We start from the raw sequence: 72,089 nt of genomic DNA on the forward strand, positions 1-72,089 counted from the left end.
TGTGTGTGTGTGTTAGAGACTATCATTCACCCAACCTTTCTTCTGGGTACATGACGGATGCACACCTTAGATACTTCCTAAGATCTACGAGCATCAGTGTCCAGAGTGGCCTTGGAGCTGAAGGTGGAGTTTGTATATGTTCTTAGTGTCTCTGTGATTCCACAGAGCTGAGAGCAGTGGTCTTGGAGCCGTCACCTTGGCCTGCTTGCTCCCTGAAAGGGGAAGAACATTCTTAGTTTTTAAGCTGGCGATTTTTCCTGAGGATATAGGTATTTGTTACAAGAGCTGAGTCTCTTTGTAGTGCGGTGTAGCAATGTATTTTTTAAATGCTGGAGGATTGTAAACTATAATACAGGCTTGCTATTGTTGGACTGGTATGAAGTTAACTGGATATGGGACAGAGTGTCTGCAAAGCCAGTTAAATGTTATTCTGGATGTTTCTGTGTATGTTTTTTTTTATTCAACAAAATATTTTCATTGATTATTTTGGAATTTCACATCATGCACTCCAATCATATTTTACTTTCCAATCCTCTCACCCTTATGACCTCCCTCTCCCCCCGAAAAAAATACCCACTGGAGCATGGTCAAACTCCCAGTGGTCAGACTCTAAAGAAAACTGAGGTTTTTCCACCCATACCCCTGCCAGAAGCCATCAGTTGTGGAGAGCTACTCTTCAGCGCCCTCACCACAACTCTGAAGAGTTCTCTTCAGTGGCTTCCTTCTTAGGCTGTTACTTTTTGGGAGGGGGGCTGAGAGAGGAGTAGTGGCTATCACAGAAGCCTTCTATGTTCCTCCTCCTCAACTGTGTGTCTGCAGTCATTGATCCCACCTCAAAAAGTCGCTTCCTTGCCCTTCACAGTCAGTGGTAACATCGCATGGTCTCCAGGATCAGCGCATACCAAGGACCTCCGTCTGGCCTCTGATGGCAACATGGACCACAGACATCAACACGACCCTCTGCTGAAGCCCAGGCCACGGACACTGTCATAGCCTTCAGCAGTGGCACAGGACAAGGATATCAACATGGTCTCAGGCAGCAACAAGGTCTATAGAACCATGTTGTGGGACCCTGGTGGCAGCACAAACCAATGATTGACATCAACATGGCCCCAGGTAGCTGCATAGGCCTTCTACAACAGCATGGCCTCAGGCAGTGACACAGACCCCGGTCATCCACAGAGTCCTAGGTAGTTATTAACACATGCCATAAACATCAATCAGTTCCCAACTACATCAGGACCACAGACTCAGACACAGCCCTCTGTGGCAGCATGAACTTTGGATGTCAGCACAGCCCCCGGCTGCCGCAGGGCTATGGACCTAAACATGGCCCTCGGACTTCATCACAACCTGGGATAGCAACACAGGCCACTGATGGCCTCCTGGAGAAATATGGACCACGGGGTTCTTCCGAGGAGGTCCCGTGCAGGAAATGAACCACTCTTCGTTTCAGACATCCTGGCACTGTTCACAGCCAGGATGATCATGCTGCTGGGCAGCTCGTTCAGGAGCTGAATCAGCTCAAGCTCCAGGCTGCTGCGCGCCCACCTTGCCAACCCTGCAGGAAACGACATATTCCTTCATGGCCGGCAGCCTTCTCTCACGTACGTCACAACTGTCAAGGTTCTAATTCTGTCTCTCCCCACCTCATACACAGTAGTCCATTCCTCTGGCTGTCCCATCTCTCCATCACATATTTGTAGTGGCCTTGGAAGCTGGTGTTTGTCACACAATATAATTTGGGGGGGGGGCAAACAACTTTCTATGCCTATGTTCATTGCAAAGCGTTGTTGGTCTGGTTCTTGGTTTCTGGTTTCTGACACATCGTCAGTGCTGGACTGTCCTCAGACTCCTCTTAGATAGGATATTCTGCTGCTGTCCAGAGCCATGCTGACCCTGGGGACCTGGTTCTGCAGGACTGGCTCCTCCACCAGCAGCTCTTACACAGACTGGGTGCTGTGATGGACCAACTCAAAGTGCTGGACCTAGGCCTGGATGGGGGAGCTGAATTGGTCAGCCCAGGCCTTTGATAGCGTCTGCCTGCCCTCTCAGAGCCTGCCGGGTCTGCAGGGCTTAGCCTGCCTGCTGTCTCATTGTCCGTGTGGGTGGTGGGGCTTGCCCAACTTTGTGAATGTGTTTTTATTTTTATTTACTTTTTGCCTTTTTTTTTTTTTGAGACTGTTTTCCTCTAAAGCCCATTAGGTATTCATGATGCAGCCCAGGATCATCCTGAACTCTCTGAACTCCCTCCTGTCTCATCCTCCAAGGTACCTGGATTACAGGTGTGCACCCCCAAGCCACACTTGTGAGTATATGTTTAGATGAGATTGACCTCCTAGTAGACATACTTTGAGTACAGCATAATGATGTGGTGGGCTTATCCAAACTGTTGAAACGTCTCAATAGAACCAAGACTGACCCCTTCCAGCCACCAATGAGTTCCGATAGAGGACTGTCTGAGGCTTTGTCTCAGCACCAGCTCTTCCTGGGACACCCACAGGAAGGCCTTTGGACTTCAGCCACAGTTATTTCCTGAGTCTCCAGCCTTCTGTGTGCCCCACCACAGTCAGCAGAGAAAATTCTGTGTTATTGTGGTGTTCTTAGAGTGCTATAGGTCAAATTTGAGGATCAGCGATGTGGGGTAAGCCCTCAGTTTCTGAGCTTATACTTTAACTTAACTTCTTAAGATTATTCTCTCTCAATCTCTCACTCTCCACATACACACAGGAGCATCCACGCAACACACACACACACACACACACACACACACACACACACACAGCATATTCTTTTTCTCTGAAGATTCTTGATTAGTAGAAGCAATTGCTATCATTTACACAATCTAAATGAATAGTATCTACTCCAGACATGAAGACATCTTTGTTAGACAGTATAAAAATCTACTATAGATGATTCATTAATTAGCAGGAGGGATCCTAGAAGTAATGTTTTTACTGGTGACATGGATTATACTCATTGCTGACTGAGAGGATTTTTCAGTGTCCACTACCCTTGCAAGAATGAGATATAAGAACAAGACAAGCCTGGTAGCCCAAGGTCCTGTTGGGTTGCGCCATGTTTTCCTCCAGACACAGGTCACTCTACAGCTATTGACTTCTGTTCTGGACTTGCCTCATACCTGACTCTGAAGGAACCATTCATAGCTAGTGCTCAGCCTGAGACAAAGAAGAGAGACCTCCCTGATTTCTAAAGGCAGGCTGTGTGACTTTTAGTCATGTTTTACTAATTAATATCGTATGGGTGGCCCTGGATAGGAGCTGTGCTTCTATTCTATCCCAGCATATGCAAACTGTCTTTCACCTTCCGTATCTCAAGGGCACCACCATTTTACCAGTATAGCTCAGCCCTGTTGAGCAGCTTACGTAAGTTCCATGAGAAGCAAGTTCAAGGCTGTAGGGCAGCGGACGGAAACTCCTGGATGGTGGCTTCAAGCAGCTCAAACTGGAATCCTAGATGATTCCAGCTCAAACTGGAATCGTCTGCTCACTGTATGGCCCAGTATCTTCCTTTGGACACTTGGGGGCATCACACAGGCCCAGGACTGTTTACCTGGTAGCTAAGGATCCAGAGGAGATATGGCTAAGTCTTTCTACCTTTCTAGTCTTTCCTACCTGGTTCTAAGTCTTTCTACCTTTCTACCTTTCTAGTCTTGCCTACCTGGTTCTGCACCACAGAGCCTGGTAAGCAAGGAGCAGCATTTGAACACTGTTGCAAAAGGGGAGTAATTCTGATTCACATATACTTCATTTGTCTTAGCTGGGTGAGCGTGGAGAAACAATACTATTTGAGTTCGCTTCCTGGGGAAGATGAGAAGGGCAGGTGTTTGTGGTAAGACAACTGAAGACCAGTTTTTTAAATAGCCCTAGACAACATCTGAGCGGTTTGGAAAGTTGATGTCCTAAGCTCAAGGAAGTTTTGGGAGTACTGATGTAGTCAACCACTTGGGCTGTTGTAATATCAATGGCTTCATTAACTGGACTTCATCTTTCTCACTGTTCTGGAGTCTGGAAGTCTAAGACTTGATGCCGACACTGATGGTTTCTGGTTCTCCTTGGCTACATACACCCTGTGTTCTCCGATGGCCTTTTCCATGTGTGCGTGTACCTGGCCTCTCCTCCTTTTCTTATAGCCATCAAGACATTAGAAGGTTGGATTATTAAGACCCCAACCTTCTGAGCTCAATTAGTCTTCAATGTCTCTTTAAAGGCCCTGTCTCCCTGGGGAACTCACTGTGGTTGACCCAACAATTGACTGAAAGCAAGGCCAACTGTGTTTTCATGATACAGGACTTTGTGTTCCTAGAGACACCCAGGAGGGAAACCTCACTGTTTCTCATGTTTATCCTTCTCTGAAATTCCATTTTAATTTGTAAGTGATTACTCATTACAGATCTAGGAAAAACTGCACAGAATGTTGGTGCTAATCTCATGTGCGTGCCTCAGTGTCTTCACAGAAGAAGCTGGGCAGGCAGCACTGCCTCTGTCTATCTGGAATCTCCTCTTTTATTCTCATCTTTCCTGTTTGGCTCTGATGCTGGTTTCTGTTGCCGTCACCGACAGGGCCAGTGAGAGGACACTGTCTGCCACGGTGGGCATGCTGCGCCCAGCCCGTCTCCTGTCACGTCAGCTATTGTGGCTGCCACTCAGTCTCAAAGATGCCTCTGCGTGGCCCCTGCAGAGCTCACTGCGAACGGCTTCTAAATATTAATAAGTGGATGTTATTATGGTTAGAAGGCCACTCTCCCGCTCCTTTAAAAAAAATGGTAGTGCTAGCATATTATGCTCTTGGACCGGCATCCTGTTATGTGATGTGCTCATTGGTATTCATGCAGCGCTTCAGAGCAACTACGTGAGCCCGCCGATTCTTTTAATTAAGTAGCTGGGGAAGCATCTACCATTATCTCATTTGAACTTTCGGGAGTGTAATTGCTGGTTTCCTCCACTTTTTCTTTTCTTTTCTTTTTTTAATGTATAAATAAAGCCTTTGGTTTTTAATTTTCCCCGGAACTCTTCTATACTCATAAACACTACCCTTCCTGACAGATTTTCGAATCAGTTCATTTCAGTTCATTTAAATTAAAAGTTTATGACTTTATATTTTCAATGCAGTATTAAGAGACAGATTGCTGTAATTTCCCGTTATTCAAAAACTGTTACTTATAAACATTGTGTCCATTGTTACAAAACAGTAAAGCGTACACTTTCCTCCACTGTGTTAAGCTTCATTATTTAACACATGTGAGGTTGTAGTCTTGTTTGGTGGTTGATCCTAGGAACCCAGTTCTTTCCAGGCAAATGTGATTTGGAAATACAGTCTCTATAGAGGTGGGAACTACTTCACAGCTGCCAGGATACAGGGAATGCATTGATCATCTAGGACTATCTTTTCCCCTAATACATAAAGCAAGACTTATTAATATGGGTTTTGGGTATGTATGGTTCCAGACGGTGGCAAGGAGACTTTTGGTTTTGCTTTCCCCCTAAGAATCTGCTATTGATGGGTTGCTCATGACTGATAATAAATGACTCATTCAAAAACCTGAAATGACTAATATATTCAAAGGAATGCTCTAGACACTGAGAATCACAGTGTGGCCAAAGCCAGGCAAACAGCCTCATCTCACGAGCTTAAAGGAGGGGAGCTGGATGGCATTGACCGGGTGTTGAGGAGTGGGGAGGAGGTAGCAAGGCAGGAAGGAGCAGGGTTGTCGTAACTCTCTGTCTCTTTGTGCAAATTAGGAAATACACGCCCTCCCCAAGATATTTTGTTGCAATGAAATGTCTGGATACGCAAATTTTTGGCGGTTATGTTGTGAATGGTGCTCCCCGGAGCTGTTTCCTCTTGAAAAACACACGTAGCAACCGTTGGAGAAGAGTATCGCTTCGCTTGGGAAGCCAGGCTTTTCTAGCAGGGGTGACTTGTGAACAGGGATTTGAGTGACATGAGGAAAGGATCTTACCAATGTTTAGGGAAGAAATATCTCAGATAGAAGAGAGAAAGTACAAAGCCCCAGGGGCGAGTGAGTGATAGGGTACTTAAGGAAGAGCCATCATGGGAATGTATTGAAGGAAGAGCCATCATGGGAATGCCCGTTATGGCTGGCCAAGAGTGACTAGCCTGAAGACTGAAAAACGAGACTGGAGAACTGGAGATGGGAATCAGAGTTTACAAAGGGAGGGGGTGGGGACGACTCCAGGAGGACCTTGTGGGCCATGACGAGAACTGGGAGAGCAAAGGCAACCGAAGGGTTTTGAGCGAGAGCGAATGATATACTTTCTGCTGGAGGTAGAAGTTCCGCAGAGAGGCCAACCAGTGACTACTGACAATCCGTGCAGGCCAGGTGACCGCAGTCCAGGCAAAACAAGCAACGTCTACCACATCTACCCCCAGGCGACGTCCAGGGAAGGGTCAAGTTAAAAACTGGAGTGTGTGAGAGCAGCACCCGGGAACGGTCCAGCTCTTGGGAGCATTTAGAGGGGAAGGGTGACCACTGATGAACCAGGAAGACTTCAAGAGGAAGAGGTTTAGGTGGCAGTCCTAGAGTTTGCTTGTCAGCGCCGGAGAAGTGCCTGCGGGACACCACTTAGGTGGAGACTGCAAGTGGATGATTAGACGCCGGAGTCTGGAGAGCAAGGAAGGGGACACTGGAGATGACTGTGCTGAGGACAATGTGCTCTTGAGGGAGCCTCCACGGGCCTGGAGTTGAAGGCTAACTGTGGAGTCAGAGCTGCTTTCGAGCCGGAGTGGTGCTGCCTCTGAACCCAGCAGCCCCACCACCACGAGGATCACAGTCTGTTGGGGTGTTACTTGTCCTCCTCAACCCACTGAAACACTCCTTGTTCACCTGGGAGAAACCATGAAGGGCCCCGCTTATCTTTCCAACCTGGGATGCAATGTGCTGGCCATTCACAGACTGGCTTGTTCTTCTGCTCGGGAGCTAAGGCTTCATCCAGCCAATGGGGCTGCCGTCCAGAGTGAAACTACAAGGTGCAAATATAGCTGTTGGCACTCACAGTGCCCCGGACTGTGCAGTAGCCCCCAGGAAAGGAGTGGCTGAGAGGCAGGGAGCCACTGAGAGTTTTTTAAAGTCCCGAAGACACTTCTCTATGAAACTGCTAGGAAGGTATGAGAAAAGAACATGAGAACACACCTCCTGAGTGTTTGACATATTTCAATCCACAACTGGAGGGGAAAACTAACAACAACAAAAAAGGACAGGATATTTGCTTGTTTGAGAAATCTAGTCTGTGGTGAGGCTGTAATTATGGGAAGAAGCATTGCGGCCCAATAAGGCATCCAATTTGCTTTGTACATACAAACATCCATTCTGGACGTGAACTTCCAAGGAAGTCTTTCCCAAAGACTCTGGTAGTTCACGCCATTTTTTGGGCTAAGAATCTCCTTCCCCATTATGAGAAGATTTATATATTTTCTAATTGAAAGTTTAGGGTCTGGAGAGATGGCCTGCTGAGTAAAGTGCTTGCCACACAGGTGTGAGAGTCTGCGTTTGGATCCTGAATTTGCAAAAAAGCTGAGAGTGACAATGTGTGTCCTAGAACTGGCAAGGCCAAGACTGGAGGGTCCTGGAAGCTCGCTGACCAACTAGGGCAGCCTCAATGGCAAGTGAGGGGCCCAGTGAGAGAACCTGCCTCAGAAAATAAGGTGGAGCCAAGCATAGTGGCACATGCCTTTTAATCCCAGGACTCGAGGCAAACAGATCTCTGTGAATTCAAGACATAGCAAGTTCCGAGTTCCAGACCATCCAGGGCTAGATAGTGAGACCCTGTCTGAGCAAACAGTAGACGGCAGTAAAAGAAGACATCTGATCTCAATCTCTGGCCTCTCTATGTGCACACGTGGGCAAATGCATCTGTACAGATATGTACACACACGCACACACACATATCAGTACACAAACACACATGCACATTAGTACACACATGCACATTAGTACACACAGAGACACACACATGCACATCAGTGCACACACGCACATCAGTATACACACACATGCACATCAATACAAACATGCACACGAGTACTCACAAACACACACACACTTAAATTTTTAGCAGAATGTGTAGTGCAAGGCTGCAATGCCAATACTTGGGGAAACTGAGGCAGGGAGATCAGAAGTTTGAGGGCAGTCTGGGCATTTAGTGAGACCCTGAATTAGAAAACCAAATTAAAGAAATGAACATTTATTTTCACATTAAAGAGACACGTGTTCATATCAATTTAGAAAATACAGAAAATGTTTGGAAAGACATGGATACATTCATCATCCTGAGATGACCACTGCTTGAAATGCTGTATTGCTCCCTTTCTGAAAAAGAGAAATCACTCGCATGCACATCTACATCTCATTACTGTTCTGAACTTCAGTTGATTTACCTCTCTGAGGTATTTAAATTGTTTCCAGGGGCTAGAGAGATGGCGCAGCAGTTAAGAGCGGTTGCTGCCAGTATCCACACGGCTTGTGACTATCTGTTACTCCAGTTCCAGGGGGTGCGATGCCCTCTTCTGACCTCCACAAGCATCAGGCACACATGTGATACACAGACATATGTGTAGGAAAACACACATGTTAAAAAAATTAAGTTGTTTCCAATTGGTATTTAAATACACCAACTGTTAATATTGATATAATGAACTTTTTTGTATATAAATCCGTGTTGGCTGTTTTTTGTTTGCTTGTTTTGTTTTTGTTTTTTTTTTTAAAAAAAAATTTAATGATGGAAACAAAAATATATGAAAAACAAAGCTTCTGGAAAACCCATTTGTTCTTCTCTGTCTCATATTGTTCCTCAAACTTGACCTTGGTTTCCCGCCTCGCCTTGCGTTGCAGGACTGAGTCCCTAAAGACATCCTTGTTGACAACAGTTTTGTCCAGGGGGATGTCCACAGAGGAACTGTGGGCATCAGGTGATTGTACTTACAAGCTTTTGCAAAGGACTTGATCTTTGATCTCTTGGCGATTTTCTTCTTGCCCATGGCAGCTGTCACTTTTTGGGGATACAGGTCAATTCCAGCCACCAGGGCATGTCTGTAAGGGCGGTCTGAAGTGCCATCATCAATGTTATTCACGATGATGGCTTTGCGTCCGGGGTAGCGTCCAGCCAGGACCAACACCACTTTCCCTATTTCACAAACTTGCCCGTTTCGACAGCAAGCAGCTGGTTCCCAGCAGAAAGGAAAGAAGGACACCCTGCTAACCTTTCACCTTCTCCAGCTGGTTTGATGTTAACTTGACACAAGATAGAGTCACTGGAGAGAAGGGAGCCTCGATTGAGAAAATGACTCAGTAGCTAGGACTATTAGACAAGCCTATAGGTCACTTCCTTAATTAGAGGTTGAAGGGGAGCAGCCCATTGTGGGCTGGGTGAGTCAATCGCTGGACAGATGATCCTGGTTCTTCTATGAGGAAGCCATGAGGAGCAGACCAGTAAACAGTATCATTCTATGACCTCTGCATCAGCTCTGGCCTCCAGGTTCCTGCCCTGTTTGAGTTCCTGCCCTGGCTTCCTTTGGTGATGAACAGTGTAAACCAAATAAACCCTTTCCTCTCCAACTTGCTTTTGGTCATGGTGTTTCACTGCAGCAACAGAACCCTAATTAAGACAAAGTCTTCTCAAATTTCTGATTAGTTCATTGTTCTAAAAGACAGTCTCCTGGGAAGTGGTGGTAGCACACACCTTTAATCCCAGCACTAGGGAGGCAGAGGCAGGCAAAATCTCTGTGATTTTGAGGTCAGCCTGATCTACTCGAGTTAATATCAGGACAGGTTCCAAAGCTACAGAGAAACCCTGTCACAAAAAACAACAACATCATCAACAACAACAACAACAAATTTCAATTTACCTTTCTAAGTAGGAATTAGGAGAGCAGAAGTCTCTCCATCCACTATCTTACCAGGAAGCAATAGTAGTAGTTTCTTCTTTTAATTTGAACACCTATATCAGTGATTGCTAATTCCCTGAAATTTGTCTGGTTGTATATACTTGCCTTTTGAGTCACTATTTTTCCTATTAATTTACACCAACTCTTTATATATTAAATGTTACCCACAAGCACAGGTTTATGGCTGCCGTACTCATAGCAGACAACACATGGACACTTGAATGTTTTTCAGTGATTGAATGAACATTGAAAATGTGGTATACGTGCATAGTGGAATATTATGCAGTCATTATAAAGAATGAGCAGTCTACCATTTGAAGCAAAATGAATGGGAATGGAAGACATATGCTAAGTGAAGTAAGTCAGACATACACATAAAAATACTGCATGTTCTCTTTGGTATGTGAACATTAAGAAAAAACTGAACTAAATGTATATTAATGGTTACTAAAGACTAAGAAAATTGGATAATCGAGGGACTCTAAGTCATAGGTCTTCAGAGATAACAAGTTCACAAAAATCAAGTCCAAATGGATTAAAGACATCAACATTAATCCGTCCACTTTGAACCTGATAGAAGAGAAAGTGGGAAGTAGTCTACAAGATTTAGGCACAGGAGGCCTCTTCCTAAGTAGGACCCCAGCAGCACAGACAATAAGAGAAACAATGAATAAATGGGATCTACTGAAACTGGGAAGCTTCTGTAAAGCAAAGGACACTGTCAGTAGGACAAAAAGGCTGCCTTCTGACTGGGAGAAGATCTTCACCAACCCCTCATCAGACAAAGGTCTGATCTCCAAAATATACAAAGAACTCAAGAAACTAGGCACTAAAACTCTAATTAACCCAATTAAAAAATGGGGTACTGAACTTAATAGAGAATTCACAACAGATGAACTTCGAATGGCCAGAAGACACTTAAGGTCATGCTCAACCTCCCTAGCGATCAGGGAAATGCAAATCAAAACCACTTTGAGATACCATCTTACACCTGTCAGAATAGCTAAAGTCAAAAACACCAACGATAGCCTATGCTGGAGAGGATGTGGGGTGAGGGGAACACTCATCCTTTTAAACTTTAAAAAATTATTTATTTTATATTTGTTTATTTAAATTTATTTATTTCTGTTTTATGAGCATTAGTGTTTTACCTGCATGTATGTCTGTGTGAGGGTGTCAGGTCCCCTGAAACTGGAGTTACAGAGAGTTGACCTGCCACGTGGGTGCTGGGAATTGAGCCTGGGTCCTTTGGAAGAACAGTAGCTTCTCTTAACTGCTGAGCCATCTCTCCAGCCCCACAAGTTCCAGCACTAATGCTAACTTATTTCATAGCAGGTGACGACCTAGAAGAGAGGTTCCAAATGCAGAATAATGCTCAGGTGAGCGATGCTACTATCCACCATTATTTAATCAGTGTGTATTATCGTTCATATTTCATAAATGGACTGAGACGTTACACTGTTGTATGACAAAACTTCTGAGGAGACATAGCACACACATCTACTCACCTCAGATAGGCATCACACAAGAGACCCAAGTATGGTTACCACCAAAGTTCAACTTCACCAAGTTTTATTTTATTGGAATTACTTACTGTTGTGAAAATTCATTTATCCAATAACTTTTGGGGTACCAGCCCTTAGGGTGTGGTCTGAGGGGCTACATGTAGACTGATAAGTGGGGATAAGAAGCATGCTTGCTCTCTTGAGAGGTTGAAGCAGGAGCAAGCTTGTGCTGTTGTTCACATCTGCCCAGGGCAGAGCTGCACATGGTGGCTTCCACTTGGTCCAGTATACCTAGTCTAGTATTCTGTGAGTATGAGTTTTCCTTTGAATCCCAATTCCTTTGTTTCCCTGTTGTATGAGAGGGCCTGCTTTTGGTCCTGGCCACCCTGCTAGTTTACACCCTAAATAATCACACAGAAATTGTATTAATTAAATCACTACCTGGCCCATTATTTCTAGCCTCTTATTGGCCAACTCTCACATATTAGTTTAACCCATCTCCATTAATGTTTATCGCCACTTGACTGTGGCTTACCGGCATGAGTCTAACCAGCGTCCGTCTGGGGCAGGAGAGCCATGGTGTCTGCCACAATGCTCTTCTTCCCAGCATTCAGTTCGGTCTACTATCAAAAGGCCAAGGCAGTTTCTTTATTCAACCAATGAAAGCAACACATAGACAGAAGAACCTCCTACACCACTTTCCCATCATAGAGAAAATTTGTAACTCTTGCAATACCTCTCTCATTGGTTTACTTACTGGAGTAGAAGTGACTCAAAGACAGCCACATCACCAAAGCATGGGTGATAGCTCATAAAAACCAGGAAACCTGGAGCACATGGTACAGCCTGCAGGCAGTTCAAAATGTTGGAAAGTGTCCTTTCCAGGTTTAGACTCTGGTCTTAACCTCTTCCACGTAGTTTGGCTGGTTTCTATTTGTCACAGGCAGCTGATCTGGTGTCAGAATCTTCTTTAAGGCTTGGCTTCTTTGAGAGAGAGTCTCAACTTTCATTGCTTACTCAGGCAGGGAGGGACCTAGTGGATCTGATCAGTTTCAGGGACTTCCTGAAGCTATTTATTTGAGTTGTTTACTTTTCTGTTTGAGGAGCTCCATTCCAGGATGGAAGGAATAGATGAATGAATCTTGAAGGGAACTGTTATGCAGCATACACTGTGCTCATAAGTGTTTAAGCATTTCTCCAAATGACAAGCCTTTCCACCAATGCCATAATCCAAATCAAACCAGATCAGACCGAATTAGGAAAAAAACAGGTTTAATGGACACTAGTGCCCCCGGGAAAACACAGAGGGGAGAAAGGAGAACCAGAACAATCATGGAAAACCAAAAAACCACATGTTCATTCTCGGGGGGGGGGGGGGCGGAGGAGCAGTTTAAATGGCCTGTGGGAATGGTCTTAACCCTCCCTGGGGAGGGGTCACCATTTGGCGGGCTTTCTTGGAGGTGGAGTCTGGACTGTGGCCACTCCCAGGGGAGGAGTCTTGGAACTTTCTACTAAACATTTTAGACTCTTTGTATATATGGATTCCACGGGGCTGGGGTGAAACTTCCAACCAAACAATAATTATCATGGGCATAATTATCATGAGTCAATCGAAAGCTTTACAAATTCAGGGGATGGAAATGTTAACTGCCTGGTTTGATGATTACACCCTGTATGTACTGAGTTTGCATACTATTTACTGTAAATTTCTTCTATTAAAAATGATAATTTAAACATTTTTCATATCTGAAAATTGGGCTTGTCATTTGATTTTCATTTTCTTTAGTACATTTTCTGACAGAGAAATATTTAATGTTTTACATGAGCTCAGTGTTGTGGTATATGCCTCTAATCCCAGCACTTGGAAGACTGAGACAGAAGGATTGAGAGTTTGAAGCTAAGTTGTTCACCATAGCAAGACACTCTCAAAAAGTTTTTTTTTCTTTTTTAAAAAAAGGTTTACGTGGTCAAGCAACTCAAAGCTATACTTATTAAACTGTCAAGTGCGGGAGCTTGTTATGCAACTCTTTTGTAAATAAAATAAACTGAAAGCCATTCCTCAGTAAAGACCTTGTGGGTTTCACTCATACATTAGAAACTATTCTGTTCCTGGTCCAGTTCACAAAAGAATGCCCTTCTTCTCCCTTGCTCTGTTTCCTATGGCTCTGTGAATGCAACGTGAAACTACAATCAGCGTGTCAGTTTTCCTACTCGCTGCAATCTGCACTCTGTCAGTCCACGGTGCCCAGCAAATCTCCCTCTATGTTGGTTTAACAAAGGAAAGAGCGATCTCTGGGGCTGGAGGACCATAACAGGGATGCATAAGGCTGCTGCCTAGATGTCAGTGACATCTTCATCCTCAGGCTGTGGGAAATGGCTTAGAAATGAGAACTTCTCAACACAAATTTCAGGGTGGACACTTAACTGGCCGGTACTGGAGCCAGCACAGTGAGGATGCACCTGCCCCTCCACTCATGTGTCTCATTTCCATGGCTTAAATGACATGTCTTCCCTGGTCATTGGTATGCCCAAACCCAAAGCAAGGGCTGGACTTTCCCAGTGCCTCCATTATGTAGGAGCAGAAGCTAATGAGATGACATGACACTATGTGTATATTGTGTGTGTGTGTGTGTGTGTGTGTGTGCACAAGCACACTGGTGTGAGGCACAGGGTGAATGTGGAGATCAGAGGACAATCTGGGGTGCTATTCCTTGCCTACCTCATTCCTCTCTTTTTGTTGCTTACTGTGTACTCCAGAATAGCTGGCTTATAAGTTCCCAGGGAGTCTCTGTCTCCCTTCGTATCTTGCCATAGGAATACTGGGGCTACAGACATTGGCTACCACACCCAGCTTTATGTGGCTTCTGAGGACTCTGAACTCAGTTCTCACACTTGTACAGTAAATGCTTTATGCTCGGAGCCATTTTTCCAGGTCTTGATGCACAATTTTGTACCAGTAAAGGCTTGCTGGGGAGGGGGACACTGGGGTGGATTATGACTTCTGAAAGGAAGGTGTATTTCTTGAGGAATCAGGACATGCCAATTGCATCTTATTACCTACAATGGCCAGAAAATTGCTGAACGAATCAGAGATGCTCAGTGAATGGCAGGGATTGTAAATGACCTTTTCTTTTGCAAATTGTTATTCTGAACAATTTTGTGTAAAATAAGGCTTTACAAGACTTTTTCTCCATTTTCATTTTAAAGCTAATGCTTCAAAAATATTCAGGCTGAGAGTAAATCCAACTAGAACACTGAATTTCCATCGACTCTATGGGTTGTTATTAGTACCATTTTGAATTCGCATTTCAGCCCATAGTTCCCTTGCAATTTCCTCCCACAATCACAGAACTGGAAGATTCCTCTTATCTAAAAGCAGCTGCCTTTCCCTGAGATCTACAAAGCAATTTGTTGCCGTAAATCTTGCCTCTTCCTAGCTTTCTTGATTTCAGGCTGGAGGCAGAAAATCATCAAACGACTGGGGAAAACTATGTAACACAGCAAAGCAATTTGGCAAGGCACCATGAAGCTAGAAGGGACCCAGTGAGAGGGAGAGAGAGGCTGTTCACTGAAAGACACCAATTTGCCTTCCTTAGGAGGAGCTGTTAGCCACACAGTAGCTGTGCAAGAAAGAGCTTTAAATGTGTTAACAGCTACTGACTTCTCTGGTTCTTATTTAGAAAAAAAGAAGAAGAAGAAGAAGAAGAAGAAGAAGAAGAAGGAGAAGGAGAAGGAGAAGGAGAAGGAGAAGGAGAAGGAGAAGGAGAAGGAGAAGGAGAAGGAGAAGGAGAAGGAGAAGGAGAAGGAGGAGAAGGAGAAGGAGAGGGGAGGGGGGGGAGGGGGAGGGGGAGGGGAAGGGGGAAGGGAGAGGGAGGGGGAGGGGAGAGGGAGGGGGAGGGGAGAGGGAGGGGGAGGAGGAGGAAGAGGAGGAGAAGAAGAAGAAGAAGAAGAAATAAAAGATGAAGGAAAAGAAAAAAGTAAAAGAAAAGAAAGAACAAAAAAAGTAAAAAGTAAGGTGCCAAGACCTAAGAGCCCAATGATACCATTTGAAACGCCCGTTTGTGGGCCAGTGAGGGCAGAGGTGCAGTGTGTGCCAGTGAGGGCAGAGGTGCACTGTGTGCAGTGAGGGCAGAGGTGCAGTGTGTGCCAGTGAGGGCAGAGGTGCCCCGTGGGCAGTGAGGGCAGAGGTGCCCCGTGGGCAGTGAGGGCAGAGGTGCACTGTGGGCAGTGAGGGCAGAGGTGCACTGTGTGCCAGTGAGGGCAGAGGTGCCCTGTGGGCAGTGAGGGCAAAGGTGCACTGTGGGCAGTGAGGGCAGCGGTGCACTGTGTGCCAGTGAGGGCAGAGGTGCACTGTGTGTCAGTGAGGGTAAAGCTGCACTGTGTGCCAGTGAGGGCAGAGATGCACTTTGTGCAGTGAGGGCAGAGGTGCACTGTGTGCCAGTGAGGGCAGAGGTGCACTGTGTGCCAGTGAGAGTACAGGTGCACTGTGTGCCAGTGAGGGCAGAGGTGCACTGTGTGCCAGTGAGGGCAGAGGTGCACTGTGTGTCAGTGAGAGTACAGGTGCACTGTGTGCCAGTGAGGGCAGAGGTGCAGTGTGTGCAGTGAGGGTAGAGGTGGGCAGTGAGGGCAAAGGTGCAGTGTGTGCCAATGAGGCAGGCAAAGGTGCTAGCAAAAGTCTTGCTGCAAACCTGATGACCTGAGTCCCATCCATGGTGGGAATAGAGACTGAGTCTTGAAAGTTGTCCTCTGACCTCCACGTCTGCACCATGCATTGTGTGCCCCTCCCACACACATGCACACACCACACAAAATAAACAGCATTAAAGTAATAAAATCCACCAGATTGTGGTGGCACATATCTTTAATCCCAGCACTCAGGAGGCAGAGGCAAATGAATCTCTGTGAGTTCAAGGCCAACCTGGTCCACAGAGTGAATCTCTCAAAGGCCCTACGTATAAGTGGCTTTGTCCAGAACAGCCAAGGCTGTTGCACAGAGAGGCCCTGTCTCAAAAATTAAAACAACAACATCAACCAAAACCAAATAAGCAAGCAAACACAAATCAACGAATCAAAACAAAACAAAACACCAATAAAACAAAAACAAAACGCCCCAAACCTCTGAAACACTTTCTACGTTCTGTACTTGCTTCTTTTAATTACATTTTCAGCCTGAAGTATAACTTTTGTAAATCATTTCCCCATTTTAATTGTGATAAAATACGTAGAACACACATTTGACCCATTTGTAAGTATAGTACTTTTAGATTTAGTGAGGTTAAGTGAATTTCTATCTAGTCTTTGTTAGATTTTTGGGCACTGAGGTTTTCTTGTCAGGATTTATGCCGGATTCTCAAGGCAGCTGGAGGGCAAAGACGCGGCTGTTGCTCGGTATTGTCTGAGGCTCCTATCGCAGTTAAAGCTTGTAGAGGAATTGGATTTGGAGTTTTTAAAAGGACGTTGGTGGCAATGGTGCAACTAACCATGAGACACGGCTTTGTTATCAAACAGGATATGAAGGGCTCTTTCCTGGTGAGATAATTCAGACTGAAGGTCTTTGGAAGCCTGGGAATTAAATACTGCTCTGATATGAGAACTGCTTCTCTGGAGGGGTGTTCAGGCCTTGGCTAGGCTCCACTTCTGGCTTCTCTGAGCTGTCTCCTCAGGACTGCAGCGGAGCTCTCTTTACCCTTACCCACCTGTCCCTGTCAGTCTTTGAGACTTCAGAAAAGCCACTCTCTTATTCTGCACCATCCTTCCTCCTGCAGACGATGGTAGCATTTTTCACATTTCCAAAGAATAAAAAAGCATAACGAGCTCTGTGCTGACGGTGTTTAGGTCCGGAGTGTCCCTCAAAGGCCCTATGTATAAGAGGCCTTGTCCAGGGCAGGATAGCACTACTAGGAGGTGCTGGGACGCTTAGGAGATGAGGCCTAGTGGGAAGTCTTCAGGTCATTGGGAGTTTGTCCTCAGAGGTCAGGGTAGAATTCTTGCCTCGTTCTCTTTTCTTCTAGACCATGATGGAACTATTTTGTTCCCTTCTCCCATGATGCCTCATCACCTCAAAGTCATGCCAATCATGGATTGAAACCTCAAAAACTGAGCCAAACAAAGCCCTTTCTCTTTGGAAGATGCATACTACAGGCGTCGGTTACGGTGAAGGATGGCTGAAGAATGCATCCGTAGACAGCACAAGAAAACTGCATAGCTTCCATGGTTTATGATGTGAACAAGCCCTGGCTTTGTTCTTACCCTGGGTCTCGTGTACCATGAGTCTCAAACGTCTTGGGAATGGGTGCGTGCACAGAATATATGTTGCTACCGTAATTAGCCACTACCTCACAGGAGCATGGTAGCTCTCATTTCTTGTTACTCACTTGGCAGGAATCCCGCCTTGCTCCAAGCGGGTGGTATTTGCACAGCGATCTTACCAACTGCGCAATAAAAAGGGGAGCCAGCTCAAGGCTTGGCTAGACTTGTACCTTGTTTCAGCAAAATACCTTGGGCGGTAAGGGTTAAGTCCCTTCCTCCCACTTCTGCTGCTTCCTCCTCCTCTTCCCCACTTTCTCTCAAGCCGAGCACTCCACCCAGTCAAGACCATCTTTGAGAAATGTCAATGTGCTTTTTGGCTATCACAATGACAGACACAGCTATTATCTTGACTGGGATGCTCTTACTGGTTGCGGCGGGTAGCCTCTGCCCTTACATCTGTGGTGTGACTGCCAATACAAGGAATTTTGCTATGTACATTTTTAAAAAAAATTTAGTTTGTACTTTATAATACCCTGCACTTAAAGAACATGATTACTGCTGATTATCATTTAGAAAATTGTTTTTTTTTTGCTTGATTAGAGATTTTAGCTGTGTGTACTGAAGTCTAGTGGGCCTTCATTACATGCTGTACTTTGTAGTGGATACCGGCTTAAATATTAATATATGGAAATTCAGCTTCATCTGCTGTACCTTTTGATGTCAGAAGCATAATCAGTATAATTGGCTTAGAATGTTTTCCCCTTATTTGTATTTCATACTAGCTAATGTCATTAGCGCACTAACTACTGAGTGGGGGATCTGCATTGGAGAACTGCTTCCTGGGCACATTATTATCATTGATTTTGATGATTCTCATTCCCAGCCACCGCAGGCAGGCCCTCAAGCTGTGCCATGTTGTTCAAAGACCTGCTCCCCTTGTCCCCCATTCAGAGAACAAGGCTTTCTGGGTCTGAAAGCCCATCCGTGTTCTGATAAATGCTGATGCTTTCGGTGGATCTGGGGCCAGCTCGCTTTTCACAGCATAAGGCAGAAGATGCATAGCTCAGGGCCGTGTGTGCCCTGGCTCTGAATGGCTGGAACATGATAGCCACTCGTGTCCACGAGGAGGTTGGCGCCTGGTGTGGGAGACCCTCAGAGCCTTGGCTATGTAATTGGTGCATCTCAGAGCCTGGCACTGGGGTTTTATCTCTTTGTAACTCCCGTGTAGCCTTTCTGCTGGCCCACAGCTGTCAAACCTCCCCCTCGGCCCCTAAGGCTTGCAAGTCTTGTCTTTTGTACTTAGAAAACGATGGCTGGACCTACTTAGGGATTGGAATCTAACTTCCTTTTGGGTTTTGATTATATTCCAAAACCAACTGTAAAAGGAACCCCACATTAAAGTCTAAGTTTGGCTACGGTCAGCCACAGATTCTGCTAACCCTCCGGCTGGGGGACACATGCTTGGTTTTTGTTGGTGGCGGTAATGAAGTCATTTGTACTTGCATGGAGCTTGAATATTAGGGCTGCAGGGGAACCTAACAGGGCCTGTTTCTACTGCCTTTTTATGGATGAGGAAGCAGAGGCTACCAGTGGGAAATAACTGAGGTCACACAGCTACTGAGGGATAGAGTCCCTTCGCCCAAGCAGGGCTCTTTACTTCTTAAGCGGTACCTTTCACAGATGACGTGGTGTGGCAACATATTGGACACACCAGCTAATCCCTCTATATGTGATTGGTTGCTGTTATGTGCACATGTAGTTCAATATGGTTTGGGGGCCAAAAGCTTTCACAAGGGAAATGAGGGCACAAAAGAGAATATAATTAAAAGCATGTGTGTGTGTCGACACATACACAGGCTACATGTTAAGGATGTTAGCCGGGTGATTCTGCCTGAAGGTGACTCACCTAAGTCATCGGATTAAAAGCCTATGATGGTTTTCTCTAGAGAAACAGAGCCAGCAGGATATGGGAAGGTACCGAAAGGGATTTATTGTGAGGGTTGGCTCGCGGAGGCTTAGAAGATCTGCTGTCTGCAGACTGATGCCCCGAAGAAGCTGCTGATGCCAGTTCTAGAACAAACCTAAGCATGTGAGGACCAGGGAGCTGATGGGGTCCCTGCCAGTCAAAGTCCGAAGACCTGAGAACAAGAGCTCTGGTGTTGGGGACAGCGAAGGTGGAAGTCACAGTGGGAGAAAATTCGCCTCTACAGATTGGATGCTGCCGTCTGATGTTAGTGACATCAGCAGTCTTTCCTGCACGTATGGATTTAACTACTAACCTCAGCCAGAAACTCACTCGCAGACACACAACTCAGAAATAATGTGCTGTCAGCAACTGATCCATAACTTGACTATCGTCAAGGTCTTTCTGCTCTTTCCCTGATGAGGCCAGTTCTGGGCTGTCGACCTGAGGAAGTGCTGCTGTCTTACCCTTCCGGGAAAGGCTCTTGAATCAGTCCGTCACTTGGGTTGGTACTTTGCTCCACTGTCTGATTAGAATCTGTGACTTTGAAATCTATTCCTCTTCCTTGAGAGAGCAGAGGAGCGGAACTGGGTAGGAATTTTCTGTCTGAAATTTCTATTATGCATTAGAACCTACCAAGGTGTAATTCCTAATGAATGTCATTATCACAGTGATTCTTAATTATTAAAGGCACTTTGGAATTTTTAACGGAGACGCCTCTAGGGTGAATATTTTAGACTATGTGACATTAGTGTTAATAGCCAGCAGCTCTTCTAACAGTTGGTTTAAGTTAATTTGGCTTCATCAAAGGAAGCAAATAAAATTAATCCAGACAATATTTTACCACATATGTCTAGAAACAAGACTCTTAATCCTAAATAATCATTTCCTGCTGTTTCTTCTCTGAGCCAGCCCTCTCCGTGTTTGAATTTGTCGGTTCGTGATACAGGGAAGGGAGCTAATGGCTTTCTCTTCCAGTCATGTGTGAGGTCTGGTTTTCAGATCTGCCTGGCCTGTGCCCCTGGTGTGCCACCTTCCTCCGCAGATCACTTGAAAGTGTCGGGCAAGTGGGTCACCTGGCAGGGAGGCAAGCTTGGACATAGCCAGACATGTGGAGCCCGGGCTTTGTCTCGGTTGCCAGGGAACTTTCCGACTGAGTAGACTTGAACACATCCCATGCTACGTTAGTGAGACGAACAGGACCACGGAAGCATTAGATCAGTGGTGCTAGGCTTCTGGATTTCACCACCCAGTGCATTTTCTAGAATTATTTTGGAAACTATCACAGGCTTATCAACATTGATTTCCATGTAGTATCATGAAAAAGTACCAAAAGGCAGCCTTCTGTGAACACAATATACATATGGGTTAGGGTGTAAAAATCCAGGGTGTGTGTGTGTGTGTGCATGATCACGTGTGTTTAATTTAAAAATTCTATGAAAAAGCATGCTATAGTGACTACTGAGCCAAGAGACCTATCTCTTAACGCCCCTCCTAGACAGAGCACTGACTTGGATTTAAGTTGTAATCCGCCATGACCCAGCCTGTCTGGTCATTTCTTCCTGGTTCTTTTTTTTTTTTTTTTTGTCTTGTGAGTCTTTTTGTTTGTTTGTTTTTGAGATAGGGTTTATCTGTGTAGCTTTGGAACCTGTCCTGGAACTTGTTCTGTAGACCAGGCTAGCCTCGAACTCACAGAGGCCCACCTTTCTCTGCTTCCTGAGTGCTGGGATTAAAGGCCTGCATCACCACTGCCTGGCATTGACCCATTTTATCTACCTCTCCTATTTTCATCTCTGGCTGCCTTCCCTGTCTTCTTTCCTTGCCATATTCTTCTCCCTAGAAACGTCGGTTTCTCTGAAGTCCCAGAACAGCAGAAAAGTGGTCTCTAGGCCCAAAGAACTCTTTTCTCTCATTGCTGAAACGGTCCTCCCAACATCTTATTGAATGTTCTTTTATGAAAAAATTTTAAGTCGTAAGTTAAAATAACGTAATGACATCTGTTTTGAACCAACAAGGCAACCCAGAGGGTAAAGGTGCTTGCTGCCAAGCCTGATGACCCGAGTTCAGTCCCTGGAATTACAATTAGGGCACCATATCCACGCCACTTTACATGGGGATCTGAACCCCGGTCCTCTTGCTTTGGAATCAAACGCTTTACCTGCTGAGCCATCTTTTCAGGTCCTGAATGCTTTTCTACTTAGTTATTCTTGCCACATGAAATCAGAAAACAAAACACACCCCAAAAGCAATGGGGCTGGAGAGATGACTCAGCAGTAAAGAGCGCTCTCTGCTTTTGCAGAGGACCTGGGTTCAATTCCCAGCACCCACATAGCAGCTCACAACTGCCTGTAACTCCCCTTCGGGGGATCTGACATTTTCACACAGACACAACAACAATGCACAGGAAAAAGACAGATAAATAAAACATAAAAAGTCTAAAACCAAATAACAACAGCCCTGACCTTTCTCTAATAGAGATGCAGTATGTATTTTGTCTCCTCCAGTCTACTGCCTGACCCTCTATCATAGAAGAATAAAGAGCCGAAAACTTCACGGAGTGTGGTAGTTTGAATGTCATTGGCCCCCATAGTCTTAGCGGGAGTATCACTATGAGGAGGTGTGGCTTTGTTGGAGTGGGTGTGGCCTTATTGGAAGAAGTGTGTCACTGTGGGGGCAGGCTTCGGGGTTTCCTATGCTCAAGATGTCTTGGTCAACTTCCTGTTGCCTGCAAGATGTCGGACCCCCAGCTATTCCTCCAGCACCACATCTGCCTGCATGCCACTGTGCTCCCCATCATGATGACAACGGACTGAACCGTAAGCAAGTCCCCCCAATTAAATGTTTTACTTTACAAGAGTGTCCGTGGTCATGGTGTCTCTTCAAAGTGGTAGAAAATCGTAACAAGACAACCACATCCAAATACCATCACAGTGGGGGACAGGGCTTTCCCATGTGACTCTTGGTGGGGACACAGACCCTCGGCGCATAGCAGATGTGAAAAATGTACAAAAGAGCTATAGCCGAAGGATTCGTTTCACAAGTGAGAGCAGGCTCAGAAGTTCAAACTCTTGCTGGGAAAGCCACAGCTTGGACACTCAGGAGTTCCCGCTTGAACCCTGAGCTACAATGTGCCGCGGGTCCAGGACGAGCCAGTCTAGCACACGAAGACTACATGTTTGCTAGGGAATTCTCCAGCTCACTTCTAGCTAACTTTCTACTCTTTAGACATTTGTAATCCTTCATCCCATGCTTCTCTACTCAAAGCTCAATGGCTTAAATGTAAACTTCATCTAAAAACACTCGCTCAGAATAATGTTCGATTGAACACCTAGGTGCTGAGGCCCTGTTAAACGGACATAAAACCAAATAGTTATCACAGGTGGATTTTATTTTAACACTGACACCGTATTTCACTTTTGATGCTCTTTTGATAACAGAACTATCCCTACCATAGTAAGAAGTCTAGAAGACCATCTTGAAATTATATTCCCCGATAACCTAATTTATTTATTTTATAGGGGGTGTTTAGACACAATTTTGAATCCTATATCATGGTAGAGGATAATAAGCCATCTTATTTAATTTGTACTGGGGAAGATCATATAACTTAAAAAAATTTCGAAAGTTTTACCAATGTATTTCATTAGTACCACAAATGGGCTCACGTGGTCCTTGGTACATTCAGATGCTTCACTTCAGAGGTGATGGGGGGGCTTGGTCATTAGGGAAGACCTTAGCATCCTGGGTTTTCTGAAAGAGTTTTGTAGAAACCAGTGATTTGTCTGAAGGATGTCAGCTTTTAAATGAGATCTAGGAATAAACGTTGTTCTTGATTATGTAGGAAAACATTTATATAAAGAGAACAAAGGCAATATCCACACGGGTGAATTTTAATCCTACATTGCAGGTGGGGAAAGACTTCGAGTAGCATGTGGTTCCGGGGATCTCACAGGGCTCCCCCGTACAAATGCTTCATTTACTTGTCAGGAGGAAACGGTAGCGAGATGGAGGGATGGAATAAGACGTCATTTCTCTGGGGGAAGTGTGGGTGGAAAAAAGGAACCCCTTCTTGATATTTCCTCGCTCGGTCTTATCACCCGCCAATTAACAGCACTGAGTGATAGCCACATGTGCTTTGGAAACTGAATGTTCTGATAGTAAATAAAAAGTCAGCTTTCCATTGCTCTAGCCGTCTTTTGAAAGGTTAGCAGGCACACACGGCTAGAGGTTGCACACTCCACAGCAGAGATCCAGAGCATTCCATCCTTACAGAGAGTCCTACTGGTCCATGCTCTCCTCCAAAGAATCTGCTGTCATGCCTTTGTGTGCATATCCCTTGCCCTCTGGGGACGAATTATGAGAAAACATGCAACTTCAAAGCAAATTGGTCTCGCATCCTAGAGCGGATCAGGAGAAGCATGGACCTTGGGGGCATGCTCTTGCCTTGTGAAAGCAGAGTAGCGAAGCATTCTTCAGGATCCCTCCATGGACCAGAGGTGCCACTGACATTTGGCTCCGTTCAAACTATGAACATCTAACCAGCTCCAGATGTACAAGTAGTAGATTTAAGGTCCTGTCAATATAGACACCAAGGTCTGAAATGAAACACTTGGCGTTCGATTTGGCTAAAATGTTAAATTCACAATTTATTGGCTCAATAAAACATGAATGCTAAGAGCCAATTTTCAGGTTGGAGCCTCTGCACGTGTGTATGTGTGTAAAACATATGTACAGGTTTCTCAAGGCAAAGTTAACAGCATTAAAAAAAATACAGTGTTCAAAATAGAGCTTCAGAGCGCAGAATCATTTATAATGGACCCAAAAGGTTATTCATGGTATACACGTAGGTACACAAAACTTTTTCCTGTGCTGGATGATAAAACAAAGTTGCTGAAAAGGTGCAATATCTGTGAAGGGTGAAGAGAGATAGGGGAGGAAATTGGAGTTGTCAGAAACGTGGGCTTTCCCAGGGGCCGTGATTCTGCCTTCCAGTGTTTCCTTCTGGCATGGGGCATTAAAATTCACTGTTACAAATGACCAGCCTTGGTGGAAGGTGAAACCCGGCCAGCCCTGGAGCTGTGGAGGGAGCTGAGCAGACAATCACAGTCCTAGTGAATGCTTGGCTCAAGGTAAGGGTGACAGTCAAGAACAAACCACAAAAATGACGTTTCCCTCTGACAGCAGTCTCAGTGCTCCTGTCCTATTTCAGATGTGGAAATGGGGGAGGTTGAGGAGGTGAAACCTGGATCTCCTAGACAAAGGAAACAGCCTGAAGAAGTGAAGGAGAAGAAGCTTGGGCAACTATAACGCCATCCAGCCGCCAACATAGGAACGAAAATGTAAGTTTCAACAAATATGTGCTCTATTTAGCCCAAGACCAGGAAAAGAGCAGAGCAGGACATGAGAAGACAGCCTCCCCTCTCCAGCCAACCACAGAAGAGCTATGGTGCTTCCTCCACTTGGGCTCACAAAGGCGGATGGAGCCAAGATGTTCCCCTTTCCAGAGCATACCCAGGCACCAAGTAGGGATGCTGGACTGTTGTCCCGACTCAGCCCCGCATCCACTTCCAGAGACAAAGACCATGTGGGGAGCCTGAACTTCTGCCTCTCCCGACTTAGATGAGGCCACGTTGTCCAGAGAGATCTGGAGGATGTTTGTCATGACCACTGTCAACAGTGGTCGCCAAACTACTTTTGCCTCCTGGGTTCTCGGCAGGAGCAAAGCGCTGTGGCCCCCCTTCCCAGCAGTAGGTCTCAGGGAAGCCAAATAGTGTGGAGGTCTCACACCAGCCTAGCAGTTGTGACCCTTTGGAGTGCTGAGGGTTGAGGAAGAAGCAGGATGAGAGGGAAGGGCACCGAGAGGAATGTTTGTGAGAGAAGAAAGGTCACATATTGACTGTGTCCATATCTTAGTCGTGATACTCTGCTATATACGTTTACTGTTAGATTCGAGTAAAACCACGTTTAGAAAAAAAAGCATGGGATCATTGTACTATTTCTTAGAATTACATTTACAAATGTAACTATCTCAAAATAAAATATTTTGTTAAAAGTGGTAAAGCATACGCTTTCTAAGAAAAGTAACTTTGTAAATTATAATCCGATATCTGATTTTTAATACCTTCCCCACCTCTAATATAAAATTCAGTAAAATGCAATATTTTCTGTTAGAAAATCATATTGGACAGTGGAGGACAATTTAATTCCAAAGCGCTTTGCGTGTGCTTACCATGTTTGTAAATGTTTCCTTTAACATTTGGATCCTTTGGAAACAAGTGTCTTTTACTAGTTATCACTCTGATGCCTCTTCTCCCACCCCCACCCCTGGCACGGACACCACCCAAGTCTAGGACAGCTGTCAGGACAGACCGTTACGCATGCTATTGCATTTTGTGACTATAACAAAACAACACCATTATTTTGTCATTGGCAAAATAACACCTGTTCCTTTAAATCAGCGTTTCTCATGTAGGAGGACCGCGTGAGCATAAGAGAGACACTGATGTGTTCGTCTGTACTGAGAAGGTAAGAATTATTTGTTTGGAAATGAACATTTTTCTTTTCCCGATCTCCTGGATCTGCCTGGAACCAATCTACGTGCTGTGCTTGGAAAAACAATGATGGGCCATAGCAATTGTTTTTCCATGGCTCTGGCAACTGGATGTGAGACCTGGAGGCAGAGAGATGTTCGCTGCAGGAGCATCTGCTTTATGGAAAATGCATTTGAAGGCTTTACCAACAGGACTGCCCCAGAGTCAAGCGCAATCAAGGCAGCAAAGTCTCACTTTGTAGTTAGTACTTGAAATCTGCCATAAGCATCACAGCTTTGAGATCGGGATGCTAATCCCGCCCTCCTCTAAACTGAATGCCTTTGTGGACCGAGAAGAAGTAAAATCCGTGTGACTGACATCTTGTGAAGAGAAAACATTTTCAACTATCTTCAAAGACACAAGATACAACAGCCCTTTCTCAACACAACTATGGGATGCATTGATGTAAATACATATGAAAATGGCGATTAAATTTCCATTCTACTTCATGCACATGGGTTTAATATTAATAATTAAGGAGGGAGAGCTGGCAAAACACATGTAAAACGTAGCCAAACCCCAAATGCTTGAAAAATAGCTCAAGATTTTTCTGAAAACATAGACCACTACTGGGTTTGCCCATCCCTGGTGACAAGAAACTGAGAAACTGAAACTAACTCCATTGAACTTTCCTCTTTGTCCCAGCAGATGCTGTCGTCCCTGCCTGCCAAGGAGTCAGCGGGCTGGCCTTTGGTGCCAAGAACAAAGCGTGGGTCTCCACATGGCCACCATTCTGTGGAGCCAGCACACTCCGGTCCACAGGGTAGAACTGTCTGCCTGCCACCCCCAACCAGATGACAGATTTTAATTTTCTTAACCTCATTCTCAAAGGCAATCTTATCTCACACTTTGGGGTTGAAATAAATTGTCACTGATCCCAAAGGATCTTAGGTTTGTCTCTGTCTGATCTTGGAGTATGTTGGATGGTGTGACAAGGCCTAATGTCATTCTGTGATGAGATTGGTGCTCACTGCTGTGATGGAACCGACAGAGGAAGGCAGGAAAATGAACTGGAGCCGACCTTGGTTTGTTGAGAATGCAGAGGGTATGATGTTGGCAGGGAGGCCCTGCCAATTCCTGACCATATCTGTTTGGTGGTCATGTACAGCTGAAGTTTAGTGATAGGGAATAGGAACACGAAATTAATAAAATACCTTCATCCGGATTTCACATTATGGATTGAATCTGAAATGTCTTCCAGAGGTCCATGTTTGACTTAATGCTAATTTCCCAGTTGGGGGCACTGTTTTGGGAAGCTGTAAACCTTTAGGAGCTGAAAAGTAACTAGCAGGTGTAGGCTCCTGGGGAAGTGGGACCCTAAAAGTTACACCCAGCCTCTTCTTCCTGCAGCTTTCTCCTCTTCCTGGCCCACCACCCTGTGAACTGCCTCTGCCACACACCGCTACTACAAGAAAATTTGTCTCCACCACTATCAAGAACTGAAACCCTTTGAAACTGTGAGCCAAAATAACTATTTCATCCCTTAAGTTGTTTCTGTCAAGTATTTCGGTCACAGTAACACAAAAGGAACTCTGACGCCATCTAATCTTCATGGGAACAGATATTGCCGTCCTCCAGATGAAGAAACCATGACTCGACATGGGGACAGAGAAGGTCAGTGCCCAAGTTAACAGTGGGTAAGCCCAGGCTTAAATCGAGCATTCCAAACCCAGCCTTCAGTTTGCTGTTGCTGCGGTGAGATGGCATCACTCAGAGGAGAGGGCTTGGCAGCTGATAGGATGCTGTGGTATACTTCCGGTGCTTAAACACACACGGACACGGTCATGAAAGAGCGCATGCGGTCTCAGAGCTCCGCTGCTTTGATTCAAACTGTTAAGCCGGGAGCTCACTGTCACCTTCCACTCACTCGAGGTTTCTCTTATAGACAGAGTGCACCACAGCATCTCTGTGAAGATCTTAGACTCTCCTAATTTGTAAGACTCGCAAGTACATCAGAGCTATCAAGTGCCATCTCTGACAACATGTCTCAAACCATAGAACCTCACTAACACATGTCTGTTTACTCGCAAAACAGGCATAAATGCCTGAATGCTGAAAAACCCGTGTGCAGCGTTTTCTGTAATTAAAAAAGGCATCTAGTCTTCGAATTCAAACTTGGACAGGCGAACTAAGTTGCTAGTATACGTGAGTGAGTATGTGTTCTATTCTGGTTCAAATACAAGTCTATAGGCTTCTGAAGTGCTTTGTTTTATACTGACTGAAGAAACCAATTGCCAGCTAGTTGTTTGAGTAAGAAGCCAAACCAACCGGCTCTAGTGATATCAAAAATGGTTTTTGTACAATCTGTAAAAAATGGCTTTTCTCTTCGCTCTTACATATTTTGGAAACATTTTATTGAAACACTAAAGCCAAATGTTGAAAACTAACCAGACCTACGGTTGCTGTAAATTCTGAGCCAAACAAAAGTATTCAAATCAGCAAAACTCAAAAAGAGCAAGCCCTGTGTCTTAGTCAGGGTTCTTTATTGCTGTGAAGAGACACCATGACCACGGCCACTCACAAAGGAAATATCTAATGGAGGTGCTGGCTTACAGTTTCAGAGGTTCAGTCCGTTATCACCACGGCAGGTGGCATGGCAGCATGCAGGCAGACTTGGTGCTGAAGCTGACCAAGACACCCACAGTGTGCCTGACACATAGGAGGCACTGGTGACCATGGGTGTCTTAGTCTTTCCCATAGCGTGAGCTAGCACCTCTTGCAGACTGAGCCCTTTCCTCACTTGCTGTTTGTCCCGGTCCGGTGACTTCCCATCCCATCTCTCCTATTCAGATTCTTGCTACCCTACTCAAGTTGGCTCATATCCCGTTTGCATAGTACAGCTTTTCTAGATGATTCCAATAGAAAATGAACCTCCCCCTTTTCAAACTCTAGTCTACTCAAAATATATGCCATTAATATTTAACACTTTTGTAGACATTCCTATGGTGGCTGTCTCTAACAATAGCCAACATGAAGAGATATGTGCTAGGCCCCAGGTAGAAAACAAGCACTTAGCACATACAGTCTTGCTTAATTTCCAAGAGATTCCTAACTGCAGGCATTAACATGCCCACTTTTCGTTTTCCGAGCCAAAGATCCACCATGTGTGATTGTGCTCTGGCAGAAATGACATTTAAAAGACTCCCTGATGTCTTTCCCCCTCGGCATTCTGGAGTTTCCTTTTTTTCTTACTAATCTTCTACTATTAAAGCTAGTCATGAGTTTTTTTTTTTTCTTTCTTTCTTTTTGGCATAAGAGAAAACAGGGATGGCTTGGAATACAAGGCTTTGGTATGTAACCAGGTTTAGACATTTCCTTTCCCAGTCTCCTTGGCATCAGAAGAGTAAATTCAGACCAGAGTGACCTGAGGAGACATCCATATGAGCTTAGGGAGAAAGAATATCTTCCCAATGGTCCCATGAGCAGGGACTCAGATCTTCTTTGTCTTTCTTTTGAGGCCACAAACAGGGCTTTGTCGCAGAAACCATTTTACTGCCAGAGAAGGCTGACACCCCCTATTGCTGCTGAGCCTCAGAGCAATCCTTGGCTTGTACATTCTTAGATTCGTGTGTGGGGGGGGGGGGGGGTGAGAGGGTGTGTGTGTGTGTGTATGTTTAGGGGGAGGACAGATCCTCCGGAGGTCAAGCCTGTGATGAGTTGTTATTACAGCTAACTGCATTCCAGTGTCTCCAGGTGCATCCACTCTTTGAGTCCCCAGTGAGGTGAGAATCTTAAGAACTAGACTTTCTTTGAGAAACAGATGGATATGTGATTCTGGTATCTCTTTGCCCCAACTAGGGTCAGCACATAATCAGGTGGAGAAGAAAGCAGAGGGAAGTTGTTCTCCTTGGCTGTGGGTCCCCAGGGAAGTGAAGCCTTTCTTCCGCTAGCTGGAGAAAGGAAGGAGGTTCCATCCCAAGAGATGCCCCCTACATAGAGATTGGAGGGAAGAAAGCAGCCAAAGGCCAGGGAATAAACACCCCAAGCTACAGCCTCTGACAGAGGCATCTTCCCGCTGGCATGGGAAAGTGGCCATTGAGTCCTATCTGCCCAAGGTTTATATCAGCTGTGGTGGTTTATATCTATTACAGGGAATAGATTGGGTTACAGCCACTGGAGACTGGGAAAGGGATGGGTCCCTGCTGTTTTCTATGCACGCACTGAGCAGGCCACATCTCAGAGAAACTGGGGTGCCGTGAGGAAGTAGAAATGATTCTGAGAAGGCTGTCAGCAAATGTCTCTACACCAGAGCTGTCCCCACCCTGTGATGCCGTGATCCGGGAACTGAGAACGGGTGTTCAGACATAAAAACTTGACAAAAGGATTTTTTTTAAAAAAAGGTTTATTTGCTTTCATTGATGTGATTCTGAGTGTTTTCCTTCATGTGATGTAATTCTGAGTGTTTCCCTGCACATATGTTTGTGTGGCATGTGTGTGCCTGATGCCTGCCGAGGCCAGAGAGGATGTTGAATTACTTGGTACTGTAGTTACAGATGACCGGTGAGCCACCATTTGGTATTGGGAACCAAACCCAGGTCCTCAGCAAGAACAGCAAGTGCTATTAACCACTCAGCCATTTCTCACCCTTTAAAAGCAATTTTGTTTGGTTTTGTTCTGCTCCTTGAACCTAATACTGAAGAATTTGGGCTGGCATTATATAAATCTTTTCACATAATTTCCTCATAAATTAGCTTTTACTATACTTATAATAGGAAGATTTTGTTTTCTTATCTTATAAACTAATGTGGGCGGGAGTGTCCCACAATTTTAATCCCAGCAGACAGGAGGCAGAGGCAGGCAGACCTCTGAGTTGGAGGCCAGCCTGGTCTACAGAGTGAGTTCCAGGACAGCCAGAGCTATTACACAGAGAAACCCTGTCTCAAAAAAACAAAACTAAATAAATAAATAAATAAAAATAAAAATAAAAATTAACGTGCAATTGACATAGAGTAAAACTCAGTGCAAGTTTAAGACGTGCTTCTATTTTATTGCCTATATTCCTGTGGAAATGCAGGAGGATTTCACCACTCCCGCAGACCTACCCTGACACTCTGCTGTCAGCTCCTCTTGACGCCTTGTGTGACTGACAAGCCCAATCTCTTTCCAGTCCTGCATCTAGGTTTGCAAGACCATTGTAGAGAACGGTCATTCACATACATGGAGCCTGGCTGCTTCTTGGCACGATCCATGGGAGAGTCTCCATTCTTTGTGTGTTCCTGTTTATTATTGAATAGTATTCCAGGATGTACCACATTTTATTTTCATCAGTTTTCCCGGTGAGGCGCATTTGGTTGATTTCCAGTCTGAGACAGTTATGCATAAAGCTGTTTCCACCATTTGTGTTTACTGTTGTGTGTGACTGTGTGGATGTGTGTGTGTGTGTGTGTGTGTGTGTGTGTGTGTACATAAGCTTTTATCTCATCCAAGTAAATATCCTAGGATTGGGTTGGTGGATCATGAGGCAAATCTTGGTTTACATTAAGAGAAACTGAAAAGCTGTTTGTGAAATGGCTGTACCGTCTCACATTCGTTCCAACTGGCAATGTACCAGACCTCCAGTTGCTCCCTATCCTTGCCAGTCGCAGGTATGACTGGTTTAAAAATGTTCAGCCTTTGAAATAGGTACGCAGTGGCGTCCAGCTCTGCTTTTAACTCACCTCTAGCTCGCAGCCGACTGTGGTTCATACTGTATTAGTACAATGAGCAGCATTCCATGTGGCCACTTGCCACCTGTGCAGCATAAAGGAGGTAAGATGTCTGTTCAATCTTTTGTCAAATGTAAAAACAAAGACAAAAACAAGCTTGCTTCCTATCATTCAACTGTGAGCGTCTTCTGTGGGTTCTGGATAGGAGTCCTTTATCTGATGTGCTTTGCAAATATTTTCTCCTGATCTCTCTTGTCTTCTTATTCTTTAGAGGGAGAAGTACTTAGGATTGGTAAACTTGTGCCTATTATTTAGTCTTTTAGGCATCATATTTTGGGTAACATAGTTGGCCTTACAGAAGTGTTTTGGTTTAGATTTGGTATTTAAGTTTATAATGTATGGTGTGTTAATTTTTGTAAAGGATAGAAAGCATGAAAGCATTTATTTATTTATTTTTTTAGAGTGTGGTTGTCCAATAGTTTGAGTACTATTTGCTGCGAGTCTCTGTGATCTGTGATTTAAAATCAGCAACAAACCAACGGGTCCTTCGGCAAGCATAACCTGAGGAGTGTCAACATTCCCAACAACTTCATTAACTGCCGCCTGGGTTCTGATCTCTGCTCGTGGCCAAGATGCTCAGATGTGCTTCCCGTGAGACAGAGCTGCTCACCTTCCACTGGGGCTGCTCTCAGGCTGGACTAACAAAGCAGAAATGATATCATCTCTGATTAATCAAAGAACGGCTTCTTAGCTCTTTCAATTCGGTACAAAAAAAGGCATCCTTAGAAATCTGATATAAGGCTGCCTTTCTTTAGCTTTATTCCCGCCCCCCCAATCTTTGAACAATCAAACTTGTAATTTTTCCTTCCAATATGTTACAAATCTCTCTGACTGCTGGAAACATTGGGTAAAGATTCCCCCTCTCCCCTCTTTTTATTATGCATTGCTCTGTTCCGAAGAGTTGGAAACAGCTGGATTTTTTTTTTCCATTAATCTGTGGGAAACTTGGAAATTGCCAAAGGCTGGCAAGCGGCTCAAATGTATGTGTGAAATGCGACATCAGATTCCGGAAGAGAAAGCATTCCAGCTCACATGGCACTGGTTAGCAGACTCCTGCGGAGGAGTATTTGGCGGTAGGGGGTATCTTGTTGATCAGAGTGGTCATGCTTACACTTCTGGAAGAGAACCGAGGGCCCCATCTCTTGTGTTGGCACCTGAATAATTAGGCCGGCCCTCATATTGGCCTGAGAATTGCTAACCCAGGTTGACATGGTAACCTAGTATGGGTGGGAATGGTGTGCCTGTCGCTGGAAAGTGCATTTTTATCACAGGGAGGATAATCAGTTATTCTTGGCAAGGCTGTGTGTCCTGGCATTAAGGCTGACTCCAAGGAAGACAGGCGCAGCTCTCTCTCCCTCTCGCTTCTGTAGGGTGGCAGGCTCTGCGGATTAGTCATCTTGTATTCTGCTGCTGGAGGAGGGTGAGATGTGTCGGTCTGAGCCTCTGTTGCTCTGTTGAGTGGTCCGGAAATTCAAGAACATGGTTGTCTAATTAATCTAAGCCCATTCCCTAAAACGCAAAGATGTTACATAATTGGTGTTAAATGGAGGCGATCCCCTTTCTGATCTACAGAAGGGCTAAGCTTGAGAAACCTGAAACCATCCGCCACTGGAGCGACACCCTGTCTCCCAGGCTGTGTTTGAACTCTATCAGGCCCCATACGTCCCTGTTCTTACCTTAGGAATTCTTTAATACAGCAGGGAATTGCATTTGGTCCTAGATCCCACAGGTATGTGGGGGGACAAGAGAGTTCTTCTCTTCTCTGGGCTTCACCTCTCCCTCGCTCACACAACACCCCTTCTTTTCTTTTGCACTATGTGGCTGCCCCAAGCTCAAGTCTCTAGAGCAAGCATCTAACCAAGGAACCTCTGAGCCCTGCCTGCCTTTCTGAGAACAGTTTCCTGGCCTGGGCCTCTCTTCACTTGGATGCTCATTCCTCGTTTGATCCACGTGGTTCACGGCTAGTGTTGTGGGGTTTGTGGTGTGATCGAGGGTGGTAGGATGGTCATACTCTCAAGAGGGACGTGGCAGGACAAGCAAGCTGTCCAGCAAGCCCACTAGACAGGCTGCCCCGTACATACCAGAATTGTAAGTATAAAATGGAGGGAATGCGAAGTGCCATGAACACTAAACCCTATTTAGAAAGAGACACCGAGTCCCCATAGCTTCACTGTCTACCTGGGGCCAGGCTAGACTGGGAGCATCTGGAGAGGTCTGTGCAGCTGCACCAGGCGACCTCAGGAACCTGGGGAGCTGAGCCTTCTCTGTTGACTTTGCAGTGACCCACACAGCTGAACAAATCGAATCAGTCTGTACACCAGCTCAGCATGGCTACAGTGTCCCTGGAGACTCCCAGGGATGCTTATTGCTCCATTCAAATGGCGAAATCACAGCTAGAGGGGTGCTTGCAATATGGCATGAGCCTTCCACAAACTGTCCAGGGAAGTCTCCACATGGAGAAAGGAACGGTGACGGACGGACCTGAGAAAGTTGTTTCATAATTAGGATTAATAAATGGGTAGAATTAGACTCATTATGCACTTGCGTTTTAACACATTAGCCTCTCTGTTCCTGCCTTCTCTCCCACTTGTCCTTTCTTGCTGTTCTGAGCTCTGATTGTATGTTTGAAAAGACAAGTATTCCTCTGCCTGTCCTTCGGACGTGTCCCTATTAATCAGTCTGTCTCTCTGTCCACATAGGCCACCGCACTACCCAAGAACTAAGCTCAATTCAATTACCTCTGTCAAGAGACGCAGTAGGGCCAAGCCTTAGTCTGTCTCCGAGGCCAGATCTTTTACTGAGGCACAGAAGCTTCGTTGGGAAGGAAAGGCTGTTGTGGGGCAGGGAGAGAAGTCAGAGGTCAAAGACTGGGCTGTGTGCACATGAGGAACAGCAAGTGGTGGGCTTCGGAGAGTCAGCAGAACGGGAGACAGGAGGTAGGTGCGGAGGAGGAGAGGAGCAGTGAGAAGAGGGACAGAGGGGGAAGAAGGAGGAAGGAGAAGAGGAAGAGAGGGGGAAGGGGAAGGGAGAGGAGGGAGTGGGGAAGAAGGAGGAAGGAGAAGAGGGAGAGGGAGGAAGAAGGGGGAGGAAGAAGGAGGAGGGAGAAGAGGGAGAGAGGAGGAAGAAGGAGGGAGAAGAGGGAGGGGGAAGGAGGAGGGAGAGGGGGAAGAAGCAGGAGGTTGTTAGGAGGAGGTGATGGGCAGAACTGGGACTCACTGAGAGAGAAGAGGCAGAACAGAGCAGGGCCGGTCAGCCCTGGCATGGGAATCTCTGAATCTCCAATGCAGGCTTGGCCCTGCAGTCCCATTGCTGCTTTTGTCCCAGCACCAGGGGAGGGCCTTGGAGAAGCTTGAGAAGGGAGAGGAAGACAGGGAAAGGGGCAATTTTAGCTTCCCCCAATCTCCCAAGGAACTCTGCAGGCAAGTAAGTTAGACGTTTGAAGGAAGACTGCTCTGGAACAGAGTCTCCTGGATAAGACAGAACTGCTGCACCCATGGGAGCTCTCAACAGTAGGGCTGTACATACAAGACCACGTCAACATTCCCGCACGGGTGGGGAAAGGGCTTAGAAGGCCCAGCCCCTAGTTGAAGAGCTATAGTCATCCAGGCCTACTGAGGGAGGGAGAGTCAATCTTCTTCAGGAGCAAGCTGCCTGATAGATTGCTCATCCCCAATGGTCAGTCCTACATCCTAGTATATATGGACAAGTCTAACTGGACTCAGTAGATGTCAATCTATAGAGAGTTAAATATGGCTATCAGTATCACATATACCAAAAATCATAATCGATAGTATATCAATATAAAAATTTATCAGTAATAGTTGTAAGGGAGGAGAACATGAATTTGAGAAGAGTTTGTAAGAGGGATAGTAGAGTAGAGGAATTGGAGAGAAGGGCAGAAGGGTGGATTTGATGGAGATACATCATATTCATGTATGAAATTTTAAAAGGAGCATGCATTAGTCCATGTGAGGAAGCAATACCATTCTATGGACTGATGCCTTGGAATAAGCAAACAGGTAGGTGATTACATAAAGTACTGGTGTCTATTGAGACCTTACTGGGTAGCTCCTACTATGCCAGACAGTAGGGATGTGCTTAGCTCTCCGGAGAAATCTCTAGTAGGTCCTTGCTGAGATGAGATATAGAAAATGCTCAGGTTGGTTAAAAGAATTAAAGTGTGTGTGGGGGGGCACACACAAGCATATATGTGTGAAAAATCTATCAGCAACGTGGCTTGTGCAGAGGGCTGTGGAGCTTTGAGGACAACGTGCAAGCAGGGTCTGTGTCTTACCAGCACTGGCACCAGGACAGCAGCGTGCCTCACAACAGGACTCTGCTTATTCAGGCTGCGGAGGACTTTTCAAACCCATCTAGCAAATGTGGCTGCTTACTGGCAGCCCACTCCTTCCGGCTTCTGGCAACATTTTTGATAGCATCGTGTAAAGCACTAGGGAGGTGAGAAGAGAAGAAAAAAAAAAAAAAAGAAAACAAGAAGAAACACCAACGGATTCTTTACATAAGAGATGTCATTTTAAAAACTAGAAAGCAGAACTTTCCTTTGGGTGATGCCCAGGAAGCAAGCCTTTATGTCAAGACTGCACTAAAATTTTAAGTGATTTTGATTTTTATTATTGTAGGCAGCCCTTTGAATTTTAAAAAATATTATTGATTGTAGAAATGCCAGATGTGCCCTATGAAAATGCTGATCAATAGGTAAGTGTCCTTGGCTGCTTTCAGGCCGAAATTGAGGGAATTAGATAGGTCAGGGGTAGCAAAATGCCTGGACGCAGATCCTTGATCGGGTGCCTTCCTCTCAAGTAAGGATGTGTACAGCAAGGAAATAAACAATCGGATTGGTCATGAGGTCAAAGCAATGTTTTTGCTTCTCTCCACAAGTCATGGGGATCTCTATGTATTGTGGGTAAAATCCAGAGGCATTGCCAGATGGAGTCATCTTGTGTTCAAACTTAGAATCTGCTTCTCAATGTAAATTGGCTTATAGGATGTCTCCCTGGGGCAAAAGCTCCCATTGTCCAGATGGCAGGATGACCCCGGTGAAAGAAACATATGGTAGGCTCTATCTGTCATTCACAGAGCAAGGATAAGTACACTGTTTGTGAGAGCCAATTAAACAAGAGTCATTGCCACAGACAGTGGGCCTCTCTGACCACCGCTGAAGAGAAAAGCAAAACTCTGAGAAACAGGAAAGAGGAAATCTCTTACAAGGATGCTGAACTTTGGCAGAAGACGGGGGTGGAACAGGGGAGAGGTGAGATTAGGGTCTGGATCTACTCAATGCTCTGAGGTTCTCTATGGCAGAATTGTCAATATCTACACAGCATTAACTTTTGTGCATAGTTTTGGTGGGTGCTCATGTTCTCTGGAATGATTGCCTTAGCCTGGGGTCCCCAGAATAAGACCAAGTTGGAAGGACAGGTGTATCTCAGGAAATACTGGAGGAGAGTGTAGAAGTGAGTCAAGAAAGGGAGAGAGAGCAATAACGGTCCTGCCATGAAGCCAGTCACCAAGATGAGCCATGGGGACTGTCTCACTGGCGGAACTCCATCTAAGTAAAAATACCCCATTCAAAGTCATCCAAGTCTGAGCCACCAACTCTATTTAGTGGTGAGTTCGGGAGGACTCCCGGGGCTTTTAATCCCACAATCATTTTCCTGTCTGAACAATAATACCGTGAGCCCCAGCAACGGGCAAACACCGAGGGACAGAGAGGGTGTACCTGCCTTTGGCAACAAGCAGGATATACAGCGGTAGATCATACCAGAGGACACCGGCAAGGCCCTGATGGCATTAGCGACTCTAATTTCATAGTGGAGATCTGATAACAGAACACACTCATTTATGCAAAAGAAACAAAATATTTTTGTTTGTTGAGGAAATTATGCCTGCATGTGGTTGGAAAATGGCATAGAGAAGCGTAGAAAAATCTTCCAGTTCTACTTAAGAAAATAAATAACCCTTCACCAACTGAGTAAAATCCACCTTTCTGGTTTCTCCTCTGCTGTTCTCACCCGTATTGAAAAGGGGTCTAGCACATGGAAGGATAAATTCCTGGGGCTACATGGTATTTTAGATAAAGACTCTCAGAGTAAATGGGGGCATGGAACTTGCTTGGAGTCTACCGGGAGCCAGGCTCTGCGATACCATCATCGGCTGCAGGAAGACCGAACATTCCCATGAAACAGATCCCATTGTGTCATACCTGTTATAGTTTTATGAGGCTGCTTGCTGCACTGACTTATAAAGATGGATATTCAGTTATTGGATTGACTTTATGAGTCTGTCGCTATAAAGGGGAGTCTAAGGGCTGCCTCACCTTGATGTTGACATAGACCTTCTCCCTAGAATAACAAATAAGGCAATATAGTCTCACTGTTTACAGGAGAGCGGGAGTGAGATGGAGACATCTGTGTGTGGCCTGTACGGTAAGAATATACAGAACAGAAATGAATATCTGTTCTTATGGGTGGCACATGGCTCTAAAACTTCATCTCCCTTCTGTGAGGGAGAGATATACGTGTGAGGGCTCACAGTTTAGGATTTTGGTCAGAAGCCAATAGGACTTCCCAGGCCCAGGATACACTCTTTCCTTATTAAGATCCCAAGGAAATAGAAGAAAGAGAATTGCATAGCACATAAATTAAAATACTGGCCACAGAAGGTGTGGTTGTTATAATTAAAATCTAAACATCTCTTTGGGTGACTAAGATGTGTGTGTAGAACAAAGCTGGTGACAGGAATTGCTGACAAAGGGCCTAGCTCTAAGATGGCTTTTTTTGGTTGGTTCTGTCTCTTATGACATAAAGAATATGACATTATTTTATACATTTAGAATATATATATCATATTATATTATATCAGAAACAGCTCTATAGAATGGAACCTGAATGGGAAAGATCCTGAAATTGTAAATTTTTTGGTGTTGGGTGGGATGCTGGGGAGCCAACCTGGTCAGATGGCTAAGCATGACCTTTATGGACTCTTGTTCTCTCTTAGGTTGGTGCTTTACCCCTTTTTTTCATGTCTGTGTGACTCTGAGCAGGCCACATCATCTTTCTCTCTTATTTCTTCTTTCTGAAGATGAAAACATTGTAGTTCTTATTCCATAGAGTTACTTTTAAAATATTTTAAGATTTATTTTTTAATTGCATAGGTGTGTGTGTGTGTTTGCACACATGTGTACACATTGCACATGTGTATCTGTGTGGGTGCGCCCATTAGGTACATAGGTGTATATGTTTGCACGCATGTGTACACATTGCACGTGTGTATCTGTGTGGGTGTGTACATTGGGAACATAGGTGTGTGTGTGTGTGTGTGTGTGTTTGTACGCATTTGCACACATGCCCATGGGTATCTGTGTGTAGATGTGCGTATTGGGTGCAGGTGCCTTCAGAGGACAGAGCTATCAGATCCCACTAGAGCTGGAGGCTTACAGCCCCATGTGAGCACAAACTCCAGTCCTCTACAAGCACAATGCATGCCCTTAACCACTGAGCCATCTTTCCACTCTCTTATAAAATTTTTAGAGCAATTTTGGGCAGGTATTAAATGATGCAGCTCTCTAAAAGCAAACTACATTAATATAAACCTCAATGAGAGCTCTTTTGCTATGTTCTTTCCATATTGCAAAGAAATTTTCAAATAGTTAATTTAGTAAATATTTACTAAGCATTTGCCTGAACTGGGCACATACCAGGTGCTGGGTATGAATGAATTTCCACACTCTTTGCTCATTCAGGTGCTCATGACTTTATAGTCTATTTTATTTTATCGTTATCATTTACAAATTTAAAATAATTTAGCCAGATAACATTGGTGCATACCCTTAACCCTAAAACTTGGGAGACAGAGGCAGGAGATCTCTTAGTTCAAGGCCAGCCTGGCTACAGAGCAAGTTCCAGGATAGCCAGGGCTATACAAAGAAATCCAGTCTCAAAACCAAAAGAAAGGATAAATGAATTTGAAGCAATAGTAAACTTACAAGGCTGAAGTACAATGTAAATTATTTTCTCTCATTCTTTTGAAAAAATTTATTTTTATTACTTATGTGTATTTGGGGGCGGGACGAGGGGAGGTGTATATGCTTCATATACAGATAAACTTGGAGGCCAAGAGAGGATTCCTTATGTGCTTGTGTGACAGGCAAGAGAGGGCAGAGGCTCCTCTGTCTTGTATTCCTTTCTTTTCTTTTCTTTTTTTTTTTTTTTGTCATTTTGTTTTTTGGTTTCCATTTTTTTTGAGACAAGGTTTCTCGTGTAACAGCCCTAGCTGTCCTGGAACTAGCTCTTGTAGACCAGGCTGGCCTCGAACTCACAGAGACCCACCTGCCTCTGTCTCCCAAGTTCTGAGATTAGGCGTGCACCACCACAGCCCCGCTTTCATTCTGTATTCTTGCTGAGGCCATTTTAGGTTTAACTAGAATGTGATTTCCTTGGTGGAGAAGTCCCCTGAAAATTATCAAACTCTATTCTAGAAGGCCAAGGTCAAGATGTCCCAGTTAGCTTAACTTTGGTGAAACTGTCTGCTTGTGCAAACCTGTGGTGATATTTTATGTTTTAACAAATGAAGTTTGCCTGAAGATTAGAGCATAGAGCTAAACCTCCTGAGGCCAGGCAGTGGTGACACTTTAGGAACCTGCTTCAAAAAATCAGCTAGGGTTCCTGGGTTGGTGGGGTGTGGGGTGTGAGGTGGGGGTGGGGGTGGATGTCAAGGCTAAGGAAATGTCAGAGGAAAGAAGCTGAGACAGAAAACCCAGGATGGAATCAGGAAGGCTGTTTGGTCAGGCACACACCTTTAATCCCAGGACTCAGGGAAACAGAGGCAGTTCAAGGACATCCAGGTCTGTGAGTTCAAGGACACCCTGATCTACACTAGACAGATCCAATCTCAAAAAGAAACAGAGACAGGCAGTGGTGGCCTACACCTTTATTCCCAGCACCAGGGAGATGGGAAGACAGTCAGAGGACATGGTCTGAGGTCACAGTCAGAGGACACGGTCTGAGGATGCAGTCAGAGGATAGGATGGCCCCTTTGATCTGACAATTTGGTAGATGTGAAAGGACTCTCTAGTGGCTGGCTGCACTGCTTCTCTGATCTCTCAGACTTCACCCCTAATATTTGACTCCGGGTTTTAAGAACAATCAGAATTCGTGCTACACAAACCACTCCCTGAAACTGCCCAGCCAGAATGTAGTTTTTGCCTTTAAAAGCCCTTTGTTCTAAATGCTCAGGGCTACAGTTAGTTCCAGAATACCCGAGTGTAGTCCCAGCCTGCAAGAATAAAGACTTTCAATTGGCTAGAAACTATGTTTGAGGGATCATCTCTGTGGGCTCCCCATAACACCTGGAGCTGGTGTTTCAGGAGGTTGTGAGCCACCCAGCATGGTGGCTGGGAACTTCTGGGGGAGCAGAGCACTCTTAATCACCTCTTTAACTACCTCCCTTGGCTCTTGCGAGAGTCAGTTTCTCACCATCCACCTGCTCCCAACACGTGTATGTCTTTGGTACAAATAGGACATTCTCCGCAACCAAAACACTGAGAGCTATCACTGCCATCGAGTCTTCAGACCTGTTTCAAGTGTGGTCTCTTGACCTGGTGATGTGTCTGTAAACGGCAGGATCCATGTTGAAATTTCATGCTGCAGTTTCATTGGTATCCCTCTTTCACAGTTGGTTCAGAATGCAGCCTTGGACTCCTTCTGATTTGTGTGACCTGGGGACTTTTGAAGATGGCTCTTGGGTTCCAGTGTTGTGCGTTTGTGATGAGATCTGGGTTGAGCCTTCTTGAGAGAAGCCATCCAGAAGTGACTTGTGTTCTTTTCAGTGTCGTAGCAGGTGATGACATCCCTTCTCATCGCTCCATTACCTCCTGTCTGCCAGGTCTCCCCATTGGAAAGTTATCCCCTCTCTTGAATCTGCAAGCATTGGTGGGGGAGGTTCTCTGCAATCACCATCTTGCCCCTTTCAAGCTTTCAATTCGTTTCTGGTTTCAGAGTAAACTCACAGGTGCCCATTTAATCCAACGGGTGGTAATCTTCTCGTATTAGGATTTTTCGATGCTCATAATGTTTTTGAATAGACCACTGGGAACCCAGTTGAGTAGATATCTGTTCCCTTTAACACTTCTGTCTTCCTTTTTGAGCTTGCCTTTCTTTTCGTCGTGACAAGATATTATCTTCATCTGGTATTTTCTAAGTTTCAGTTTTGGATTCAGTTGTTTGTCTAGGAGGCTCTGATGTCCTGGAACAGAGACTTGCTTGCTGTGCGATATTTGCACACTGTGCGAAGATGTACGTGTGATTGGTGTAATAAGAAGCTGAACCACCAATAGCTGTGCCTGCCGGAAGTGTAGGTGGGACTTCCCAGCAGACAGAGAGAAACTGGAAGAATCTAGGTGTGCAATTTTGTCAGCCGACTTGGATGGAGCAAGTCAGACGTATCGTACTAAGAAAAGATAACCAAGTCATGTGGCAGAGCATAGATAAAAATATGGATTAATTAAGTTATAAGAGCTAGTTGGGGACGAGCCTAAGCTGAGACCAAGCTTTCATAATTAATAATAAATCTCTGTGTTATTATTTGAGAGCTGACAATCCCAAAATAGTTCAACAAGGAAGCTTGTTACAGAGGCTGGTATTTAGAAGTGAGCATCTGGGGGCTAGGGCTGCAGGTCCACTGGCAAAATGCTTGCTAGTGCAAATGAAGACCCACAGTTGGGTCCATCCCCACCAGGGAAGGCAGTGCATGCCTATAGTCCTAGCACTCAGGAAGCAGAAGCAAGAAGATCAGAAGTTAAAAGATGTTCTTAGATCCAACACAGGAAGTTTGTGGCCAGCCTGGCCTGGAATACAGGAGACTTTGTAAAAAAAAAAAAAAAAAAAAGTATTTGAACACTAGATACTAGATGTGCTCATTGACACAGTAGCATCATGTTTCTCAAATACCCCAAAGTCCAGAGCAATGCTTACTTTTTTCTCATCTGTGTATGTACTGAAAACTATTCATGTCAACATCCATTTCCAGCCCAGGGATACCTAGCCTTTCTGTTATCCTTAAAATAGCCTGCTACCTTATTGTTCTGGAACTCACTACCCACCTGCCATCTCTGTTGCTGGTTCCTCTCTGTAGACTCTCTCCTCTAGCTGCTAGGGCATTGACATTCCATTCTGGGCCCCAATTCCACTGTGGGACACCCTCATTTGGTCTGAATGAACTCTGCCATTCCGTCTTCCCAGCTTCTTTGTTCTCTTGTGGCTCTGAGGGACACTTGGATGTCCCTCACTCCCCAGTGGACACCGTCCTTCCCTGGCTGGGGCTCTGTATGTCATGGCAGGCGACAATCTACACAGACAGACACCTTTACCACCCTGCTCAGGCTGCTGTCATTTTCAGTGTGGCTCAGTAGATTGTTTTAAAGAAAATGTTCTTGGGTCTTTGGGTCTATATAAAAAACAAACAAACAAACAAAAAAAAAACGGGGTGGGGGAGTGAGGTGGCTAAACTCTGAAAGAAAAAAAAACTCAAAAAAACAAAAAATAATAACTGAATCTGGAAAACAAAGTCGGCAGATAGTGTTTTCTTTTTTGAGTATGTTAAGAATGCCAGGATGAAATTCATTGCTCTGCCTTTTCCTTCATGTTCGCACACTGAGGCAAGCTGCATGATGTGTGTGTGTGTGTGTAGGGGTGGGGGGATCTGGATGGTATCTGATGGAAAAGTCTGAGACTTTTCCCAAGGCTCACATACTGTGAAGGGTCTACAAGACTGGAGAGGAAGGGAGCAAGCATCACAGCCAGGAAGAAGGGAAGTTTTCTGCATTGGTTTCATGAGTTCTGATATAGACTTAGGTATCTTGTCGAATAAGGAGTAAACAGAGAATTGGGGACCCTGCCAAGGATCCAGGGAGAGGAAGCTGAGGAGAGATGCTTCTGGCAGGCCAGGTGACTTCAAGGTGGAAAGAAAAAAATTAATCCAATTTCACGTAAGTGCACTTCCTCTGGGCCCAGGATCACAGGAACTGCAATCTTCTCTGAAAGGACAGAGTAGATTTCATTTCCTAGTTACCACTTTTCCTGTGCTGGGGAGACAGTGTTTCTTCAAAGGCCTGGCTGGGGAGTGTCTCCTGGAAGGCTGAGCAGATCCAAAAGGCTGGCGGGGCTGGTCCTGCTTCAGAAGCACCCACCCCATGGGGAGGCCAATCTAGGGAATTACCGGACCCTGCCTGCTGGGCTGGGGGCCTGGTGAGGTGGTGGGGGCGGGGTGGGGGGGATTTCACAGTTCCCTAGCTCAATTAGAAGACAAAGCAGGATTGTTTCTAGCTTGGTTTCCCGGAATTTCAATTTAAATGAAGATTCCTGGAGGCCGCAAAGCCCCAAATGGTTCTTGCTTTACCGCCCTTTTGAAATGTGTCCGTGCATTCCTGGGCTGGAAGGTGAAGGAAATCAAGGATCACCCCCCCCCCCAGCCCCCGACACACACACCCTTCCCCTATCTCTCCGTGTCAGGTCCCAAGTATTTGCAGGAGTTCCAATTACAGAGGAAACAGATTTCCTATCTGGTCTTGTCAGTGCAGCATGCTCTTAAATGTTCCCCATGGAATCAGGGAAATCATGATTTGGAGAAGTGCTGATTTTTATTGGGCATGACTTAACTCAAACTGTATCTTTCTATTTTTTCCTTGCCCCCCCCTCCTGTAAGAATAATCACTTCAAAATGATTAATGACGCCTGAAGCCACCGTCCTCACTTCCTGCGGTGAGAGGCAGAACTTTCGTGCAAGTCTGGGTTTGTAGGAGGGTGGGTTCCCAACTCCCGGAGACACTTTCCCATCCTGTCCAGACAGTTGGGTATTGTTCAGGAGAGCTGACGAGGTGGGGTGGGGGAGCGGCGCGGGGGGGGGGTCTGCAGAGTGGGGACCATGTCCCTTCAGGGAGGGACGGCTTCTCTCCAGTTACAGAGACAGAGAGAGAGAGAGAGAGAGAGAGAGAGAGAGAGAGAGAGAGAGAGAGAGAAATTGGTTTTCTCTCAATGTGCCAGGACGAGTTTGTCGCCGGGTTAGCAGGACCCTAATGCTCATTCATTCTTTCCTCCCGCTCCCCCGCCCCACCGTGGTGTGTGTGTGTGTGTGTGTGTGTGTGTGTGTGTGAATTAAGAACAATAGCATGGTGTGTTTGAAAGCTGGTGGGATTACAGAAAGATGTGGGGGTGGGGAGACGTGAGAAACAAAAGGTCACCACCCTGCAGGGATTCAGCCATCTCTGGCTGTCTCGGCAGAGCTTGCCCTAAGGAACTCTCCAGGGGAGCATCCTGCCTCTAGCCTAGGAGCTTCCTGAGAAAGCTGCTGTCCCAGCACAGCCCAGGGCTGGCTCATGCTGACTCCCACTCCCCACCTCTAACCCCTGCCAGCCCTGGAGGTGTCTGTAGCAGCTACAAGGGCCATTTTTATTAATCTTATTTAATAAAGACTATGAGTGATTCTTGTAGATATCAAGTCAGTACTGAATTCTGGTGACTGGTTCCCCTTTATTCTGAGAGTCTAGCGTTTATCATGTAAATGTTCTCTAGCCTTCTACCCCTACTCTCCCACTTCCCCATCAGCCTTCTACCCCTACTCTCCCTCCTCCCCATTCTGCCTTTGCATTCCAGCTCTGGGAAAGGCCATTTGGTAAAATAGCTACTACAAGTTTCCTTTTTTGGAGCTCAGGGCAAACAACAAGGATCCCTTCTGCCCACAAGGTGCTGTATGGAGGAGCCCAGCTGTTCAGAGGGGCTGACCATGTGGGATGAGCTAGCTTAAGAGAGTCAAGGAGGCCATCTGAATTCTCTCCACTCAAGGGCTATGCCAGGCTGTGAATGTGCACACATGGCCTGCACACTTGGGTGTGCAAGAGTCTCTCCTAAGCAGGTTCTTCACAGTAGGTTCCAGTGACCTTAGGATTCATCACCGTAGGCGCTTGTGAACCTTGATGGGCAATAACATACCATCTGTCTAGAAATAGGAAAAGCATTAAGTATTCTGTCAGGGTTGGCTTCTGTTGAGAAGCCAAATAGAGAGTGCACACACCTGCAGTCCCAGCACTCGGGAGGCAGAGGCAGGAGGAGCGTGATCTTGGGTTGAAGGCCATTCCTAGGGTGGATAGTGAGTCCCCGCTTCAGACAAACACAACCACAGCAAAGCGTGAGACCAGCAAAAAAAAAAATGACGCCTCACCCCCAATTCAAAAGCCTATCCTGGCTCCTCCTGAGCAGAGCTGTTCTTTGGTTGTGTTGTATAAATCGAATTCTCAGTGTGCAGAACTATCCCAGCATCAACTGTATTAGAAATAGTAAGTGATTCGCGGCCGGGCTCCCAGGGGGTTAGAGCTGGGAGGACTGATCTTTATGTTAATAGGGAGAGCACCTGCTTGAGCAATCTGGGAACACAGGTTTTCTTCCCACGGTGCTTTCTCCATGTGAATTAATCTGTTAGCTGGTATGTGTGTCAGTTTATTTAGGGACATGTGTGCTGACAATTGGCTTCTGACTGTAAAATATGGTCTTGGGGGAGATCATGATTAATTGCCTGCCTTACAGTGTGTGTATGTATGTGCGTTCGATGACAGGCATTATCAGTGTGCATGTGTCTATAAAACGAAAGGCAAGCAATCATTAAGATATCGGAAGTGTGAATAAACAGACAAGCGCTTGGAATTGTCTGAACTTTTGTTCTCTTCATGGCCACTGAAAAGTCTCTGCACCTCATAAGCCTCTCGGCCGAAGCAGCACTCCAAATCAAACTGAATTAGAAAAAGCCCAGGATGTTCCCGGATGATTTTCCAACACCCTCCCCCATCCCGGAAAAACCATGTGTTTGTTTTCTGGGGCCGGGGGAGGAGGGAGGGCAGCGTGTGTGTGTGTGTGTGTGTGTGTGTGTGTGTGTGTGTGTGTGTGGTGGGGGGGACAGTTTAAATATTCTGTGGGAGTGGTCTTGAGCATCTCTGGGGAGAAGCCCTGTTTACTGGGCTTTCTGAGATGAGACAGCAGGGTTTAGGGAGAAAGAGATGGCGGAGGGAGACTGAGGTTGTGCTTCTAGGAGAACTTTCCACACTCTTTGGGTACATGGATGCCAGGACCTGGGGTGGAGCCTAGGAGATCTTAATTCTCCTTGAATGTGTCATTTTCAGATCTAAGACAGGAGACATTTCATGGCGGAAATTTTTCCCTGCAGCACTCGGTACTACAGCAGCACACACCTTATTTAAAAGAAAGGGCTGCCGAGTGTGGAGGTAGCTGCTTGCCGTCCCAGCCATCTGGGTGCTAAGACAAGCTCCAGGCTTGAGTGGCATAGGGAGAGTCTAGTTCAAAACAACAAACAAGCAAAACACCCCAAGCAAAGCAGACCAGCTATGAAAGTAAACAGAAAGAGAGAAGTAGGGCTACATCTCAAAAGGATCTGTAGGGTAGCAAGTTGTTTGTTTTCTGGTTTTTGTTTCTGTCTTTGAAAGCTGCGAGTGGAGGTCAACCCTGGATTCAAAATCATAACAAGGTAGAGTTCTGTTGGTCTCTTGTTAGAACCCAGAACAACACACGACTGGATAATATAGTTCCCCTGGATAATATAGTTCCCCGCAAGACAAAATGTAGGCACTTTTCAGGCATGATTTCTGAATGAGATACAGAAACAAACAACGCAAGACGTAGCGTTGCTTCCTTATAAAACCATTATTATTTGCTGTTAATATTTGCTTTATTAGGAAAGCAAAAAATGCTATCAGAGAAAGTAAAATGTTGAGTTAAGAACTGGATGTTGTTAAAAGCTCACAGCATTGATAGACAGCTGGGTGCCTCTGCATCATAACTTTGGTCGGGGGTGGCATCCTGAAGACTCTTAATCTCAGCATCGGCATTCTCCATTGGAATATTACTGTAGCATCAGAATCCGAAGTGAATTTAAAGGGTGAAAAAATGGGAGCACACAGAAGTGGCCAGCTGAGAGGCCAGTCTCCCAGGATGTGCATGCAACAACCCTGTCTGAATGCTGAGTGCCTGGCACACTCCAGCTCACCTGATCCCTGGCTTGTTTAAGAGACTGGTCTTGGGAGGTGGATTTAATCGTCCTGTGGTTCTTCCAGGAGGAGAGACCTGGGGCTGGTCCCTCAATCAAGAGCACTGCCTGGGAAAGGAGAACATTGCTGAGATGAAGAGGGTGAACCGAAACCTGGAAGAGAAGGACAAATCATCTCTAAGTCCAGTAAGACCAGACAAGGCGGCAGCACAAAGGGCAGCAATGGCACTCCACCGGAGGCTGCCGCAGGGAGACCGTAAAAAGAGCAGCTTCCTGCAGACTAAGTGGTCAGGAGATTAACAGCGTTGCTGTGGCTCGATTAGGGCCAGGGTTCGGTGGGAAACCAGGCCCGGAGAAAGCTGGTGTTCAAGCGAAGCAGGCGTTGGCTGCCTCCAGTTCAGATGGGCTCCTTTTCTCGTTTTCCTGGGAGAAGTACTCAGATCTTTCAATCCCTCTGTTGTGGGAGTAACTTCCGCTGCCTCAACCAATAGTCGCTGAAATACGAGCCCACAGTGCAGCGGGGAGCGACTTCCGCTCCGTCAGCCAATAGCTGCTGAAATACCAGCCCACTGGGGCGTGGTATATTTCTCTTTTAAAAAGAGAAGCAGATTCGGATCAGGCTCTCTTGGTTCCGGCTCTTGGTTCCGGTGCTTGCTCCTGGCTCCTGCTCCTGGCTCCTGCTCCCGGCTCCTGCGACTTGGCTCCCTTCCTGACGGTTTATGGTGTATGTAAGTTTTACCCCCCAAAATAAATAACCCCTTAAAACATAACTGGTGTGGGATTGATTCGTCGATATCCCTCAGCGAATGTTTACTGGTGTCTACTAAGAGCTAAGTGGTAAGGAGCTGGAGATCAAAGGAGCAGCCCCTGCTCTGAAGGAGCTCTCCGTCTGGGAGCTGGCAAAGGGAGAGGAGAGGGGAACAGCCGAGCCTAATATTGCACAAGAGCCCTGTGGGCGGGAGGGCCACAGCTCTTGCTGTACAAGCCAGAGAAATATTTAGGCCTCCTGGAGGGAGCCAATGGCCAGGGCTAATTAGGCATTCTCCAGCAAATCGTGGAGGAACTGCCTTCTAGGCATAGAGAACAGTGAACTCAGGATGGAAAGGCATCTCCTCCATTGTCTGGGTAGATCGGGAGCACACTGGACATGGTGCTGAGACAGGACTCAGCAGTGGGTCAGCAGGTCTAGGAGAAGTAGCCAGAATGTTCGGATGGAGTTTCCTAAGCACAGAGGTGATAGCCAAGGGGAGCTAAGAGCAGCTGAGGCCTGCTTGATCAAGACTGGAAAGTGGGGTTTTGAGACGGGAAGGAAGGTGGCCTTGGCTTTCCTGGCAGGGTAGCCAAGGCCATCTGTGTGTGCACTGAGCAAGAGACTCGGAGGAGGGTACAAGAGGCTCCCTGGGAATTCCAGAGAGGAAATGAAAGGATTGCCATATTGTCATTATTTGAAATTCACAAAGACTTTCGCCCGCCACGTAACCGACTCTCACTGACACCCCAGCCCTACATCTGTTGATCTGCTTTTAAATGTGGTATGATCGGCCCTCCCCGTATCTGCAGAGATGTAAGTGCCAGGCGTGACAGTCCTGGAAAGGAGCCAAGGCATATTGATTACATACTGTCTGTCCTCTTGTCGGGGCTTGTTTGTTCCAGAGTCAAACGTCACCCAACAGGAAAGCTTCTTTATGGAACTCCAATCATGAGTCTTGGCGGGAGTTTGTTTGTGTTTGTACACATTAATGTATATTTAAAAGGGAGTCCCCCATCTTCTTAAATCTTAAAGAGAAGAATCATACAGAAGATGCTGCGTGGCTGGCTCAAAGTACCCTTGTCTGAACACTGATTTATAGCACTGCTGACCCTTAGCTTTGGGTGAAGCATCTCCTAAACTCCAGCTGGGGTGATGAGCCCCTGAAACACACACAGCTATGGTGATGAGCCCCCCAACACACACAGCTAGGGTCATGAACCCCCACCCCACAGCTAGGGTGATGAACCCCCCAAAACACACAGCTGGGGTGATGAGCCCCCCCCCCCACAGCTAGGGTCATAACCATCCCCCAACACACACAGCTAAGGTGATAAGCCCCATCCACACATACTGCTGAATGTGGTATATCACTGTGTGGTGTATGTGCACGTGTGTATACAGAGATATGTACCTATGTTTGTGTGTGTCTGCACAGAGGCACGAGGAAGGTGCTGGATGCTTTGTCCTGTCAATCTCTACCTTATTCCCTTGAGGTCTCTCACTGAATCTTGAGGAGGGCTTGTACCCTGCAAGTCTCCGTAATCCCCCTGTCTCCATGCTCTGCATCACTGGGGTTACAGTTGTGTGGAGTCAAGATCAGCGCAGGGTGCTGGGATCCTGACTTAGGCTCTCATACTTATGGAGCCGACATTTACCCACTCAACTATCTCTCACATCACACCACCATTTAGGTCCAAATAAGCAGTTTCAGACAATAATTCTTAACTCTCTTTTTGTATTTAGCTTGCATAGTGAACTTGGCTAAGTGAATTTTGTAAGTTCCTGAAAAGCTGCGTCAGCTGAGGGGATCCACTTGTTCTACTATGGCCAGAGGGGCCAGAATATGAGAAAATTAACACATAGGGAGTCTGAGGGAGTCCAAGGGAGTCCGAGAAAGTCTGAGGGAGAGAGCACAGATGGCAAATAGAACAGGTGTTGAAGGAGATGACTGACATTTGACTTTATTTATGGTAGTTTTTAAAAATATATTTTATTTATTTTTATGTGCATTAGTGTTTTGTCTGCATGTGTGTCTGTGTGAGGATACCAGATTCTCTAGAACTGGAGTCACAGTCAGTTGTGAACTGCCACGTGGGTGCTGGAAATTGAACCTGGGTCCTCTGGAAGAGTAGCTAGTACTCTTAACCACTGAGCCACCTCTGTAGCCCCATCCATGGTAGTTTGCCATGGTACTTAGATTATTTTTAGCAAGCATTTAAATAGAATAAAATTTATTTCACTTTCTCCCCCATATCTCTCTCTCTCTCTCTCTCTCTCTCTTTCTCTCTCTCTCTCTCTCTCTCTCTCTCACACACACACACACACACACACACACACACACACGAAGAAGAAAAGCCTTTTCAGAAGAACAATATGACCTATTGATGTAGATTTGTGACTTGACATGGGAGTAATACCCCCTCTCACCTCTGTCTCTCACCACTATCCCAAGAATGTCCAGGTCCTGTTACCTTACAGGGCACAGTTCTCATCAGGCTAAAGATCTATCGATCTGTCTGTCTATCTGTCTGTCTGTCTATCTATCTATCTATCTATCGATCTTTGGTTTTTTGAGACAGAGTTTCTCTGTGTGTCTCTGGCTGTCCTGGAACTTGCTCTGTAGACCAAGCTGGCCTCAGACTCACAGAGATCCTCCTGCCTCCACCTCCCAAGTACTGGGATTAAAGAAAGAAAGGCATGTGTCACCACCGCCTGGCCAGGCTAAAGATTTTGAGGAAAGAGTTTTCTGATGTGATCTGGCTGGATCCATGCAATCACAAAGGAGGAAGGTAGGAATGTTAGGAAGGCAGACAGGGGTGGGAGCTGAGGGTCAGGAGATGAACATACAGATGCCGAGGTCAGAGTGATGATGCCATGGCTGGAAGGAGGTGTCAGTCAAAGGAAGCAGGCATCCAGAAATTGAATAAGACAAGAATGAGTCTCTGCAGAAGCCTCTAGAACAAAAGCAGTTCGCTAACATCCTTACTTTGGCCCCTAGCACCATACTGTCCATCGGACCTCACTATGTTAAAGTCATGTTGCTTCAAGTCATTATGTTTGGAGCCATTTCTTATATCAGTGGCAGGAGACAAATGCAAACCTAGCGAGTGGTCCTGACCCACTGCATCCCAGCTGTGCTGCATCCCAGCTGTGCTCTTAATTTCTTAGGCGATCTTCATTCACTTTAAATTCCTTCATTTGTAAGCTGTGTCTCTGCGTGGAACCCAGCGTCTCGAACACGCCAGACAAGGGCTCTACCCTTGAATCCCGCCCCTGTCCTGTAATTGCTTCTAATCACCCTCTATTTTAGATGCAAGCTCCCTGAGAGGAAGAATGGCCCTATTCTGTCTTTGTGTCTCTGAGCTGGACACAGTGCTGGATATGGACTAGGAGCACCACCATTGGTTGAGTGAGCGGTCAAATCAGCGCCTGAAGGGGAATTTTCAAGTGGATCAAAAAGAGCTGTGACTGTCCCCTTTGGTCTGGTAAGATTTGGGGGCACTCTTTGAAGACAACAATCTTGGATAAAAATGACTCACAGGAGAATGTGAGAGAGGGCCTGTTATTCCAACAGCTACTTGATTCTAGCTCTTTATTCTTTTTCTTTTCTTTTCTTTTTTAGTTTTTTTGAGACAGAGTTTCTCTGTAGCTTCAGAGCCTGTCCTGGAACTCGCTCTGTAGACCAGATAGGCCTCCGTCTCACAGAGATCCGCCTATCTCTCTCTCCAGAGTGCTGGGTTTAAAAACCGCCACCACTGCCCAGCTTCCAGATGTTTTCTTCTCTTATATGGAGACTGCTGAAGTCTCGCAAGAATGGGGGGCACACATGGGTGGGTGTGGGTAACTGACCTTGAGTGGGCTATGAAGCTTTTCGTGGAGACTAAGCCAAACAATAACCTTTCTGAGCTTTGTCCAAATCACAGGGCCTGAGTATTTTTTGCATGAAGTCTTTCCCACATGAGTGGATTCTCCTCCAGCGCTCTGAGCCTCACAGAGCTCCATCAACCTTCTGCTCTCAGGGCCCAACCTTGATGCAGCCTTCACAGGGCCTGTCGTCTCTAGGATGACTTCTGTTTGGATGCTGGCTGCTCGGTGACCTGTTGGCCTAGCTCCAGTGAGCCCTGCCATCTCTGCTGAACTTGATACCAATAAAAGGTGAGCTCTAGAGAGAATTTTGCTTCTTAGTTTTTTTTGTTGTTGTTGTTTGTTTCCCTCTTTGGTTCTTGCTGGGGTTCCCGTGGAAACTAGAGGGTGTACCGTGAACTCACAATTTTGGTTTTCCTGTGTAAGCAGTTCTTGGGGTCCTCTGCCAGAGCAGAAAGTCTCTTCGTCATCCCCACGCTGATTCTTCCCTCTTTCTTTGTTTCTCCGCCTTCCCCTTCTCTCCTTATGGAATTCTGCTTTCCCCAGCATTTCCCTTGGGGCATAACCACCCCCAGCACCCACCCTACCCCCATCCCCACCCTCTGCGTCTGCTTCCTCCTGATCCAGCTTGCCTTTGTTCCTGCTGTTGAGGAGCTAGCTGGTCGGGAGTTCACGCCACACACGCCACACATTTTCACGGTGAAGACAACTTCTTTTTCAAAGAGGTCCCTGGGCGTTCAAATATTTCTAAGATGAAGCAAGCACCAGAGGAAGACACAGGGAGGGTGTGAGTCTGTCGCTGCACAGGTCCCCCGAGGTGAGAATGCTGGATGCCCACTTCCTCTTCTGCCAGGATAGTGACAGCTCTCTCAAAAACACATACGGGACAGAAAGACTGGTTTTCTCTGTCAGATGAAGGAATTTCCATAAATATAATTAAAATAATGTGGAAGGCATATCTGGCCCACACAATTGAAACCAGGGACTTAGCAGATATTTATATACCCGCAGACACAGTGAGCAGTGCTAGTAGACGTGGTGGAAAGAACCTAAACACCAGCAGAAGAGATTAGATTTGAATGGATAAGCAAATTTGGCATATGCATACAATGCGATATTAGCCTTAGAAAAGAATGAAATTCTGATGCAGGCTACAGCATGAATCAACTTTGAATATATTTGGTGAGTGAAGTAAGCCAGATACGAAAAGATGGCTACTGTGTCATTTCTCCTGTATGAGAGACCCAGAGCTGTCAGACTCATAGAATGTAGAGTGGTGGTCACCAGAGGCCTGGGAGAGGGACACGGAGTTACTGTCTAAGGCATCAGCATTGCTGCTCAAAGAGACGATTGCATACGCACGCGCATACGCTTAATCATCCAGTGTTAATCTTTGAGTTTCAGCAGAACTGAACTGCACACTTAAAATGGCGAGATTGGTAAAGCTGTCCTTTCACCACAATAGACAAATATAACAACCAGCAGCGTGGATATCACAGTTTCTCCATAATTCACTTTTCTTTTTGATTCAGGGTACAGAGCAAAGAATCAAAAGATGTACAAAGATGATTGGAGGTTCACCTACCAACGTAGCTGTTGTTTGTGTCTTCTTTCTACACCACGTTGCTCACAAAGCTTATTAATAACACTGAAGCACACCTTCCTTCTAAGTAATTTCTCCCCTTTTGTACACCAGCCTAGGAAAGAAAACACCTTTATTGAGGCAAATACATGCTTGCCAAAGTTACCAAAACAAACCCTGTGACTGTGGCAACCCTTGGAACTGGGCTGGGAAACCCGGATTTTGCAATTCTTATACACACACTGAATGACGCGTCTTGTCCTGGGCTCCCTGACTTCATACAGGAAGTATGTGACCTCCAGGTCCCCGGGCTCTCTGAAAGGGAACTTTGACAGGGACCAAACGAGCACTGGGATTCCTCTCAGCTCAGGTAATTTTTGTGGCTGATAGTTGGGTTAAAGTTTTGAAAAACAAATACCACCTGCTTGCTTAACCTGAGAACAGGAGCTCGGGTGGAATGAACTCAAATTTGATGGCCAGACGCCCTGAGTGCTTGGCAGACTTATAGGGTGATTTTTAGTGAGTCATTTTGACATTCTGTGTCTGCATGCCACAGGGGAATTTAGGGTTGAAAGTGGCCCCCTCACACCTGCCAATTTTCTTAGGGTGACCCAGGTTAAATTTCTCTCTGCAGTTTGGGGAACAGGCGTGGGATGAAACACACGTACCAGCTCCATTGTGACATAAAATCCAAACAACATGAAATCACAAAACCTGTAAGACACTGCTTTCTTTGACCTATTTCAAATATCACATTGGGATTTAGTCCCTTCCTCTTTACTGCTCTCTTTCCCCTCTTTTCTTCCCTTCCTGCTATTCTCCTTCTTTCTTTGATTTTCCATTATTTTTTTGCAGTTCATGCATCTTGAGTGTTACACTCTTGCCCATTGATGTCTTCCAGAGCTACACATGCATAACTCCAGTGTGTATGCGCATGCACACACACACATGCCATACACATACATACACACACGCACATGCACACAAATGTGCTCATGAATACATGAACACTCACACGCACTCATGCACAGCCATACACACACCAAATTGCTCTCTGTCTCGCTTTTCTTGCAAGCCTTCAGGCATGGATCATAGGTAGCTACAAGATTATATTATGGAAAATGAAAGGAGTTGGCAAATAGATGGTTGATCAAAGCTACTTGAGAACAGAAAAGATAGAGATGGCATAGTAACGAGCCCACTCTTAACACTTTCCTAGAGTTCTCTTCAGCTGCTACACACAAAAGCCAGGTCTTTGGCCTTGCCAAATACTAGGCCTCCTGAGGAGCCCAAAGTGGGGAACAAGAAAGCATGCTATGTCTATGCTTTCTTTTCTGAGGCAGGTCTAGAGTTCTGCTTGGGAAATACTGTATGTCTGAGGAGCTAGGTGACAGGCCGAGGCTGCAGGGAGAACCTTCCTGCCGCTGTGAGGAAGAAAGCCCAGCTTATTGGTTTCTTTTTGTGTCGTTGACTGGACTCAGGTTGGCGTGATCATCTAAGAGGGTGAGATTTTGTTGGGGAGCACAGGTAGATGAACAACTGGCAAAAAAAAAAATAATTGTAAAATTTGAAATGTTGCTAAACATCAATAGCAAAAGCTATTGTAATGATGATGTCATTATAGCTAAGAGACCAGCTAACTATTTATACCGAGTGTGTTTTGAATCCTGTGATACATTGCTGCTTTCTTCGTGCTACACTCGGGCGACAGCTACAATTGTTATGGGCAATATACAGGGCATCCCCCCATGGAGAGATAAGGCGATTCTCATCAAAGCCCTGAAGTGACCGTTTGAACAGATATCCACTATTCATGAGTTGGGCAGCTCCGAACTGCCGGTGGCTTGCAGCTCCAGTCAAGGGTGGGAGTGGGGTGGGGGTCGTACGGAAGTATTGAAGCACAGTGAAGATGTGACTGTCCAAAGTGGGGGCAGTGGCCATCAGTCCCTGGTTAGAGGCTAGCAGGCCCTTTCTGAGGGATAAAGCAAGTCTCAGCGCCCGGCTGTGATCCTTCCTGCTGAGTCGACTTTCTTGCTTAGATAGCATCCCAGGACACCGCAACTGCCTCAGCCTAATGACCGCCCGTTCAATTATCCTAACACTCCATTTTACATAGGGCAGCTCCAAGAAGCTCTTTACCTGAAGACTGGATGACTAAGAGACAGATGCTTCATTATATAGCCATTAAACTGCCTGCTTTGACTCTATTAATATTCTTGCTCCTCGTATCTGACCGAGATGCCGCTCGATCCACGGTCACTATCACCAACCAAGTGTCGCGTTGTTGGGAAAAGATCTCTAGCTGTAGGGAGAAGAGGGGGACAGACAGTCTTCTGTTCTGACGTGGTGACCAGTGAAGGTGGCAGGCCTCCCTTCCCATAGGCTGGTCGCGCTGACAACATCCGACAGGCATGTTTTAATTTAATTAGGTTGAGGAGGTAAGAAAGAGCAGTTTTGGGGTGTGGTTTTCTTGGGGTGGTGTGGAGATGCATAAAGGCATTTTTTTAAATGGTGTTTTAGTTGGGCAATTACAGAGGTTGAGTAATTTAGTGTTTTGGATGGGAAAAGTCAACATTACAGTCGGGGATGAGGATACGGGCTGCCAGGCAAAGAGGACGGCGCAGTTGATGGGTACCTCCCGCTGGGAGACCCAGCCGCTAACAAGCATCCTCCTGGCACTGTCTGGGTGATTCTTGTTCTTTCCCACTCTCCCTGCTGTGTGCCCTGGGTACTTGGCACATGAGGAGTGTGTTCCGAAAGTCAGATGTGGGTTGATGTAAGAAAGAAAATGAAACAAGTAGAAGGTATTTTGCATTTCAGGTTTTCGCCCTGTGCCGGCTAGTTTTATGTCAACTCGACACAATCTGTAGTCATCTGAGAGGAGGGAACCTCAATTTAAAAAATTATTCCATAAAATATGGTTGTAGGGTATTTTCTTAATTAGTGGCTGATGGGGGAGGGCCCAGTCCATCGTGGGTGGTTCTATCCCTAGGCCAGTGGTAAGGGTTCTATAAGAAAGCAAGCTGAGCAAGCCATGAAGAGCAAGCCAATAAGCAGTATCCCTCCATGGCCTCTGCATCAGTTCTTGTCTCCAGATTTCTGCTCTGCTTGAGTTCCTGTCCTGAGTTCCCTCAGTGATGGATTGAAACCTGGAAGCATAAGAAAAATAAATCTTTTCCTTCCCAAGTTGCTTTTGGTTATGGTGTTTCATCACGACAATAGGCCCTAACTACAATACTTCTCAGTAGCAAGCTATCTCTCTTCCTGTCTCTCTCTCTCTCTTCCTCCCTCCCTCCCTCCCTCTTCTTCTTCTCTCTCTCTCTCTCTCTCTCTTTCTGTGTGTGTGTGTGTGTGTGTGTGTGTGTGTGTGTGTGTGTGTGTGTGGTATCTACAAAGTCCACAAGTTGCTGACTAATTGTTAATTGTTTCAGGAAAACTTATTCTGAACTCTGGACAGTGAAAGGAGCAGATATAGGATTTGATTTTAGAGGCCCCCTCCCCCTTAAACTAGAGATCCTAGATCTAGCAGCATTTTTATTTGTAAATAAAGCTTTATTGGCAACCAGCTGGGATCATTTGCTTGTGTATCACCTAATTCTATTTGCCCTTCAATGGCAGTGTGAATACTTACAGCAGCAGTCATATGACCAAACTGTTTGTTACCTGACTTTCACAGGAAGAGATTGTGGGTTCCTGCCTTTGACTATTATGCCGTCTCTCAAGAACTAAGATCTTGGAGCAAAAAACAACCATAGGAATCATCTTGTCTCTTTTTCACAGACAAGGGAAGCAAATTCTTTTATTGCCACAGCCAGTTTAATATTGTATTTTAAAAGAAGATGGGAAAACTGAATGTAATTTGAAGAAAATCAACAGTTATGACATGCCCTTAAGGAGAGTCAAGCTTTAAGATAGATTGGAAAGCTAACATTGTGACAATGGCCTCCAGGCTATTCAAAAAGTCGGCAGACGCTTAGTATTTTCTATCTCCATATAGAAAAGTTCCTCCCCCCACCCACCGACCAATTTGAATGGTTCATATATTGGAATCAGGTTTCCGAGGATGATTAGAGCCTGTAGATCTTTAAAACAGCGTAGGAACAGCTGTTCCAAATGACACAAGCTGAGAATGGCCACTATTGCCAGACAGCTCCCCAACTCGGCTTTTTTCTGTACCAAACAGTTGGAAACCAGGTACAGGTATCGTAGAAGTACATGAAGATCCATATGCAAGTACATACATGTGTATGATTGTTACATATGTAACCTTGACTACACGCAAAATCATCTGGAGGCTGGGGAGTTGCCTGCCAAACATGGTAGAAGCATCTAGCATATGAGATGAAGGACCCCTTGACGATTGGGGTTCTGAAAGCAGTGATAGAGCTATTACTGTAGGCCTTAAGGAACATCTTCAGTCATAATTTCTAGCACTTGTAGATTCAAGGGAAAAATGTGCAAAATATCAATTTGTCACAGTACATGTCATGGCCTAATGCAGTCACTATTAATGGAAGTCAGCTTCACAATTGTTGAACGTTTCTCGGTGGGAAGTTTTTCTAACTCTCAGATGCTACAAGCATTGCTGGGCGCTGCAGAAAGATGAACACATCCTGTGCTCTGCATGTTTGTAGACGAAAGCAGCCTGTGCACTGTATGCATGCAGACTAAAGCATCCTGTGCATTGTATGTAGACTAAAGCATCCTTTGCACTGCATGTATGTAGACTAAAGCACCCTATGCATTGTATATATGCAGACTAAAGCATCCTTTGCACTGCATGTAGACTGAAACATCCTGTGTGCTCATATAGACCGGAGTGTCCTTTGTACTGCTTGTAGACTAAACGGGAAATACACAGTGACTTTATCTTAACCATGAGCTCTGAAGGGTAAGAACTATGTATAAATCTCACTATTCCCTGTTCTTAGCATAGCCTTGCACATTGTAGATACAGGAAAAACAATCCTTTTGGAGCAATGGGAGCAGAGCTGTTGTATCAAGTGTGCACTAAGCATATATTCAGAGAAAGCAGGACCACTGCGAGCTAATTAACACTCTTCTGCTGTCTGGGAGACAGTTACTTCCAGGTCTTGGTCTTACACTCTCCTGCCGTTCCCACAGCTCTCGCAAGTTCATCTCGGTTTGGATCCGCCCACAGGTAGCCACCACACTTCAACTGTGTATTTCTACAAGTCCACACTGTGTCTGGACAATCATGCTTGGAATTTATATTGAGCCTTTCATCTTTGAAGTTCAATGTTCTGGCTCTAATCTTTATGACTTCTTAGTGAAGTAGGAAGTCATTGTTTTGATTTTAATTTTACAGGCAGAGGTGTGAACATGTGACAGACATCCAGGTTCAAGGGTCTGTTCAGAAGCCCTGTATGAGTCAAAGCTGAGGTGGGAACAGAAATGGACATTTTGCAACCCTAAACTGAAGTTTCCGTTTTCGCTCTTTTTCAATTCAAAGGCAGTGTGTCTTTGTCTCCCCTTTCTCTACCCCGTAGGAAAGAGAAATGAGCAATGATTCTAGTTCATTCCAAATACATTTAAAGACAGAGATGAAAATCAAGCTGCAAAGTCTAAATTTTCTAAAATCTTTTCTGAAGTACTTCTAATGTCTTTAGACCAACTGGTGGTTTTAACTTAACTTGAAGATATATATAATCATTTCTCCCTTGGCCTGGCTGGTCTTAAGGTAGCTAATTGTCAACTGTCCACGATTTCATAGGCTTACTTTGCCCTGATTACCAGCCACATGGAGGCTCTAGGCAGAGTGCCTTTTCTCTTCTTCTAATGCAGCAACAACATTTTCAAACTCAAGACTTTATAATTAAGGCGCGACGATTATTTGCAGGACAGTACAGGGTTGTAATGCAGTTTGAAAACAAGTCTCTATGAATGGTAATAAAACCTAAGCGGGGGCTGGACAGGCCCATGAAAGAATTCATTTTAGACGAACCCGAAATATCTGCCTCCTTGAAGTATCTCGTTAGCATTTATCAAGCAGTTAATAGTCTCAAAACACTTGACAGTTAATCCATGGAACATCCTTTGTAGATAATTAAATATTCTGATCTGAACTTCCAGAAGCAGACACACCAAGCAGCCATGAGACTTGACCGGAAGGACAAGACAGGAAGCCGGTGTCGAAATAGGCGATCAATAGCTGCCTGTTCCTTGGAGAGATGCCTGTCTGTACAGCTCTTCAGGACACTCTTTCAGAGCCACGGTGAAAACCCAGTCAAGAAGAAAACTTTTTTTTTTTTACTTTCACAAACTCATATTTGGTTCAATAAAAATGCACTTAACTTACATAAAAAGTATCCTTCTGCCAGACTTATTTGTGGAGACTAAGTAGGATGTTACCCACTCACTGGGTGAGCTTGGAGGTACAGGAACTTGGGCCCCCTCGCCTCATGCATTCTGAGGATCCTTGGGACATCTAAGTGCATTTGCTGGAGGTCTAACTGCGTTGCAGAAGGATCCTTGCTCCAGTTCCTACAGCACCAGCGCCATATTTGGAAACCCTCTGTACTGTGGTGCTGAGGAGAAGTATTGACAACATTATCCTGAGACATTTTTTAAACGAGATGAATGATTTCTTTCTTTTGTAGACTCACTTCATACCCTTCTCTCTACTTCCATATTTCTTTAGTAGTACTTTATATTGATAATGCACAGAGATCCAGTAGAGATTTTTATAGTGCATGCACCAAGATAAGACATAATCAATATATGAAGAAGGCTTAGAACAAGTGAGCATTTTCAACTTTGGAGGAATGGTAAAAACTTACACTTTTTCTTACATCTAGTTTTACTTGAAATTTTGTTTTGTTTTGTGTCGAGACAGGGTTTCTCTGTGTAGCCCTGGCTGTCCTGGAGCTCCCTCTGTAGACCAGGCTGGCCTCAAACTCAGAGATCAGCCTGCCTCTGTCTCCTGAGTGCTGGGATTAAAGGCATGAGCCACCACAGCCTGGTAAAAGATTTTTAACAACACTAAATGTAGGCAAACACATATACTGCTGGACCCAGAGCCTGGGTGTGCTAGGCAAGAGCTTTACTACCGAGTCCCATTCCCCGCCCCCCTTTTAAGGCAGGGTCTCACTGTGTAGTTTGAACTGGCTTCCAACTCCAAGGCTTCCTGCCTCTGCCTGTAAGTGCTGGGGTTACAGGTGACTCCATTATGCCTGGCTCTAATTTTTTTGTTTTCATTTTTTGTTTTTTTCAGTGTGATTAAATTGTGACTTGAAAACAACCCTGGAGACAGAATTTTATAAAACAGTGTTAACCCGGAGAAGGAAAGGTTTCCTTTGACTGTTATTTTCTGAGGGGTCAGTTTTTTTCTCTTTAAGTTTTTATTTTTATGGTATAGAAAATATGTTCAGTTAACAATTTCTGACAAAGCCATGTCAGTGATGATGTTAGCAAGTCCCTCGTGTGTCACCTGTTGCTCCGACAGCATTGTCACTAGACATCCACCGAGAAGCTCGCTAGCGCCACCGTCTCCATTTTGTGGCTGGATGAAAGTGAGGCGCAGAGAAACACACAGCAAGAAGGTCAGGCACTAATTTGCCGGAAGTCATGATCTGAACAGGGCAATTCAGCTCCAGGCTGTTAACCAGTGTTTATAACAGTCGCCAAACAACCCTTTTGATCCCAGGGTGAAGCGGGAATGTTGAAGACCCACGTCACAGGATAATAGACTGTCTTGAGGAAGGCGTTTTCAGTGAGGAAAGCCAGCAGAATTGACTTTGATTATAAAATATTTTCAACGTGAATAGTTACTCCAGTCAGCAAGGATGCTTTCGCTCTGGGTCACCCAACAGTCTGAATGATGGGGCGAGGGTCTGTCCTTCCCGCTGGCATTGATAAGAGAAGACAGGAGTACAGTGGAGAACGGTGTGAAGACCGGAAGCAGTAACTGTGGCTTCCAATGGCTTCCGTCCTTCCTGGGCCAGATGGTTTTCCTGTACTGCATTAACACATACATCTACATGTGACATTTGCATGACAGAGGATTTCAAAGGCCACATGCTACACATCACAGCATTTGGAACGGGTGCTGACCAGGAACAGCCTCCCTGAGGCGGCCTCTTTACAAACTGCAGAGACAGGCTTTTCAAAGGAAAAGAAGCCCTGGGAAGCGGAGTCTGGGAAAATCTGAAACTGAGCCCAGCTGGCCTTGCTGTGAGAGGCCTTATCTCTCAGAGCCAGGGATGAAAGGTGAGAGGCAAGACCACCTCTTTCTGCTTATTTCCACGCCCCTGTCCTCTCTGTGACGCTTTGTCCCCAGAGTTGCCCTATTCTATTTCTATTGCGCCTCCTTCCTGCTCTCTCTGAGTCTGAGGCAGCCTGCTCACCAGCAGGCTGCTCTGGCAGAAATGCAGAAACATCGTAGACCCCTGGAGGCGGGCAGGGTCCCAGAGCAATAATGCACTAGCAATAGATGCTAGCATCATGGAATCTGTGCTAGCAGAAGCTGGATTCTGCAGAGTCAGGCAGGGCTGCGACTCCAGGCTGGAAGAGCAGTGCACACTTTGCAGAGGGAGGCATGGCTAGCTTCATTTCTGGGACCTGTTTACGTGCTTATTGTATTATTTAAAAACCAACTCTAGTGTTTTATCCCTTTCCTGAGATATTTGTTATGTTATTTACAGTAGATCTTATTATTGGAATCATCTAGAATAGCTTTTCCTCCCCTCCCCCTCTCCCTATCTTTCTCTCTTCCTCCTTCCTTCTTCCCTCCCTCCTTCCTTCTTCCCTCCCTCCTTCCTTCCTTTCTTCTGTTCCTCCTCCATTTTTTGCTGGAGAGTCTAGACTTCTGTATACCACCAATTACTGAAGAAAAAGAAAGTAAGAATTGAGGGAAAGGTAAATGCATGATTGTATAAAATGAAAAGCAACGAATTGTTTCTGGGTTGCCAGATTTTATACATTTGCTGAATAAAATTGTTGGGACAAACAAGTATCATTTCCTCTCATTGTTTCACAGATGAAAGGGTGATGTAACCACATAGAATGGGAAGCAGCAGCATCCTTCCTCAGAAACAATGCCTCGCAATCTTGAGCCTACTCACCCATTTATAAAGAAGTATTTAAAAATGCATGAATGTAAGAAAATGATCAAGTACAGTTTTAGTACTTTAGGTGATGAACACACCCTTCAGACACTTGCTTTTGCTGGAGGATTATCAGATTTAATCTACAACATGAAGGGGAGTTCAGATGTCCGGCTCCTGGGAACGATTTAAAAAGTCATGCTCAGTGCTCCACGTCTTCCCTCCCATAACACGTAAGAGGAGGTGTGAGTCCATCCAAGGTGGGATATGCTAGGCAGGGTGATACTCGATGCCCGAGGCTCCAAAATAATTTGGAATCATTCTCCCACTGATAATGCCTAGTCTGTACCTTGAGAATCTGGGTGGGTGCTAGTCATAGGGTCAGGGGCGGGGGAATCTAATAGGTGCGGTGGTAGCAGATCTCAGCTTTGTTTCGACCCATCTGAACAATTAAATGTTGCCTTTGACCTTGGAAAACCTGCTTCACAAACCCCAGGCCCCTTAGTTAGTGAACTCTGTTCCTTTGAGGACAACCGGGAGGCATCTGTTGTTCCTTGAAAATGTGCTCTGGAGTCTGCGCCATTCCACTCAACACGGTAAAGACAGTTTTCTTTATACTCTTTCATCTTTCATGACTCTAGGTGCTCCTGTACTATCCTTACCAGGCACCCAGGAACAATGTTCTGCTTCACAGGGTTCCGTTTGGTGTGAGCCCCAAGTCAAGAAATAGGAGCGTTCCCCATACCAGCTCGTCCGCTGGCTCCCCCTCCCTGCATGGAATTTGAATTGCCAGTGGCAGCCTCAGGCGATGGGGAGGGATCTAAAGGGAAGCTGGGACCCTCGTGCAAGAGACAGGTGTCATAGGTTGGCCCTCCTCAGGATAGACAGACACCACCTAGGAGAGGCCAGCCAGGGGCAGATATCGCCGTCTCTGCCTGCTTCAGCTGTGAACCAGGATTTGAGGATTACTACTTAGATGCTGTTATGCCCCCCTTACATTTCCCTAGGTGACATCCCAAACTCCAATACCTCAGAGCGCAGGTGCAGATATAATTAGGAGAGCTGAGCTCACATCCTTGAAGCTGGTTTCTAGATGGGCACAGCTACGCTCTTTGTTCCCTTTTCATCTACATGCTTTGCTGGTACGGCTGTGACTGCCCCTAGACCAGAAGGATGCTCTGGGAATTAGTATGAAAGCGCACACATGCCTTTTTGCTTTCCGTTTAGAAGCCCCCTAACTCAGGCATCTGTGGCGATGAGCTCTTCTGATTGGGCTGGGGTTACTCAGAAATAGATGAGTGTTCCCTCGATAGTAGGTCATGGGAGAATACTCTAGACCACGGCATGATTAACAAGAATGAAATTCTCGGGAGTCTAGTAGAGATTCAAATGAATGGGAAGCAAGGGCCACGCCTAAAGTTGCTCTAATTGGCCTTCACCCAGATGCGAAAGCTTGTAAACTTCAAAGAGCAAGGCAAACATTTGTTGATTTCCTGAACAAGTTTGTGGGAAACATCTTTGCCCTTGTTCTCCAGAATGGCACCTTAGGCGGTAAGGTGGGCATTTTTACAGCTGCGGTGCCCACAGGCCCAAATCAAGTTTCCTCAGCAAATACCCCCCCCCCCCCCCCCCCCCCCCCGGCCCCGAGCTTTCAGTTGTTCTCAGTGCCAAAGACAGAGGCACATCTGAGAGCAGGGGTAGGGGAGGGGAGGCAAGGGAGGAGAAGGATGGGTGGGGAGTGTGTTGGTAAAATAAGAGGCAGGGTTTTTAAATGTCCGGGGTTCCGGCAACGTTGCTCCCTCCTCCTCCTCCTCGGAGGTTAGTATGTTTAATTATTAAACACAGAAGCTTCATCAACCTTTGGACTCCTTGGAGACAACCAGCAATTATCTCAGATTCTGTTCCCACTGCCACCCCTCCCCAACTTCAAAGGGAACTCATTACCAGGTCCCAAATTCTTCAAATTACTTTCCCATCATCTCAAATGATGTTTCTAAGTAGTTCATAATGAGAGTCTAATCTACCCTTCAGATTACCAAAGAATCTCACAGAAGATGGACTGCGATAAAATTATCCCAACTTGAGGTGATTATCTTCGGATCATTCCTTCCAACAAGATCTTAGTCACTGGTTTGTTAGAATTTTGGGAGCTATTTTATGTACATATATTTACAAGAATAATTTATACAGACTTCTCCCTGGCTCTTATTTGCAAATTAACATCCAAATGAGGCTTCTCAAAATGAGCTATTTTATGTCTTGCAGATGAATAATTAAAAATGTATATTAAACTGGAATGAATGTGATGAGCCTGTCTTTGAGGTTGCCAGTAAAATATAGTCGCCTTTGTTTTATGGAGGATTGTATTTCATATAAGGAAGATCAAGATGTCCCAGAGCCCTCGGGCCTTTATTAACAGTCGCAGAGCTTAGCTCATTAATTTGAGCAGTCTCAAGGTTTGCCCTTGACATCAACAACAATAAAAAAATAAAAATAAAAAAGGAAGAGACATAGTTATTACATTTTATGTTTGTTACTTAAGATTTTTTTCAGTCGCTATTCACATGAGTACTTGATAACACATGTAAAAAGTAAGCCAGGTAGAGTCAGTGGTCAGAATCATCTTTATATAGATTTAAAAACTCTCATGCATGCGTCAGGCTGAGCCTTTATTGCCTGCTGTTTTTCCCTCAGCTGCCTGCCCTCACAAGGAGGCTCCCCTCTTGGGGCGGGTGAGGTGGGCTCTCTGCTCCGCACTGTGTCCTTACAGCTTGCAAAGGGAGATGAGAGGATGCAGTGTAGAAATGTGTGTATGCCCGCGAGTTTTACAGGGACAGACAGCTACTGAGCTACCACAGCAATTCCAACGCAGAGAGATAGAGAGCGGGAGGAGAGGCCAAGGCTACAATAGCAGCATGAGCAGGAGGCCCCTACCACAACCTAATCAGGCAGCATCCAGCACCCGTGTCAAAAAGACCAGGCACAAAAGTCAACAGGGAAGGAAGCAGGGTAGAAACTATAGCTCTGCTTTCTGTAGATGCTGTACCGAGGGGCCTGCAGATCATGACCTGTTCGTTGTTATCTTTCTTGTCCCACTTTTGTTCTGATTTTGTACAAAGCCAGAGAAGTCACTTAGGGACATAAATCAGGAGAGGTTACATGTCACTCAGCTGTGGGAGAGCTGAGCCTTTTCAGAAAGGCGCAAAGGTTGTTGAGACACCTGTCATGTTCTTGTTCATGTCTGCCTATCTTTCCTTCCCTGTGCGGGATCAGGTGCCATAAAAATGGAAACTTTGACATGTGATCACATTAATTTTTAACCCTGAACTCTTGGCACCAGAGACCAAATCATTGAATAGAAATAAGGCTTGATTGTTTATTCCCTAGGAAGAAGTAAAGAGTCTTGTAAAAGAAGAGAGGGCAATACAGGTAAAATGGAAGAAAGGCAGGCAGAGGGCTCTTCTCATTCCTTTCTGTTCTTGGGGTGTCAGGTCAGAGGCAGTCTTCAGTGTCCTGGCCACTTATTAATAAGAAGGGCATTATATACAAATAGGTGAGGACTAGATAGAATGGACTAGGAGTTGTGGGGAAGACTCAAACAATGTATTATTGACAGGAGTACGGCCATGTCAGGGACCCCAATACCTCAGACTCATGGGAATGGCAAGGTCTTCCCTGGATCAGGTTCAGGAATGGCAAAGCCATCCCTTGGTTGAGGAGTACTGATGTTGAGAGTGTGTGCAGAAAGTACCAAGTGCAGTTTCCCTGGGCGACAACAACCTGGGAGACCAGAAGAGACTAGCTAGCCCACATCCTCATCATCTGTGTTCTGTGTAATAGATATGCCAACTTCCCAGGCTGCTGTTGGTCTATCTCTATCAGAACACATGGCCCAGCTGATCCCAGTTTTTCTCTGTCTGTTATCTCTCCATCCCCTGGTACCCAAGTCAAGTCAACCCCAAAGCTGTGTTAATCTTGGCAGGAAGTAGAAAGAAAGAAGAAAAATCTTTTCTTATCAAATAAACCATCTGCCAAATGGACACTGCTTGAAGTTTGTGCCTTCACTGAGCCAGTCCTCCTGAGACTCCTGCTTTCCAGGGACTCCAAGCAGAGAACAGCAACCACCGCCATTGTAAGAAGCAAGAGGAATGTGTGTTTCATGTAATGTGGGCTTCTTATCACTCACATCAGAGGAAAACCATGTATAACAAAACTAAGTGGTTTCCAAAAGCCCCACTGCTTTCTCTTAAGTGCTTTGCTTGACACAGACACAATTGTGTGTCCTCTTGCACAGGGCTCCATTTGTTTGCAATGACTGGCCAGATGTGGTAATTTGAATATAATTGGCCTCCATAAACACGTGGGGAGTGGCACTATAAGAAAGTATGGCTTTGTTGGAGTAGGTATGACTTTGTTGGAGGAAGTGTGCCACTCTGGAGGTGGAATTTGAGGTCTCATATATGCTCAAGCTATGCCGAGTGTCTCAGACCACTTCCTGTTGCCTGCAGATCAAGGTGTAGAACTCTCAGTTACTTCTCCAGCATCATGTTTGTCTGCACGCCACCATGTCACACCATGATGATAATGGACTAAACCTCTGAAGCTGTCAGCCACCCAACTAAGTGTTTTCCTTTATAAGAGTCACCGTGGCCATGGTGTCTCTTCACAGCAATAGAAGCCTTAACTAAGACACTTAACTAAGAGAAGTTAGAATCGTCTAACATTATTGGTGTCATCTCTCTGATTAGTCCTGATGATTGAAAGACTCTGGACCAAATCCCAAAAAAATCAGAATAACAGAGAAAATAGGATTGTAAACTGCTTTAATGCCTATACAGCAACTCAACGCTGACAATAGAAGGTCTGTAGGGAGTTGGAATGGTCACTTCATCAGAAGTCGCTAATGGATGCCTACATGCAGAAATTTGGAAGAAGATTCTGGTGCATGGCCAAATTCTATACAGATTGAATAATTGGGTTTCTATGAGCATGCTAGTCCAAGGACCGAGAGAAACTGCTTTGTCTATTGCTGCTTCCTATGTGAAATTTGAACATTCTTACTGTAACCTTATTTTTAGTAAGCCCTTGTGAGGCTCTTCTGTGTCTGCCACTTTACTCGTTTCCTTACCCTGGAATATAAGATCACAGCCTATTTACCTTTCCCCAAAAGTTGACTCCTGGGTTTTGTCTACTCCCCCAACAAAGGGTTTGTAGAGTGGGTCTTGGCCTTACCTGTATCTTTTGTTCCTTGAAAGACACACCCATCCTTTCTCATTTACTAGCTTTGAAACAGATGGCAACAGAACTTGAAACTGTGGGAAAATTAAAACACTCTGAAGTATGAAGTTGCTGGATTATAATTCCCAAATGTGCTATTTCCTGAGTTTTCATATGTCCTTTGTGCCTTCTTCTCTCCCCACAGTAACGCTGTGGGCCTCCAGGGTAAGGGTGTCTTCATGTCTCTGAGCATTGCCATCCTGGTGATCTCAGCTCGTCCCTTTTGCTCTTCTGCATCCTTCTATGGGGCCCTGACACACAAGCACAGCAGGCACAGCCGTGACCAGTGGCTGCCAAGGCTGGCAGGATGATTGTGTTAGCGTATGTCCAGTGTGGGATACAGGCTTCTGAAGTAGAAGCACTTATTAAAACACCTAGTACAAGGGTTGGACAGCTAGCTCAGGGGCCAAGAGCACATACTGTCCTGGCAGGAGACCTGGGTTCTATGCCTAACACCCATATCAGGTGGCTCATAGCTGTTTGTAGCTCCAGTTCCAGAAGATTTGATACCTCTCTGACCTCCTCGTACATAGACATATGCATGTTCACACAAACAAAAACAAAGAAACGCCTATTATAGAATTTTGCTATGGTGGTGTCTCTCCCAGGGACCTGAACACAGAATCACATGGTCTGAAATGGAAGGGCCGCCACGTTGCTGGGGGTAGATCCTTGTGGCCAACTTGGAATGCCTACGCTTTGTTACTCAGTATATTCAATGTGCTTTCCTCTCTTTCAATGGGATCCATCCCATAGGTTCCTCAGTCCTCTGATGAGAATGATCAGACTACACAGCCTCCGACAGTGTGTAAAACGTGGTCTCATTCCCAAGAGGATGTTTGGCCCTCAAGAGACTTGTATCAAGCTCAAGTTATCAATTCAGCTTCGGGGAAAGCTGATCCGTAAAAGAGATGGAGGAAAGTCAGGTTAAATCTGAGATCCCAGTTCAGCCACTCATGCTGCTTCCCGGGTTTGAAACAGTAATATCTATCTATTGACCCTTTGCTTCGCAATTGATTTCTGAGCATAGGGCTTCCCATTGGAAACTGTCTAACTGTGGGTTTATGTCCTGACTGTCTGTGAAGGTCTATAGTATGAACCATGTGCTCCTGATGCCAAGGATTCTTGGATGGGTTGCTGACTGCTGCCTGTGGCCCCGCCACACCCCCGGGCACGCCTCTCCAAAGGTGTTGGTCTCATGCTTTCACAGAGAAAATGATCAAGTTCTGGGCGCTTTTATACAAATTCAGAATTTAGTGGGATCTAAATAAACGAGATTTCCTGATTTTGGACTTTCACATTGAGTTGGTATATGGGAACTCTTAACGGGCGTATTATTAAGAATAGAGTCGAATTTTTTTGTAACCATAAAAAGTGTAATGCAAGCTACTAGTATCTTAAAAAAGTTTCTTCTCTGCGGGGGGGGGGGTAAAACGAAACTGCAGATGTCAGGAATGTGTTAGAGGAAGATAAGAGCCAATTTACAGTAAGTAAAACATTTCCTTTGTCAGCTGTTAAGTATGTGCTTGATTCCGAAAGCCCAGTTGTCAGTCAGGGACCCACAGGCCCAGCTGCTGCAACTCGGATTCGCTTTGTTCCTATTTTTTCCTGCTTCTTTCTTCCGAACTCGCCCACTGTCTCTCACAGCTCAGCCCATCTGCACGTCTCCAAGTCTTCAAGCTTCTCAGAGAGCCAGTGCTGCAGTCTCCAGCGGTGGCATAAGGTGTTCACAGCAGCCTCCTTGTCGCTCTCTGTGGAGTCCAGCCTGGAGGTTGTGGATTTACGATTCAGTGTTTGGAAACTACTCAGAGACCCTCATGCGAAAAGCAAGATCCGAGCGCACTGAGCTCTTGCTTCCGTGTATTCATCTTTTGTCAAGCTCCTGGTGCCATGACAATATTCACTAAGTAAATAATAAGCGGAATGAAACTCACTTCCTTCTCCATTTTAATAATGTACTATTCATACTTTTTTTTTTTCTGGAACAAAGAATCATTGTAGGAAGTTGCTCTGCCAATATTAGCCTGATATCTTATTGCAGGCAGAAGAAAGAGATAAAATGGCACGGCGTAGGAAAACTGATAAAAGTCTCCTTTCAAAACAAAAGCGAAGAAGGCAACAGCACAAACTAGGAAAAGCCACGATACAGTTTAAAGTTATTTTAAAAAACGTGAATGTATGTACTCAGCTATCCCAGTACTTGCCCTGGTTATAAAATGCTGAGATGCCCAGAGGAAAATTATAATTATAGTTTCCTGAGCAATTCTCTGTTGTTTTTGGAAGTCTATTGTTCTCTGGTGTGATCAGGGCCTTAGGAGAGGCTGATGGAGATACTTAGCAGAGAGAACTGTTGCCAACCATTTCCAGTGGGAATCTAGCTACCAAATATTTTTCCCAAATTATAGAAAATTGCCATTTGTAGAGTCCACACTGCATTTAACTTCTTAATTTAGGATTAGACATCTGTAACTTATTGTTAGGACATCCGGAGAGCTCGCAAAACCCTGCAATATGAATATATCTCTCAGTTTTGTCCTATAGCATCTCTGGCCCCGTGTATAAGGGGTCGCGGATGGCCAGAAGAACCGCTCTGTAATTTTCCGGCTGGAAAGCTGAGGTCCGCCCCAGTGCAGAGTTGATATGTTTTCACCCAGATCCACCATCACTTGACCAAGGCCCCTGACAGTGGTTACCCTGCAGGCTGCTGCACTTAATCCCAACTGGATCCTGTGGAGCCGAGAACAACCTTTCTCATTCCTCAGCTTAGCTGAAGACTAACAGCAGGGCGGTCGGAGGAAGACAAGCTTTAGAAGCCACGGTTCCTACTGTTCCTCTCTCTCCTGCTGTTCACACACAGGTGGCATGGATGAGTGGATCTTAAATTATGGATATAAGGATCATTTCATGACTAAGACAGCCAAAAAGGCTTAGGAGTTTTCGAAGGTTCGAGAGAAGTGCAACGAAATTAGGATCACTCTTTTATTTTTCCTTTTGTAATCTGTTTAGATTCATCTCACTTAGGCCAAAGATTGCTTCCAAGAAAAGGCTACATTGAAGCTGAACCTTGAAGAATGGCAAAGATGACCCAGTACTAAGACCCAAGAGGCTAGGAGAGCAGAGTGGGCAAAACATGAGAGTGGATGGCCTTGCATTCCCAGAAGCACAGGGGGAGCTAGAGACAAGTCTAGAAAACCCACAAGGTGTTGGCATTGGTTGCACTCTCTCTGACGTGCACCTCTGGACTGAAGGTGCATGTTGTTTCTCTCACCTGGGGAGGCTCTGCTCCTGTTCCAGGGTAGCTCTTAGTGCAGGGCACAGAAGCATGCTCTTTTCGATTCTCTCTCTCTCTCTCTCTCTCTCTCTCTCTCTCTCTCTCTCTCTCTCTCTCTCTCTCTCTCTCTGTGTGTGTGTGTGTGTGTGTGTGTATCTCCAGGTCTTTAACTCCTGCTGCTGCCCGGAGTCATGGAGATCCTGTAGCTATGGTTCCATAAGACCCATGGATATCAATGGATATTTTTCACTTCAGAATGGTCTTATGTGAGAAGTCAG

General features: G+C 45.5%; 1 long non-coding RNA gene and 1 pseudogene across 2 annotated transcripts; one reads left to right on the top strand and one right to left on the bottom strand.

Annotated features, from left to right (window-relative positions):
- Positions 1-1,346: 1,346 nt before the first annotated feature.
- Positions 1,347-31,916, bottom strand: LOC125405146 (large ribosomal subunit protein eL27 pseudogene; annotated as a pseudogene).
- A 16,073-nt stretch (positions 31,917-47,989) lies between these two features.
- Positions 47,990-60,524, top strand: LOC125405164 (uncharacterized). 2 transcript variants are annotated; one of them, XR_015734966.1, is made up of 4 exons: positions 47,990-48,729; positions 52,063-52,237; positions 52,676-52,907; positions 60,292-60,524. It is a non-coding gene; the product is annotated as an uncharacterized LOC125405164 (long non-coding RNA). The 2 variants fall into 2 exon arrangements; XR_015734967.1 differs by having other exon boundaries at positions 47,992-48,729; positions 52,772-52,907.
- The last annotated feature ends 11,565 nt before the right edge of the window (positions 60,525-72,089 follow it).

This window comes from Myodes glareolus, chromosome 15 (genome assembly GCF_982192425.1).
Source record: "Myodes glareolus chromosome 15, mMyoGla1.1, whole genome shotgun sequence".
In the NCBI taxonomy this organism is placed as follows: domain Eukaryota; kingdom Metazoa; phylum Chordata; class Mammalia; order Rodentia; family Cricetidae; genus Myodes; species Myodes glareolus.